Raw genomic sequence first — 72,089 nt, 5'->3', positions numbered from 1 at the left:
TATCAGACAGTTGCAACAAAATCCAAGAGTATCCATTAGGAACAAACAGCTAATCTATCAGATAGTTGGAAGAATATTAAAGATTGTGTCAGGACGAAAATTCTACCAGGCGGCCAGGCCTATTTAATTATACCAGCCATCTCTGACAAGGCACCTCGACAGAATTTTCCCTAAGTATGCTGCTTAAGGTCCGTTTAGATTGAGTTGAGATGGTTTTAGATGAATTGAATAAAATATTATTAGCATATTATTTTTAATATTATTATTATTTTGGGATTTGAAAATTTTGAATTATTTATTATATTTAGTGTAGAAATTTGATAAAGTTGTAATGATGAGTTGAGATGAGTTCTGAATTTTGAGTTCTGAATTTTCCCTCAGTATGCTGCTTAAGAGACTCAATCCAACCAAAGAGTTTCCAAGGACCTCACCTGAATCTCACTCGTCTGAGCTCCCTTTTGCCTCCTGGCAATGCTTTAATTGTGATGTAGACCCCAGGTTCGTCTTGTTCAACCCATTCAGCCTCAAGATCACTAGCATTACTGATGGACAGCTCCCCTGAGCGATCTGCATCCCTCGAAGAGCTACTCCTTATAGAAGCATCCATAGATGATATCTCCGTCTTGGAACCGCTGATGCTGGATAGTTTTGGGGTTGATCCAAGACCACCCGAGTCAAAGTAATGTCGAGATTGCATCGAGTGTTTTTCAAGTGAATCTGAGGATGAGTAACCCATTCCCATACCTGTTGGACGGTACAAGTTACGAGGTAACCGTTCTCTGGTCAATGGGGGTGTGATAGGGCTGTCTTCTGCAGATTCCATCTTTGAGCTCTGTAACAGGAGAGAAGAACGACCTTATTGGCACTTAAAAGGAACAAAAGGAAAAATACCGTGTACACAGAACACATCTACTTGAAGTCATTGATGCATCATCCATAGGGCAGGACCATGCATGTGAAGACGTGATTCTATGAAGAAAGCTCACCTCATCTTCAGATCTTGGTGGAGTTGGAAGCGGGAAAGCCTGTCGGTTGAATCTCTGAACATTGTACAGTTCCATAACCCGGTCATAGTTCTCTGCCCACCACCTTTGAGCTTGCCATTTGTTGAACATCTCTCGACTAATCATAGAAAAATAACTACAATTTCAAAACTCCTGATTAATGAACTAACTGGATGAAAAGTGAGAAATGGTGGCACCCATAGGCACATCACATTGCAAGTGGCATGCATTTTCTTGTTGATAAACAGAGAGATATGGAATTTGGTTTTTTTTTATTTTTTTTCCTCTTTTGGTAATAACACAGGAACATCTTCCCAAAGACGCCCTCAAGTTCATTGCCTGCCATAATTAGTCCGCGTGCCTTTCGTTTGAAGCCTTTGAACCAATACCATTATATCAAATTATCATTAGTTATGCAACAGTAGTCTACAATGTTAGACCACTAAACTGCACACTCATTATACCTTTTGACAAAGGGAACTCAAAGAATAATTAACAGAAAAAAACAGACATTCGGTGCGTGCAATAAAGTAAATTTTTTAGTGGGAACATAGGACCTTGCATTAGGGAGGGAATGTCTTAAAACGAGTAAGTGCTATCTAAGCACAATATTTTACCTATTGAGTGTGAAATTCCCATTTTACCTATGGTTATGTGCATAAAATTGCAAGTATAAATAATATTTTCTCAACCAATCCTTTTACAGTATTAATCAACAAAAGAAAAACACAAAACCCAATTAGTATCATTTAATGACCAATGCTAATCTTTAATCTTATTTTTCTCATTCTGAAGTATTAAGTAATTTTATATGTGAACAACTTAAATCAGATCAAACTGTCACATTTGTTGAAAGAATAACATTTCTATCGGCTAACTGGTATCAATCCCATGTCGGGTTTTGTTACATATCAGTTACTATTTATTTTTACAACTCACACTTGACAATTTTTTTTTTATTCTTTCATAAGGTGTGAGGTGTATATAGTAAATAGTTACTGATGAGAAGAATTTTACTCTCAAAAAAACGTGGGAGTAGAAGGTCCGATCATTTCTATCGAATTGTCAATATATGCCAAAACATTACTATCGGATCAGAAGGTCTGACATTTTGTCTTCTGAGTAGTTTCTGGCGGCAGATGACGTGGGCAGTCGAAGTTCATTAGAACATAAAATGACAAGATAATGGTCACTCAAAACAGACAAAGGGACGGAGAATCAGGCAGGCGTGAAGGAATAAGGGAAAAGGAAAGAAAGGAACGAGCCTTCTCCGACACGACGACAGCACTCCATGAAAAAGCCACCAAAACACAATCAAAATTGCCCCACCCAAACCCACAATGGCTTCTGCTTTTGGACTTTTTCGGATTGCTTTTCATAAGGGCGTGAAAATTGGGTCCCACCAAAATTTCCTCAAATCATATAAACAGACTGGTTTCCAAAGTATTGTTTGGATGCCACGTTCAGCTGCATGGGTTTCAAAATTATTTATTCTATTAAAAATTTAATAAGTTCTATCATTTTTTATTATAAAAATACTTTAAAGATTTTTAAAAAATAAATTTATAAATTAATATAAATTGATATAGTATTTTAAATTATAAAATTATTTCTATTATAAAATAAATTTATCTTATTATATAAAACTATCTCAATTTTTAAATTTATTTTTATGAGATATTTTTATGTCATAACACTTATTTTCTGATTATATTTCGTTATATAGTCTTTTAAATAGGAAAATAATCCACGTATATTTTTTTATAATTTTTTTATATATCTATATGTTAAATGAAGAGTATTTTTATAAAATAATTTGTAAAAATATAATTACTTTTCATAAATATTCTCATTTTAAAACATAATTTTATAAAGAATTATAAAAAAAATTGTGCATATATCTTACTCTTTTTATGTAATGCTCTCGATCTAAAGTAAAATGAAAGAACAGTGAATGAAATGGATGTACAAACAATAAATTTCTTAACAAATTTTAAATGTTTCATCTGATTTTAATTTTAAAAAAAATTATAACAATGACCAATAAATCATATAGAATTCATGTGCCTCTCGTTCTCATCATCCTCGGAATTTTTTGAAACAAATTAAATATAAAAATAAAATAAAAACGTTTGAGTATAGAATCAAATCACTAAATACGTACTAAAATCATCAGATCACCAGAGACGGCAAGAAGATGATGAACGAAACAGCAGAAAGGATGCATATAGACGAAATTTGAATTTGGAGTTCAGGGTAAGAGAAGAGAAGCGTGAGACTGAGAGTTTTTACCTGAACCGTATACGCTTGAGATCGTTCCCGCCACGGGGGAGCGAGACGAAGGTGATGAGCACGCCGGGCTCCACCTGGGCAACCCACTCTTTGGGTTCGCTCTCCTCCACAAACACCACCGGCTCCACTCGTCGTCCGCTCCCGGAAGTCGGAGTCCCTTCGCCGCTCGAGCTCGACATCCCCTTCAGCCTCGCCTCCATCTCCTTCCCCCACACCCTCCCCGTCCTCGACCTCGACCTCGACCACCTGAACCGCTCCGATTCCGCGTCCGACTCTCCGTTTACCCTGAGTCGACTCTGAGTTGTTGTCGGCGGTGGTGCCGTGCACGGGTTGCAGCTCCGATACGCCCCCGAGGCCTTCAACGCCATGTCCTTGATCTGAAATGACCAAATTATCCATGTTAAACGGGTTTAGGGGTTTTGGAATAGAAGTACCGATTACGTAATTACCCACCTGAGTTGTGAGAGATTTTATAGTTTGGGTTTTGATGCCGGAGGTGTCGAATTCTTCGGTCTGATCCGGCGAGTCATCGCCGAGTTTCTTAGGCCGAGCTATGCAGGTCAGCATTTTCCTTTCTCTGCGATTAGATACGATACGAAGAGAGAGCCCACTCCGCCCCCCCGCCCCCAAAGAAAAACAGGTCGATACAGTCGGTAATAAGGCGTTGTCTGAAAGCTGAAGGAGTTGTTGTTAGTATTGAATAATTGGGTACCGGAAACAAACAAGACAGCTACATATATATATATATACACGATTGCTGCTTCGTGCCAGACCTCTTCAATGTCTGCCTGCCACTCTTGTATTATTAAGCTATCAAAGATTCCCTCTCAAAATTAAAAACTCAATGTAGGCAACTTTTTCTTTTTATTTGTGTGTGTGTGTGTGAGAGAGAGAGAGAGAGAGAGAGAGATCGGAGTGATGTGATGTTCAGAAGAAGTAGGGGGGAAAGGCAGCTAGCGCCGGGGAGCGGTAAAGGCAGGGCTCTGCCAAGAAAAAATGGCTATCTAATATAAATTTGCTGATCTTCACCAGCCACCGGTTGTTTTACCGGTTCTTACATGTACGGCCTGAATGTCCCAGGCATCATTGCATGCTGCAATTCTTGTTAAGGGCTGTAATCGGACTCCACTCAAAATATTTGAGTTGGAATTTCAAGATCCAGATTTTTATTTTATTCTTTGCTTGAATTCTGTTTGGTAAATTAAATTCTCAAATTCGAACTCCAACTTGAATTGTTTAATTTTTTTTATTCTTTAAATAAGATTTAATAATTAATAAATTAGATAAAGAAAAAAATAAAAAAATCTAATATTTAATTTGTATAATTAACAAATAGAACATCTATTTAATTATACAATTTTAAAGATTTATAAATAATTAATATCTAACTAGTTGATATTTATCCATAATAACAATATATTATATGCCTACATAGATTATTAATAGTATATGAAATCATTAAATCTTATCGGCTAATTATTCTACAAATTATAAAATATAGCTATCAAGTATATTCAAAATATAGATATAAGTAATTAGGTTACATATTATATATTTAATAATAAAAGTGATATGTTTATATTATTAACTAATACATATATATATATATACATAGGTGTATTTATATATTTATCAATATATGAATGAGTCTTAATCGACTCAAGCTAACGAGTCGACTCGAACATAACGAGCGAGTCTTAACAAGTCTTAGTTAAGTCGAGTCAAATTTTATCGGGTATGTGTCATTTGCTAATCAAGCGAGTATCTGCTTTCACAAGTGAGTTTTTTTTTCACAAGTCAAGTTTAATTTGAACTTAACCGGGTGAGTACCAAGCGGACTATTGAACAGACTGATTTATTTACAGTTCTAGTTCTTATGGCAAAATTTCCATAGAAAATAATCTTTGCGTCCATAAGCTCTGTATTTTATTTTTTGAAAATGATATATTGCACCATGTTTTTATCCTCTCAAAATTACCGACTTTTTAGTTTCTTTTATTAATGGTTGAAGAAGTGAATATTATTGAAGTTGTGATTTTTTTATTTTTATTTTTTAATAGTTAAGGATGCTTAAAATATATTTGAGAAAAAAAAAGTGTAATTTGCACCAATAGTAACTTTTAGGGGATAAAAACATAAGATTGAGTAGTAGCACCCAATATGTTTTGATGTTTGTATATTTTTAATATAATTTTAAATACTAATTATAAATAATATGACATGCATCCTCTTCTTATTAGGTGCGCTGTACTATCTATATTTTTTTCAGAGCAGTGAGGAAGAAACTGTTAACAAGGAAAATGATATTCACACTGAGACATATCACCGACAAAAGCCACCGATTGTTTTTTTTTTACTTAATAGTTAAAAAAGTATTTTTTTTAATGAATTTTTGATTTATTTTTTTTTAAATATTTAAGAGATTTAAAAAAACAAAAAAAGATCGTTGGTGGGACGCCTCTGTGTGTGTTGGAGGAGTCAATATATGTCTCGCCCAAGTTAGGAGCCCAAAGCCCATCTTTCATAAGGGATAGTTGTTCAAAAGAGTGGTGAATCATGAACTATTTGAGCGGGTAGACCCTTGTGTTGTGGATACTAATAGAATGGTGATCAGATAATTTCGTCATATTAGGTATTAGGTTTATTGTGGTTAAGTCTTACGCTAAGTTGATTGACTAATAGTAATCATTTAATATTCTTCACGCCTACGTATAAAGATAGCAGGTAACCGCTTAACAGATCTAATTAAACATTCTTATATTACTATTCATCATTTGTTGCTGATTTAGGTATAAGAAGTATCACAAGTACATAGTATTCCCAACATTACTAGTTGCAGGTGAACGGTCGCAGTTAGTGGTGGGACATGTCTTTTACTTTAAAAATTGAGTTTGGTAATTGTTCTACATCTTTAAAATTTTCGATTATATAGGTTTTATATAATCGAAAATTTTTTATAAAAGTTAAAATCTTATAGTTTTATTTTATTTTTCTAAATATTTTTCATTTTCAATTCTTCACTTTTTAGCATGTATGCTGATGTGGCATATTCATTATGTATTTTATAAAACTTTTTAAATATGGAAAATGCTAGATGCCCCGTTGGGGGCTCGCGCGGGGAGCTCCCGCTAGGCTCTAGTGTTTTTACATATGTGTTTTTTTTAGTTTTTTTTTTATATAGATATTTTTAAATATTTTAAACAAATAAAATTAAAATATTATTAAAAAATACTTTTTTAATCACGAAGTAGAATTTTTATTCTATTTCGTGATTAATTAAGTATTTTTAATGATTTTTTTTTTACTTTCTAATTAAGAAAGTATTTTTTAATAATATTTTAAATTTATTTTATTTTCTAAAAATATTTAAAAATGTAAAAAAAATTTATATAAAAAATAAATTAAAAAAATTCACATAAAATAGTTCATGCTATACCCGGCGGAAGCCCCCAGCGGGACTGTAGCATGACCCTTTAAATATTGACCATACATAATATAGTATGTGTCTTTCTCTTATTAAAAGTGATGGGAGTAAACTGTCACATCAGTCTTTCTCGTCAGGAGATTGATGAAGCGACCATCTTGAAAATAAACCTAGTTTTTTATGCTAATCAAACTGTTTAAATGATTTTGAAAATGTGGAAAGTGGAAACCCCACGAACTTAAATAGTAATTTTTCTTAAAATTTATACTGCATGATTTAAAGATTTAGTATGATAAGTAAAATCAGGAATTGTATCCCGTAACAGTATAAGAATTATTTTTTATTTTAGGAAACAATGTTAATTGCTCATGGCTGCTAACGCTGCCAAGTCAGCAAAGTGAAATAACAAAAGAAGGATTATATAGATTACTCTTTATTTGTTGAGAAAAAAAAAATATACTCTTATGAAAGTCTTAGGTCTCGTTTGTTACAGAAATCATCTCATCTCATCTCATCTAGTCATTACGTTAGAAAACCAAGCTAGTTTTTTAATTCGATTAATTTAAGTTTAATTTTAAGTACTTAATCTCAATACAAAATTAGAGACTACATGTTTAAATTGAATAATTTGAAACGTTATGAAATTATTAAGAAAAGCTGTTTAGATTATTTTTTTGGATTTTCTTTTAGAATGGTGGAACATCTAAGTTTTAATAAATGTGCTTGGATTGAGAAAACTTTTTTACCATTTGATTTTTGTTGACCAAATTGTGCCTCGAAAGATAAGAGCCTAACCAAACCTGTTAAACAAGCCCACTAGTTGAGCTCTGCTTGCACAAAAGCAAGGTCGGGTGGAAGATCCAAGGGTCTGCCATTTAAAAATGAGGGCAAGCCCTAAGGGGAAAACAATAGGAGGGCAAGGCCACTAAGGGGAAAACAATAGCCCACTTCTCCTCGAAAGTCCACGACGAGAGACATAGCAGGGCATGCCGCATTAAATGCACTAGTACATCTACTCAAAAGGGCAAGTCCAGGTCAAGTCAAAATGGTCTTGGAGTCGAGAAGGGTTACCACATTAAATGTAATAATATGTCCCCTCTGAAAAGACATAACTGTTTGACACAAGTGAGTGAGACCCTTTACTAGAGCTAGGGTGCAAATGCTAAAAAGGAGAGAAATCTATGGGTATGTCTTATACTTTCTTTTTTTGTGTAATCAATGACATTAGCTTTGGCAAGAGGAGCTAGGGGTGATAAACAGTTGGTCCGGACCGAACAGACCGATTGTTTCGGTTCAGACTGAACTGGACTGGACTAAGACTAATCGGTCTCAATCCATGTTTTAGAGGACCGAAAAGTTTCGGTCCGGTCCACAGTCCAGGATTTTTCCACTCTGGACCGGACTGAATGAAAAATAAAAAAAAAAAATATTTTATATATATTATTTATATAATAATTATACAATTAACAATATAAAATTTTAAATATGTTATTAATACTTTTTAATATTTTATAAATTAACAATATTTTTTATATATCTTCATCTAACCTATCACTATTAACAACATAAAATCTTAAATATGTTATTAACACTTGTTAATATTTTATCAATTAACAAATATATAATATCAATTAGTTAATTATATAGTAATTAAATAAATTAATAATGTGATTTTTATCTAATTTATTATCATTGACCATATAAAATATTATTTTATTGAGTTTGTTACATAATCCAAATTAATAAGTTACTTAGTTTAATTTAGTATTTTAAATAAATTTTTTTATTAATTGATTTAAAAAAAGAAAAAGAAAAAAGTAATTAGGCCGGACCATAGCTACCGGTCCGGTCTCTATGGGTGTTCAGTCCAGTCCGGTTCAGAAAAATGATGGGCCCATCGCCAGACCGGACCGGATCGACCGATTTGCACCCTTAGCAAGACCTAACTTAAGCATTAGAGTTATCCCCTGACCGGAGAGACCAAACTAGCCTTCTCGATTTTAGGAACAAACGGTTTGTCTAGAACTGGTAAACGAAGTTGCTAGGGTGCAAAACAAGTCGTTTAACATTTTTATAAGAGTTTATAATAGTAGTAGAATCTATTCAATATGCGTATGGGAAGAAAAATTCCTTTAGTTATGTTTTTTAGGGGTGTTCAACCAGATCCGGATAGCCAGCCATAAACGGATCCGGATCTGGATGCTAAAATCCGAGCGGTTATCCGCCCAGATTAATCTAGATTTAATCTGGGCGGATAACCGGATTCAATCCGAGTATCCAGATTGTAACCGGATATCCGAATTTAATCCGGATCCGGGTTATAACCGGATTTAATTTAGGTTATAATTGGATAAATTCGGTTTTAATTTTTTATTTTTTTAAAAAAGACTTTAAAACTTAAAAAAAAAAATTATAACACTTTCTTTTTTAAAAAAAAAAAATTCTGATATGCTTAAATTGCCCAAATTTTTTTAAAAAAATAATTTAAACACTTTTTAAAATATTTTTATAAAAAAATTAAATTAAAGAACAAAATAAATAATATTGTTGTTACATCACAATGCAAAATAAATTTACAAAAAACAAAATAAATAATAATACATCACAACTAATTAACTAAAACATAAATTTACAAAGAACAAAAGAAATAATAATACATCACAACTAATTAAATTAAAACATAAATACTAATTAAACTAAAACATAAATTTACAAAAAACAAAATAAATAATAATACATCACAATTAATTAACTAAAACATAAATTTACAAAGAACTAAATAAATAATAATACATCACAACTAATTAAACAAAAACATAAATTTACAAAGATCAAAATGCATTAGTCTTCACATCTTGAATATGGAATTGGGGGAAACATTGATTTCTTTCACCTTGATCTGGTGATGCCATTTTGGAAAATTTTCTATTGGACTGAGTTTCCATAAGCTACCAACAACATCAATTACAAAAGATAAATGAAAACTATAATGATTAGAAACAATAAGTCAAAAAGAGCAAGAGAATAAAACTTGAAACAAAACATCACAAAGACACTAAAATAATTACTGTCTTACAACTTTAGTTCTTGGGTCTATATCACCAAGAAAAAGTCTCCCTTTCCTTCTAGGAGCACTCTCAGATTAATGGAAAGCGAAAACAACTCTGAAATAAGAAAGGCAATCACTCACATGGGTCTCTCAACCATATCTAAAAGCCAATAGAATGTTTACAAAGAAAACAAACAAACAAATAAATGGGTTAATGTTGAAATTACTGCTATGTTCAAGTTAGGCCACATAGGTCATGAAGGAGATATTAGAATAAAGGGGACGCATTGATTACCAAAGAAATGTTTCATGAAAGAGGGTGAAGATCCATGTCAAACCACCAGGGTAGGGATAGAGACTATATATAAGTCAATGACAAGACAGATGGTCATTTAAGCTAAGGCACACAACTAGCCTCGGATCGATATATTAGAACAAACAAATCCATATGGGTCTCTCAACCATATCTCAATAATACGAACCTATAATTCCATCTGTTTTAAACATAAGAAAAAAAAAGAAATATAATAAAAAAACTGGAAAGACTTGCTAAGGGTGATAAGCTTTGGGTAAGGGAGAAGACACATGGGATTAGTATAATTAATGAGTTTGACACAACTGGAAAGAGTTTGTTAATGATTAGTGACACTGAAAAAGATTCCCAACCCCTTCTTTTCCTTCAACTCTCATGTGTCTATTTTCCCTTGAAACAAACAAAAGCTATACATACCTAAAAGTAGTGTTTGGATGCACTTTGTTTGACAGCTAACATAAATAAAGCATAAAGTATTCCAAACCTTTTCAAACCATCAAGTAATTTGCGATCTAAAAATTCTTAGCATCACTGCAGAATTGCATGCTATTAGTTTTAATTACTGAGATCTTGCCATTTTAGGGGGGTAAAAGTAAAAGTATATACCAACCCTCCACCACAATCTTCAACCAGGTAAAGACACTACAAGGAGTTCCTTTTGACAAACATGGGAAAAGAATAAAATGGGCCATTCAAAATCTCCATCAAAAGCAGACGGAAATAAACGGCATAAACCCACTGTAATAGCAAGAAAACCAAACAAACAGAGTGAAAGAAAAATCATATCAACCAAACAAACAGAGTATTACATAAAACAGTAATTAAAACTAAATCCCATGTGAAAAATAGAGCAAAGGAAAAAATCCACCACTAAAGTATCGAAATAAGCTTACAGAGCAAAGGAAAAATAATATAAATCAAACAAATCTGAGCTTTTTCTTCGAAGCTTTGTGCATCTGGGTGAGACACACAGAGGCTACCATCCATATTGTCTCTCTCTCTAATCTCTTAAGGTACCTTTCTTTGTACTTAGGGATTTCTGTTTCCATGTTTCGGTGAGGTCGAAAGACTTGAGAGAGAACAGAGCCTTGAGAGAGAAGGCCATAAGGGATTCGAGAATTGGAAAGACTTGAGAGAGAAGGCCAGAAGGGACTGGAGAAGACAAGAAAGTTGCAAACCCTAGGCGAGAGAGAAGGCGGATTCGAGAAGACGAAAAAGTAAACCCTAAGCGATTCGACTGAAGATGAGAGAGGGGCGGTTTTTTTTTTTAAAGGACCCGGTTACGGATAACCGGGTCACATAACCGGATCCGTAATCGGATTCGAAATTTTCTTAACCGCCCGGGTGTAATCCGGGTGGATAACCGCCCGGATGCACCCGGGTTTCCAGGTTCCGGACCGGACCCAAAAAAAAACCGGTCCAGATGCACACCCTTAATGTTTTTTGTATTTTTTTCATAGTAAAAGAACCAAATGATTAGATACTTGTGGGAGGGCACGTTCCCGGTTTCTTCTATACAGATTATTTGAAATTTGAAGGGAAAAAAAGTTATGTTTTAAAATAAAATATTTATATTATAGTATCTACCTTGAATAAATTTTTAGTACCTTAAAAAAAATATCAAGTTAACTCTATCTCTATTGTCTATGTTGGGTTAACCGACATAAAGCTAATTAAAGGGTTAATTGGGTTACCCCATGTAGGTTAAACCGCGGGTTATACTGGTTAATAAGGCCAATTGCATTTGTGTCAAGTAAAGTCTAATTAAACTCAACCTCATCTCTATTATTTCGTGTCTCATGTTGAATTGTGGTTTCAAAATTGCCAACTTAAAAAAAAAAAAATGGTGAGTTCTCACCACACTCAAAACAAATACTAATGTGGCCAAGGGTCTGTGATATGATTGACATAACCCTCAACCTCCAAAATGGAGATCTGGAGTTCCAAAACTACCATTCCCCAACTCAAAAATAAAATAAAATAAAATAAAATACTAATGTGCAAAAAGAAGAATAAAATGGAAGAATAGAACCACTTGAACCAAAACATGAAGAAAAAGATTGGAAGCGAACCCATGAACGAGAGTTGAGGGCCCCAAAGATTTTGAAAAAAGAAAACCTAAAAGCCAATGAGATCTTGCAGATGCAACAATCTTTGTTCTATATGTGAAAATTGTTTTTGTGGATACTTCTGAGCACATGGATTAATCATATTAATTGCAAAACAAACATCTTGGAGAGCTTCTCCATTTCCACGTGCAAAACACAGAGGTTCTCTCTTGTTGTAGCCCCAAGTCACTAACTAAACCCCTCAACCAAATGGTCTCCTTCACTACTTCTGCTACCACCATGTATTCTGCTTCTATAGTTGATAAATCTACTGTTGATTATAGCGTTGCTTCTCAACTAATGGCACAACCACACAAAGTGAAGACATACCCTATTAGATCTTCTTTTATCTAAGTCTCCAACATAATCAGAGTCAACATAACCAACGACGCTTGAACTGATGTTGTTTCCTCTATCAAAGACCAATCTAACATTTGAAGTCCCCTTTAAATACCGAAGTATCCATTTCACAATCTGCCAATGAACTTTACTGGATTAACCATATACCTACTAACAACGCTCACTGCTTGTAAAATGTTTAGACAAGTGTAAACTATTACATACATGATACTGCCCACTGAACTGGAATATGGAACACTTAACATGAACTGTTCCTCCTCATCACTCTGAGGAGATATGGATGCTGAAATTTTAAAGTGTGTAGCAAGTGGTGTACTCACTAATTTGGAATTGGTCATTCCAAATCTCTTAAGAACTTTCTCAATGTATTTTCTCTGGGACAAGTACAACTTTCTAGCTTTCTTATCTCTATGGATTTCCATTCCCAAAATCTTCTTTCCAATATTCTAAATCTTTCATTTCAAACTTGTTACTGAGTTGAGTTTTCAACGAGCTAACATCTGACATGTCTTTGGCAACAATGAGCATGTCATCAACATAGAGTAACAAATAAATAAAAGAGTCATCAAATAACTGTCTGTGGTAGACACAACTATCATAGCGACTTCTCAAATAACCATGATTAATCATAAAAGTGTCAAACCGTTTATACCATTTCTTTGAAGACTAATTCAAACCATATAATAATTTGTTCAATTTACATACATGATATTCTTTACTTTCAACAATGAATCTCTCTAGCTGATGCATATAGATAGTTTCTTCAAACTCACTATGCAGAAAAGTTGTTTTAACATCAAGTTGTTGTAACTCTAGATCATACAAAGCAATCATGGCAAGCAACACGCGAATTGAACTGTATTTTACAACTGGAGACAAAACTTCATTGAAGTCCACACCTTCTCTCTGACTATAGCCCTTTGCAACTAAGCATACCTTGTATCTAGCATTTTCAACACTCTAGATTCTTTTTTTTCTCTTGAAGACCCATTTGCACCCAACAGTCTTTGTCTTCTTAGGAAACTTAACCAAATCCCAGGTTTGGTTTTTATGAAGAGACTCAATCTCTTCAGTCATCTTTGTGCACCACTGTGGAGACTCCTTACTCTTGATAGCTTCTGAATAAGTGGAAGGCTCCACATCAATGTTCTTAGCCGTAGTATGTGCATGTATCACCATGTCTGCATGAGAAAATCTCTGAGGTGGCTTGATCTGCCTCCTCTGTCTACCAATAGCTATATTGTAGTCTTGCTTGCTCTAGGCACCACTATCAAAGTTAGAATTATGCTCATCAGCAAGAGCATGATCTTGAGTGTTGCCTCGCGCCCCTTGTGAAGCTTCAACCTACAACTCCACATTCTTCCCATTGCTCTTTTCTTCACCTATGGAAATAGTTGACTCCTTTTTCGTATTGAGCATGGCTTGTTCATCAAATAAAACATCTATGCTGACTAAAAACTTGGGTGATTTGGGATTAGTACACCATAGCCTGAGTCCTTTCACCCCACCACCATATGCAATGAATATGCACTTCTTTGCTCTTGGCTCAAGTTTACCTTCATTCACATGAAAATATGCAGGACAAACAAAAACTTTCAGGTTAGAATAATCAGCAGGAGTACCAAATCATGCTTCATTTGGAGTTTTCAATTCAATAGCTATGGCTAGAGAACGATTCACCAAGTATCAAATTGTGTTAACTGTTAAGCCCAAAAAATCTTTAGACAAGCTGACATTCGAAAGCATACTGTGGACTCTTTCCAAGAGAGTCCTATTCATCCATTCAACTACCTCCATTTTGTTGTGGAGTATGTCTAACTATATGGTGCCTGACAATACCCTCGTTCTTGCAAAATTCATCAAATTCACTTACACAAAATTTCACCTCATTGTCAATTCGAAGTCGCTTTACCTTCTTGTCTGTCTGATTCTCAGTCAAAACCTTCCATTGTTTAAAATTAGTAAATAAGTCGTTATTTTGCTTCAGAAAATAAACCTAGACTTTCCTTGAATAGTCGTCAATAAATGAGTCGTCAATAAATGTGAGTAAATGCTGAGTACTACCTTTGGATGAAATAAAAGATTGACCCCAAATATCATCATGTATATAGTCTATAATACTTTTGGTTCTGTGAACACCTATAGTAAACTGAACTTTGCACTATTTCCCAAAGACACAATACTCACAAAAGTCAAGTTTTTCTATCTTCTGAGCATAAAACTAACCCTGCTTACTCATAATAGACATTCATTTTTCACTCATATGACCCAAACGCATATGCCATAACCGAGTAATGTCTGAGTCTGGATTGTCTAAAATAGATACTGTAGCTACATCAGTCACTGTATTGTCCTGAAGGAAATAAAGATCATCAGTCTTATCTCTTTTCATTACAACCATAGAGCTCCTACAAACTCTAATACCTCCACCTTCACCGGTGTACCAGAGACCAAGAGAATCAAGAGTGCCCAATGAAATAAGATTTTTCTTTAAATCTGGGATATGTTGAACGTTATACAAAGTTCTGATAACCCCATTAAGCATTGTAATCCTAACTGAACCAGTCCTAGCAATCTTAGCAGCCATATCATTTCCTATCAAAATGAAACCACAGTTGACTGGTTCATAGGTAGTGAACCAGTCTCTTTTGGGACACATATGAAACGTACAAGTCGAGTCCATAACCTACTTGTCACCAAAGTGACTGTTAGAGTCGCTAATTGCTAAGACAATATCTAAACCATTAGATTTTTCATTAGCATTGCTAACGGCATTATAGGAACTAGTAAGGTCCCCATTTTTTTTTCAATTTAGGACACTTATTTTTGTAATGATAAAACTTATAACAGTAATGAGACTTATACATTCTTCTTATTAAATTTCGACTGTGAACTGCCTCTAGATTTACCCCTACCCTTTTTTGAACCTCTTTCACTAGATTTACCTCTGCTAGAGGAACCTTTAACAAACAAGGCATTGGCTTGATTATTCGTGCCTTTCAAACTCAACTTAGTTTTCAACTCCTTATAATTCAAAGCAAATTTTACTTCCCCCAAAGACAATCTCTACCATATAGCATTGAATTAAATTATCGAATGAAAAAGGCAACGAACATAAAACAATTAAAATCTGATCTTCTTCTTCAAGCTTAATATCAATATTCCTTAAATCCATAATGATTTTATTAAATTCATTTAGATGTTCAGAAATACGAGTACCTTCCTTCATTTTGAGAGTGTATAACCGTTGCTTCAAATACAACCGATTGGTGAGCGACTTCTGCATGTACAGACTCTCAAGTTTCTTCCAAAGACCGATAGCAATCTCTTTATCAGCGACCTCGCACAATACTCCATCGGAGAGAGACAACAAAATAGCACTATGTGCTCTCTCTACATCTTCCTTTGTCGATGTAAGAGAATCATCTGACACCTTCTCATCCAAGAGTACCTTTGACAAAACTTATTGTCGTAACAAAGCCTTCATCTTGATGTGCCAAAGTTGAAGCTATTCTGACCATCGAATTTCTCTACTTCAAACTTTGTCATAGCTATCCCTTAAGATCTTCCACATAGTCTAGCGCTCTGATACAAGTTTGTTATGATTAATTGGATATCTAGAGGCGGATTTGAAGTATAATAGTGGAAGCAAACAAAAGAAGATTCGACAATCACACACACAGAACACCAACATTTAAGTGGTTCGGCTTAGAACAAACCTACATCTACTGGCATGGTCGGTCTCAATGAATTCACTATATAACAAAGGTGGAGTACAAGAGAGTAATTACAAAATCTCCTCAATCCTAAGTCCCAATACACCCAAAGACTCACTAATCTCACAAAGGGAGGTTTCTCTCTGTTTTGGCCGCAACATTGTACTTCCCACTTTTCAAAAATCTATTTATATATCAAACGGTGTGAGAATTAGGTTTTCTGAACATTCGCTCGAGTAGAGTGTTGAGAGTGCATCGTGTAAACAATCTGTCTGAAGTTTGCTCTAACAGCATGTCATGCGAGAGTCAAGCGAACAATCTATTTCAAGTTCGCTCGAGCGGTCTATCGGGCGGGTGTCGAGCGAACAATATGGAATGACGCTTTCTCAACAAGACTCAAGCCATCATTCCAACAAAATGATCAAAAGATTTCTCCATCATTCTTACACAAGAAGCACCACTCCATAATGATGAGAGTACCCCATGTGTCCTATGACTAAATTTTTTCAATGTTAGTGGATAGCATTTGTGTTGCATTTTGCTCATTTAAGTGCTACACATTGACTACACAAGTTTGATTCTAAGTTCATGGAGTTTCAACCGTTTATGGAAGATCTTTAGTTGTTGGCATATTGTTTGAGGTCAATTTGATTATATGCCATTTGACTTTAGATATTCCCCTTTTGAATTTGAATTTTCTCTCCCCCTTTTTTGAATTTGATTCTTGAGTTCATCTTATCTACATCTTTTCCAAAAAAAAATATATATATATATATATATATATATATTTTACAAGTTTTGTTAATTTATGTATCTATTCATTAACATTTGATATCTTATTGTTAGTTGGGTCAAATATAATTTGAATTTCTTGCACTTCCCAACTAATGATTGACAATTGCCGTTCATTCTTAGTAGATGCGTCTTTGTTTGAAGCATGTATATGGACTCTTTGTACATTTATTATTTTCCTCGTACATATATGTCACATGTTTAGTATTTTTATGGTGAAGAGACATTCGGTAAGCATGCATATTTTTCCCATCATTGTTATATTTTTACCATCTTCTTACTAATGGTTCCACTCATAATGATGATGGACCGCTTAGAGTAACTTTTGTTTGTGTTACCTTTGTCAATTTTGTAGAAAATGAGCGAATACTTATAAATAGTTAAAGGTGAGTACTAGCAATGTTTCATGGGGAGAGCTTCTAGAAGTTCCTCATGAAGGAGGTTAATATTTTCATTTTGATATATATTCTTTGTTCGTATATGTGTGACAAGTTTCACTACAAGAAATAGGGCCTTTTCCGGTGCTAAAATTCGCCACAAATAACCTTTTGCAGCGATTTATGCTGCGCTGCACTTTCATCGCAATTGTTGACTCACTTAAAAATGTAGCCAGCAAAATCCAAAAATCGTCACAAAAATTGGTTATTTGCAGCAATTTTTTTCGCTACTAATATTATAAAATACGCCGCAAATATCATTGGGATTACAGTGTTGTAGCGCTGCGAGAAAGTTGCAGCGTTTTATATCGTCGCAAATAACTGCTTATTATTTCCAGCGTTATTAAAAATCGTCACAATTAATATTATTCTCGTCGGTAAGAATCGCTGCAATTATTATTCGCAGCGGTTAAGTTAGCCGAAATAGATTTTTTGCAGCATTTTGAAGTCTGTTGAGAACCGTACAATGGCCTTACTTCATTTTTACGGCGTATATTTTCGCCGCAAAAAGACATTCGTCATGTATATTTTTTCGCATCCAGCTATATTCACCGCAAATATCAATTCAGTACTTTTTAAAACTTGTTCTCGGCAAACTGGAAATCGCCGCAATCGGTGATTGTGAACTGGAATATGCCAGTATATCCACAAATATCAATTCAGTATTTTTAAAAACTTGTTCTCAACGAACTGGAAATCGCCACAATTGGTGATTGTGAACTGGAACATGCCAGTATACGTACAAAATGCACCATTTTTTTTTTTTGGGTACCTAATTTCTTGCTCCAACTCATTTACAATATTACCAAATAGTACTTTAATCCAATACTTGTAACCATAATAGCATATATATAAATTCAAGTTTTCATCCAATACATCAGTACATCAACCCCTTTAAGGTTACTATACACTGGCATATGGTGCATTAATATTAAATTTAGTACTACAAATGGGAGCAGCTAATGTCTCTTACAAGCTTTAAAGTACAGAAACATCCACAATACAAATGTACCAGTTAAAACAAATATGAAAACAAATGGTGGGTGGAGTTCAATCCGCAACTTCGCACATTGATCATTGATGATGACCTGGTGATTGAGGGGCAGATCTAGCTGTCTGGAACAGGGTTATCAAGTATATATACACTTCCTTCTACATTCACTGTGCAAAAGAAATATCCAAGTTGGAAATCTTCAAAGTGACAATTTTCCTTGACATAAGTTGCACACGAACAATATCAGAAATTATCTATATCCATATTATTTAAAACCTGTTTTTACATTCTAAACCAAAAGAGGAAAAGAAATCATGTACATGAACCATGATGAATTATAGCTAGCTACCTAATAGTAATATATATTGTTAAAGAGGAGTTGGAAGTTCGGAAACATGAGTTGGAAGTGTCGAGATAAAGATGACACCCATTAATTTATGCCAATTAATTGTTGGGTACTTGATTTATTTAATTAGTTAATTAGAACTACATTATATATTAAAGTACTCTAAAACATCTGAAAAGGCAAATGAAAGAATCCCCTCCATGCCATGCACATGATCTTCATGATCAGGCAACCTTACCCTTGTTCTTCAAAACTTAGTTATATATTGCTATTCATTTCTTTATTTTAAACTTAGTTAACCCCTAGTAAACTTGTAGCAACATAAAAAATTTCGCATACCAATTAATTCACAAGCTTATATACATTGGGTTGAAAAATACTTGGTCGGGGTTCTTGAAGCCTGTTGCTACATCAACTTAAAAGATCGCCACTGATGTAAAAGTCTGCCACATCATTAACTCCTACATCAATTAAATATTAGCATAAACAAAGCGTATTTTATAACTAAAATATTGCATCTTACAAATTTGAATCTATTTTTAGATATGCACTAACTTATAAACAACAAAACTGATGATTACCGTATGGCTTCTTTTTTCTAGATAAAGCTGCATGCAAAAGGAAAATACAGGGAATGACATGTTGATTATCGTATAATAACAAAGGTTTGAAAATAAGTGCTTTTTTTCCCCCACCACCTTAAATACCACGAAAAATCTTGTATATAGTCTAAAACCATTTTGAGGGAGTTAGTGAAGAGACTGATGGAAAGCAACTACTCCTCTCCAATGGCAGGTGCCAACATGGGCATGAAAAGCAGCTGTAGAATTCACAAGTTTTCAAGATCAAACATATGATCATAAACGCAATAATAGAGAAATGAGTAGTATTGGAAGAAATAATGTTACAAAAAAGGATAGAAATGTAGTAAATGAATAGCAGAACGTAGAGAAATTGAGTAAAGCATACCCCTGAAATGGTCCCTGCAACTCCAAAAATTAGCAAGAGATCAGCATACTAGCTTTTATCGAAGTGGAAATGGGCCTTTAGGAAGTATTACATGGATCGAAGCTTCCATGTCGGTATTTACGAGAGAATTTGATTGCATTATTTTCATTCCTTTATTGCTTTGAATCCCCAACTTGAAAGAAAGGGGTCTTAACTTCTAGTATAATATTTTAGTATATTTCAGATAATGAGTTCATGCACCTATTTGCCCCACAAAAATGTCATGACAACATTGCTAGTGTATGGTGTTAAGAAAGAACCAAAGATATTTGAATCAAAGATATGAACTAACTTATGTAGTGGGTATTAATATTATTCGACCCTGAATGTGGCAGCTTCTCATTGCATGGGAGTTTTAAGTGATCTACATAATCAATATTTAATATATACTTGTGAATTACACTGCATGTCATACCCCTTACAGCAACCTCAAAAACAAAATATAACATTCAATTAAAACTTAAGAATATTACTTCAATGAAATTATTTTTCAAAGTAAACAAACTTAATGACAAAATATTGAGTTTGTTTTGCAAACTGAACTCACTACACATGAGATATTAAACATCTTACCTGAGGTGATATGCAATAAAAAGAAAAAGATTTTGAAAATTTCCAATAGAAGTGTGCGCAAGTTGCTCCATATGCTTACATCTACATATGTAAGTTAGACCTTATAACATTTTTTTCACATAAACCAACAGGCATTTACACAACAAATTTCTTTTTGATGGTTAATATTAAAAGCATCCAACATAATAATATGGGGTTGAGCAATCCCGTATTAACTAAAATCAGATAAAACCCACTTTCATGAACTCTCAGATATACATCACCAACAACATTCAACAACCACCATGGAGCTCAAACATCTAACCCTTACATTAATACATTAATTAAAACATTCAGCAACCCCATATTTAAATACATTAATTATTTCAAGATTACATTAATTATTCATGTGATAAAATAAGAAACTAACTCCACATTCTTAATGGTCAAGTTGAGTCTTGCTAACCACCATGGAGCTCATATATCTAACCCTTACACGCTTATTTGAGAAAATAATAAATTCACAATAGAGACCTTAAATTTGCAAAAAAATCTGAAAGGCATCAAACATGATAACAAAACACCCAAATAATATGATAATAAAACCAAAAAGAGATTAAAGATAATAATAATAACAAGAATTCAAGAAGAAATAATCCTGCATCACATTAATATAAGCTCATGCTTATGAACACTCTTAAAAATTCAATTTGAATTTGGAGGATGTGCAATCAAACAAACTACACCACATCAACCCATATTTACTTGCCTTGGAAGAATTCAGGCAGTGAGAAGTAGAAGTTTTGCAATATTGGGCTTGCTGTAAAGAATAAAAGTACATTAATATATGCTAATTAATGTACTTTCATTCTTTACAGCAAGCTGCCTAGCAATAATTATATATATATATATATCATGCATATATATATATATTATAAAAAATGATCTGATTTCCCATAACTTTTGGGGGATAAATAATGCAAGTTGCTGTTAAATTAAAACATATAAATCCTATTGATCTAATACCCAACGCCAAAATCTAATTAAAACATATAAATCCCTATTCCACGACAATATGCAAATTTTCCAAACCCAATACCCTAAACTAAAGAAAAAACTGATGAATAGGACAATTGCAAAGTAAAATCTTCTCAAACCCCAAAAAAAATTCAAAAGCAAACAAAACCCTAGAGCTACCAGTATAACACCAACATCATTCACACAAATATTGAAACAAAATCCTAACTTCATTTTCATAACCCAAATCCATTAAAGAATTACCTCCATCACAAAGCACCTCACAGCTCTAAGCCACTAACACAGACATCAAAGACACACAATAATCTTGTTTTTATGCACTTTTGCTGCACAAAATAAAGAGATGAGAGAAGAGAGAGAGAGAAAGACAGTGGAGGAGAGATGACCTACCAACGAGGACGAAGACCACGGTGGTTGTGGTGGTGGAGCAGGACCAAGGAGGCGCAAAGGTCGCGGAGCAGAACAACTCCAGCCCGTCGGCTTTGTGTACTCACATGGAGACTTTAGAGAGAGAAACAGAGAGACGGAAAGATGCGGACATCGTGAGTGTGTGTGTGTAAGTGAGAGAGAGAGAGAGAGACCGGAGAGGAAGAGAGCCGTCGGGGCGGTTTTGTGAAACAGAGGGGAAATGAGAGAGGGAGATATCGGGCGGGAGGGAAAAATGAAAGAGGCTGCGGGCTCTAGTTCCTTTTAATTTTGAATATTACCTTTTACGGCGATTTAATGTCGCCGTAAAAAGTCTTTCACTTTTTTCCAGCGATTTTTAAAGTTAACAAATCGTTGCAAAATGTAACTTTCGCAATTTCGTCGAACAATAAACCGCCACAAAAAGTTTTAAACTTTTTACGAGGAATACTTCTGTTGCAAAAAATAAAAATCGCTGCAAAAGACCAATTTCGTATTTGCGGCGAATATGTTCGTCGCAAAAAGTTAAAAAAATCGCCGTAAAAGACCAATTTCAAAATTTTATGTAAAAAGATAGCGACGATGTAAAAATCGCTACACTTAAAGGCTTTATGCGGCGATTTTATTTCCAACAGACATAAAATCGCCGCAAAAAGCCTTATTTCTTATAGTGTTTGTTAATGATTTCAAGAAATAAGTTCCATGTTTTCAAGATCTTCGCCAAATTCTGTTTGAAAACAATGGTTAAGGTTTGTTATTTAGTTTGGATCGATAGATAAGATTTATCTTTAAAGAGAATGGGTAAGGGTTGATAAGAGATCATGTTTATTTACAAATGCTCTATTTATTGAGATAAATCTATGTATTGGATAAAGATGGAGGTTTGAAGATGTCAAAATTTGAAATTTTGATAAAGATCATGCTTCTGACGAAGAGTTAGTGTTCCATTAGGAACTTCTCAGGACAGAATATCTGCAGATTTTTAGGAATGCAATTTTGCAATTTAAAAAAAGCTTGATCAATTCAAGGACCTTTCAAGGAGCACGAAATTGGCCTATAAAGTTACCCAATCAGATATTGATAATTGGACCCAAGTGTGCTAAGAGAGAGAGAGAGTTTTGAGACTTTTACAAGAATGATCTCTCTTGGAGTTTTTGTAAACCACATAAAATACAAGGATAATGATAGTGTGATTTAAGATGAATTTAGTCACGAGAGGTTCCTGGTAAAAGAAGCCAAGTTTGAAAATTGTTAGAGGTTTTGAATGCTACTGCGGTAGAGACAAAACTGATTGTTTTATCATGGCAAGTAAGGGATTCATATTACAAAAGGTTTGTAAAAAACACTAGTATTAATCTTCAATAAGTGTAATTAGTTTGCGTTGGGTAGGCTGCCCCAATGTAGTTTTATCTTTAAAGAGTTCTTTGCTTTATCCTTTCATATTTATATTTCTAGTCAATATTATGATTTGATACATGGGGCTGGCTCGATATTTAATAAGTGTTGCTAATATTTGTAATGTATTAAAACTGTGTAAAGAATTGTGACATACACCTATTCACCCACCTGTATGTGTTATTTAGAGCCAATCTTGTAATTTCATGTATCAAGGATACTACTATAGATCAAGTCCAACATCGTTCAGCTTCATTTACTCTAGAAGATAGATGTGTAGTAGATAAGACTTAAGGCTTTGTTTGGATAGTTATCTCAACACGTCTCATTTCATCTTATTTCATTTTCAAACATTACTTAAATATAAACACTTTTTAATTTCAAAATTTTAAATTTTTCATCTAATTATTACTTAATCATTACTTTTCCAAACTTCCAAACAAAACACAAAAAATAATTCAACTTTTTAAAATTTTAAAATAAAAATAATATTAAAAAATAATATTATAACAATATTTTAGCTTTATAATATTTTTTTCAAATTTTCCTCTCTCCTTTTCCAAAACCCAATAATACATCATAACTCAAACTATTTTACTATTATTCACAAATTATTTCACTACTGTTCACAACAATTTATTTTATTAATATTCACAGATTTCTCATATCATCGCATCTCATCTCAATATTTAAATGAGGTCAAATCATTAGATGAGATTCAAGTAGTGTACTCTTATTTAATCACTGCAGCTTTGCTATTTGCATTCTTAGTCACTGTAACTTTGTTGTTTGCATTCTTAGACTCCTGATACAACTATGTAACTTCTGTTTGTTAATATACACGACTGCATCTGTTGTGGGTGAGCTGAAATTTTTATGTTTATGCTTTAACAACTTGTTACATATATATGCTCTCTTAAAGGTTCTCTCCAATTCATGATACATGTTATCTCCTTTGTTTTTACGCAAAGTTTTGGTGGCTGCGTGAACATTCAGAATAGATGTGGTGAGGACGATGGAGGAGAATATCGAAGATTTGTACCGAAAGCTTTCTCTCTTAGAGAAAGAAAATGAGGAAGTTCTGGTAGAGACAAACCTTCTAGAGAACTCAATCAATCGAGGGGGAAAATGTTTACTTGTGTCCTTGCTGACAAGTAAACACTATAATAAGGAAGCTTTTAAACAAACAATGAGGAAGATATGGCACCCAGTAAAGAAACTGTTGTTTACAAATTTGGGAGCTAGACTGCTACTGGCCAAGTTCAAAGATAGTATTGAGCAAGAAAGAATCAAGAGAGTAGGGTCGTGGTCCTTTGACAAAAAGCTAGTTTTACTGAAGGATTTCGAGGGGGAATTACAGATAAACAAAATAAAGATTATAGAAGCATCCTTCTAGATTAGGCTATATGACTTACCTTTGCATGTGATGAATGAGAAGGTTCGGAGGCTGATTGGAGAAACCATTGGAAGTATAGAAGAGTTTGATGTAGAGAGTGGCAGAGTAGCTTGGGGAGAATTTCTCAAAATTCGTGTACGGTTGAATATTATGCAGGCGCTAATGAGATATAATCGAATCAATTTGGGACCTCATGGTTCATGTTGGGTTAGATTCGTTTATGTGCGTCTTCCAATTTTCTACTACGGCTTTAAGAAATTGGGGCACAATCACCGTGACTGTGGGCTGTGGCAACAACAACGCAAAGAGGCGATTTCTGAAGAGGACCTCCCATTTGGGCAGTGGATGCGAGCGGGGAGATTGACTGGAAGGGGACAGGACCACCATGAATAGCAGGTGAATTCCAATCAGAATATGTCACCTCTCCGATTAGTGAATTCTAATCGGAAGGAAACAAGATATACATCAGACAAATTGGGCATAATGGAAGGAAGATCTGATTTGGAGAAAACCCGAGGCAAAAATGGAGGAAAATTTCAGAATGGTAAAGGAAAGTCAATGGCTAGTGTAAAGGAAATGGGTGAAAATCAAGAAGCTAAGGATAAAAAGGAATTTCAAGTTGATGAGAGTGAAGTGGAAAATCTAGCTGGCGATTCAAATGAGAATGAACCATTGCTAGATTCTGAGATGGCAACTTGGCTACTTAATGAGCTGGATGTGGACCTACTAAAAGCCCAAACTCAGAATCTGGAAATGGCCAAGATGAAGGCCCTATAGCCCAACTAATGAGGAAGACAACTTCATCTGTTCAAAGGGAATTGCACAGGCAAGTTGAGAATGGTTTCACACAAAGTGTGGAGGGGAAGAACATTCAGGCTAAGAAGAGAAAGGAGCTGGACTGGAAGGAACATGGTGCAGAATCCAAGCAAACATCTTCAAAACATAGAAGAGTGGACAAGTATGATCTGGAACACAAAACCTCTCGATCGACGATGGCTGGCTCACAACCCTGTCTGGAGCACTGAAAATCATAAGCTAGAATTCCTATGGGCTTGGTACCTCACGTGGAATTCATGCTCTTCGAGACTTAGTCAAGAAGGAAGTTTCCAAAAATTTTGTTCTTGTAAGAGATAAAATTGAAATCTATAAAAATGGAGAAAATAAATGGGTTTTTAATGTTGTCTAGTTGTTGATAGTGAAGGTAATAGTGGTGGTTTAAACCTTATGTAGAAAAATCAGTTGTCTTTAACTGTTAAAAACTTTTCTAAACACCACATTGATGCATGGGTGAAAGATGTTAGATGAGGAAATAGTGAGTGGTAGCTTACAGGTATATATGCGCATCCTGAAATAGCAAAAAGATTTGAAACCTGGAGGTTGCTTAGGTCATAAAAGGGAGACTGTAATCTGGCATGGTTAGTGTTTGGTGATTTTAATGAAATTTTGAGTAGAAATGAAAAGAGTTGTGGTAGGGATAGACCTAAAAAACAGATGGAGTATTTTAGAAGCATTGTAGATGATTGGCAAGGTTAGATTTACTTGGTGGAATAAAAGGGGAGTGGATGATAGCATAAATGAGAGGTTGGACAGATTTTTAGCCAACAAAGAATGGAGTGAATTATTCTCTGAAGCAAAAGTCCTCCCTAGATCAGTAGCTCATTCTGATCACGCACTAATTATTATGCTCCTGGAGGGTGAGAAGTACATAAGAAGAAACAATGCCCTGTTTAGGTTTGAAGCAATGTGGGTGGATGTAGATGAATGTGAAAAAATTATTGCAAACAATTGGAAAAAGAACTCGAAATACATAGATATGGACAAAGTGCAGAGGAATATTTCAGTGTGTGGTCAACAATTGATAATGTGGAACAGAAAATCTTTTGGGAAGGTACAAATAAAAATTAAACAAGCTAGAGCTCAAATGCAAAAGTTATAGACTAGTGACCCTTTGTGCTTGAGAGTGGATGAACATCAAAAGGCAAGGAATGAATTACAATGCTTGCTTGAAAGAGAAGAGATTTTCTGGAGACAAAGGTCTAAGGCCCTGTGGTTGAAATCAGGGGATCAGAATACAAGGTTTTTCCACAATAAAGCAACTCAAAGAAGAAAAAGGAACCATATTGGCAAGCTCAAGGATGATGAAGGGTGATGGAGAGAGGGAGAGCGAAGATATAGGCTTATTTTGCAGTATTTTCAAGAGTCATACACGGCCTCTACCAAGAGAAGTGACATGGATTTTCTGGATGATTTGAATGGAAGAGTTACGGTAGATATGAACAATGATTTATCAAAAACTTTTATTAAAGCAGAGGTTTATAAAGCTCTACAACAGATGCACCCACACAACGCTCCTAGACCTGATGGCATGGCACCTGTTTTCTTCCAAAGATATTGGCACATAGTGGGCAAATCTATTATGGCTACTATTTTGCAAGCCCTAAATGGTAGTATGTTCCCTAGCTCACTAATCATACATTTATTACACTGATTCCAAAAACCTAAAAGTCTAAGAGAGTAACTAAATATATGCGTATTAGTCTTTATAATGTTATTTATAAGTTGATTTCCAAAGTTTTGGCTAATAGGCTTAAGCTGGTATTGCCTAATATGATTTCTAGATCTCAGTCAGCTTTTGTCCCTAGTAGATTAATTACGGATAAAATTTGAATTGCTTATTAGATGATTCATTACTTGAGGCATAAAAGGACTGGGAAAAAAGGTTATATGTCCTTGAAGCTGGATATGAGTAAAGTCTATGATAGAATAGAGTGACATTATTTGGAAGCATTAATGATCAAGATGGGTTTCAACACAAGATGGGTGGAGCTTGTAATGCAGTATGTTAAGACTGTCTCTTTCTCTGTTTTGATTCATGGAGGACCAATGGGGCCTATAATTCCTTCTAGGGGATCGAGGCAAGGAGACCATTTGTCTCCATATTTGTTCCTTTTATGCACTGAGAGCTTAATTACTATGCTTCAAAAGGCTTAATTGGAAAAGAAGACTAGTGGCATTAAAATCTGTAGAGGGGCTCCAAAGGTGAATCATATGCTTTTTGCTGATGACAGTGTGTTATTCTGCAAAGCTAATATGCAAGAAAAGCTAATATGCAAGAAAATGAAGCAGTACAAAGCATACTCGAGAAATATGAGATGGTGTAAAGTCAGAAGGTGAACCATGAAAAAAACTGCTATGGTCTTTAGTAGAAATTTCCCTACTGAGAAGCAAAATGTGATTTTATCTTTTTGGGGTGTTCATGAATTTCAACAGTATGATAAGTACTTGGGCTTACCACCGATGGTTGGAAGATCAAAGTATCAAGCATTCTCTGATATTAAGCAAAAGGTGTGGAAAAAAACTACAAAGTTGGAAAGAAAAGTTACTATCACAAACGGGAAGGAAGATTCTTATTAAGGCAGTAGCTCTATCAATACTAATATATTCCATGAGTTGCTTCGAGCTACCTGGTGTTTTGTGTAAGGATTTGGAACTAATAATGGCCAAGTTTTGGTGGGGACAGAGAAAAAAGGAAAATAAGATCCATTAGGTGAGTTGGAAGAAGATGTGCATTCCAAAACAAGCTGGTGGGATAGGTTTCAAGGATCTCAAAACCTTCAAGGATGCTTTATTGGCTAAACAAGGATGGAAACTAATGCAAAATGAAGACTCCTTACTCCACAAAACATTCAAAGCTGGATACTTTCCTCATGGGAAGTTTCTTGATTCCACATTGGGACTCAATCCATCCTATGTCTGGAAAGGTATATGGGAGGTTAAGGAGAAGCTGGCTCAAGGGTGTAGATGGAGGGTGGGGAATGGAAGAGGAATAAGAATTTGGAATGATATTTGGATCCCTGGCTTCAGGCAGCTGATACAATCTATAGAAGAGAATGATATTGAAAATAAAGAGACTAAGGAAGAAGAACTGATTGATAACCAAACCAGATGGTGGGGTGCTTTAAAAGTTAGAAATCTCCTCCCACCACCAACAACTAATGAGGTTCTGAAGATAGTCTTTAGTTCTAGAGAACATGAAGATAAACAGGTTTGGACATATGAGAATGATGGAAAATTTAGAGTTAGAAGTGCTTATTGATTATTTCGAAATATGGACAGGACAAGAGTGGAAGGGGAGTTCTCAAATGGTAGTACACAACTTCAACTATGGAAGGCAGTCTGAAAAATGAATATTCCAAACAAAGTAAAGGTGTTTACTTGGAGAGCTTGTATGAATGGGCTACCTACAAAGTTTAACCTCAAGAAGAAGAAGGTACTGGATGAAGACATTTGCAAGTTTTGTTCCAAAGCAACAAAAGACACAACACATGCATGTTAAAAAGTAATGAATATTAGAAAAGTATGTGAAAAGTAATAATAAAGTAAAGAATAGTAGTGAGAGTACTTGAGGTACTCTTGGTACCTAAATGCTTTTACACATTGTTTTGAATACCGTACCCGTGACTATTTCGGTTGGGGCCTTGAAACTATGTATTTCGGTACCGATACAGTTTCGAAATAGTCTATATATGAATAAATTATATATATAAATATATATAAATTATATTCCAAAATAATAGTCTATATATTAATAAATTATATATAAATATATATAAATTATAAATAATCTTGTCTGAATTGAGGGTCAAAAAATGAGCTTGCAGTTTGAAGAAATGAAAAAAAAAAGTTAAAGGCCGAAATATCGACTAGTACAAGCTGAAACGGCCGAAATTTTGACTGGTAAGAAACTATACCCTTCTCTGTACTGGCTACGCCATAGAAATGATATATTTCGACCGTACCGGCCGATACAGTACGAAATTCAAAACTTTGCTTTTACTATAGGACTATGATTCCCTCCTGTTGCTTTTTTAACATGATATCTTTGTTGTGAAATCGACAAAGTAAAAATAGGTACAAGTAAATCAATCACACGACATAAAATTAACGTGATTCGGCAATGTACCTTTGTCCACAAAGCTGCAGAGGATTTTATTGTACTGAAAAATCACAAAATACACTTTGGGACGAAATTTCACTGTCCAGAACACTCAAATCCTACTAAACTGTTCGTTAAGTACAAATTTATAGTATCACACGGCATGAATCCTTATTTTCACTTTTTTGCATTATTCGTTTGAGCGGAGTGTCGAACGCGTCTCGAGTGAACTCTTTGTTCGACATTCGCTCAAACAACCTATCGAGCGAGGCTAAGCAAGCTCTCTGTCTAAACTTGTCTCAAGTCACTTATCGAACGAACTTTTTGTCTGATACTTCCTGAGTCAAAAACAGTGCTAGAAAATAGAAATAGTTTCATCTCATCTCAAAGTTTTTCATCCCAATGATTTCATTTCTTTTTCAAACATCACAAGTTTTTCAATTTTTTCATCTAATGATTATAATTTTTCCAAACTTCCAAACAAAACATAAAAAACTATCCAACTTTTTCAAATCTCAAAACAAAAATAATATTAAAAAATTATATTATAGCAATATTTTAACTTTATATTATTTTTATTTAACTTTTTATCTCTTATTTTTTAAAATATATTAAAATATCTTAAATCAAACTATTTTACTAGTAGCCATAAATAATTTCACTACTAATGATAAACTTTTCATTCCATCTCCTTCACCGGACGTAAACATTCCTTGAGTACTCTACTGCAGTTTCGGCCTATGAGATTGTTCCTCTGCTCCATCTGAGACGAAACACTGCACTGTCTTATTTTTTCTGACTTCATACATATCTTGTAATTACCAAAACAGATTTTTATCTATCGAAATAATTTTTATCTAATCATTTCAATTGTCTTTCTTGACATGAAATAACAAAAATCAAAACTTTCACAAAATCTATACGATCCCGCCACTTTTACAAGCTCCAATAAAAATGTCCAAAAAATTCTCTGTGCAAGCATCTTCTGAGCCCCACCACTTTCACAAAACCCCACAAAAGTATTTCCAACAAATTTCACAAAGATTTCATATTTATGTAAAATGACAAAGATCCTCTTTGGCAGAAAAAGCATCTCGGAAGATTTCATTTGGGAGATGAAAGAAATCTTAGAAAGTCTCTACTTCCCAGCTAGTCTTTCTCTCCCAATGAGCTTCAACGGTGCACCGCATGCATGCCCCAATTGATTCTCAGCCCTACTACATCTGTGCCATTTAGGTAACATATTCACCCATTCACACTGGGGAAACTGATAGGTGAAAATGATGTACATGATTTGAGTTTCACAGATAGAATTGGACAAAACTTTTAAGATGCTTAGACATTGTGTATCATGAAAAGAAGCTGGATCAGCAAAATGTACTCAAAAGAGAAGAATGAACATATTGATTTTCACTGACATTGACTTGATCAGGGTTCCCCTTGAGAATATTCTGCAGCAAATTGTTGTGTGCCCCCCCACTCCCTCCCCGGGGCGGCCCGAAAGAAAAAACATCGAGAGGTGCTGGTAGCACCTATTTGCATACCCAATTAGCTATAGATGAGACTTTACTAGTGTGGAAAAATAAACAAAAGAAAACACTCTGGTAGTAAGGAACACCTCCACACCATGGAAATCGCTTGCATCAACCCTTTTGCTCATTCACAAGTATTGTTCATGTATCCTGGCACGGTTCTCTTCCCACCATAATCTAGCATGCATCTCCCCAAATTTTTCGCGGCTGCAGGACACGCATAGCAAGAATTTCCAGCATCATTCAAGTCAATGTAGTTCCATAACATAATGATACATGAAGTAGGAAAGAAAGAATTGCTTCTCATTCAAAAATTTCTGGTAGACTCGAAAATAGAAGAGAAAAAAAAGAATTAGTTCAAGTAGCATGATTGACAGCAGCAAAAATGATGTTAAAAAAGAGTAGCAATTTCTGATTTTGTTCCTCTTGTTTGAAATTCAAGTCATGATTTACAATTAGTTGAACGCCTCAAATTGCGACATTGTGGCTACAGTCTAATCAAATCCATCAAAAGGCATAGTACTTAGGCATTCAAAAGGAATGTGAATTCTGAATTTTCTTCATAAAGGACAAATTTTGTAGACTTCCCATGAGACAACATTCAATAAATACCTGAATACTAGTAGTCTATAGATTATGGTACTTGATCTTCCCTATCCTCAACCATATGAAACCCGTAATTAACAATAAACTGAAACTTTGCTTGATGGCCAGAATGCCTTAACAAGTTGCTGATCGTGGCAATTGTGAACAGTATAAGCTCTTTCTAAATGGCCACCATATATGACTAGGTTACTACCAATCAGAGAAGCAGACAACTTATCAAATTATCCTTATAACAGAGTGACAATTTTTATGATCAAGGTGGGGCAGCAGATTAAAATTGCATAATATTTTCTGTTTCATAGAAAAACTCAATGGCCAGAAAATTTCACATGGGACCCATCATTTCATGAATTTGACTGGGAATTTGATAAAATTGTAATAATAAGTTGAGATGAGTTCTGAATTTTCCCTCAATGTGCTGCTTAAGAGACACTCAATCCAACCAAAGAGTTTCCAAGAACCTCACCTGAATCTCACTCGTCTGAGCTCCCTTTTGCCTCCCGGTAATGCTTTAATTGTGATGTAGACCCCTGGTTCATCTTGTTCAACCCATTCAGCCTCAAGATCACTAGCATTACTGATTGACAGCTCCCCTGAGCGATCTGCATCCCTCGATGAACTACTCCTTATAGAAGCATCCATAGATGATATCTCTGTCTTGGCACCGCTGATGCTGGATAGTTTTGGGGTTGATCCAAGACCACCTGAATCATAGTAATGTCGAGATTGCATCGAGTGTTTTTCAAGTGAATCTGAGGATGAGTAACCCATTCCCATCCCTGTTGGACGGTACAAGTTACGAGGTAACCGTTCTCTGGTCAATGGGGGTGTTATGGGGCTGCCTTCTGCAGATTCCATCTTTGAGCTCTGTAACAGGAGAGAAGAAATGACATTATTATTAGAACTTAAAAGGGACAAAAGGCAAAATACTGTGTACACAGTACACATTTACTTGAATTCATTGATACATCATCAATGGGGCAGGGCCATGAATGTGAACATGCGATTCTATGAAAAAAGTTCACCTCATCTTCAGATCTTGGTGGAGTTGGAAGCGGGAAAGCATGTCGGTTGAATCTCTGAACATTGTACAGTTCCATAACCCGGTCATAGTTCTCTGCCCACCACCTTTGAGCTTGCCATTTGTTGAACATCTCTCGACTAATCATAGAAAAAATAAACTACAATTTCAAAACTCCTGATCAATGAACTAACTGGATGAGAAATGAGAAATGGTGGCCCCCATAAGCACATCACATGGCAACTGCCATGCATTTTCTTTTTGATAAACAGAGACTTGGAATTTTTGTTTTTTTTATTTTTTAAATTTGCTCTTTTAGAAATAATACAGTAGCATCTTCATAAAGACCCATCAAGTTCATTACCTGCCATAATTACTCCGCGTGCCTATTGCTTGAAGCCTTTGAACCAATTCCATTATATCAAATTATCATTGGTTATGGAACAGTAGTCAATAATGTTAGACCACTGAACTGCACACTCATAATACCTTTTGACAAAAGGAACTCAGCATAATTAACATAAAAACCGACATTCGGTGAGTGTAATAAAGTAATTTTTTTTTAGTGGAAACATAGGCCTTGCAGTAGGGGGAGAATGTCTTTAACAATCAGAAAATATGTGGGTCCACGATCAACCATTCCTTCTGCAGTATTAATCAGCAAAAAACGCAATACCCAATGCGTATGGTTTGATGATCAATGCTAATTGTTTCAAAAAAAAAAAAAAATGATCAGTGCTAATCTTCATTCTTATTTCTGTCATCCACAATCATTGCCATAAATATGATACATTTTAAATGATTTCAGTCAACCATATCACTAAAAAGTCACATCTTTCTCAAAAAATACAAAGACACCAATTAGTGTGATATTTGCAATAAAGAATAACATTTCTCTCGTTTAATTTGGAATCAATCCCATATCACAGAGTCAATCCATGACACCAGAAAACGTGGGAGTAGAAGGTCCCATTCCTGTGAGATTATCTAATTCTGCTTTTATTTGTTGCCAACCCATTACTATAAGATCAGAAGGTCTGACATTTTCAGTCTTCTGAGTAGTTTCGGGCGGCAGATGACGTGAGCAGTCGAAGTTCATTAGAACAAAAAATGACAAGATAATGGTCACTCAAAACAGACAAAGGGACGGAGAATCAGGCAGGCGTGAAGGAATATAGGTAAGGGAAAGAAAGGAAGAAGCCTTCTCCGACACGAAGACAGCACTCCATGTAAAAGGTACCAAAACACAATCAACGTTGCCCCACCCAAACCAACAATGGCTTCTGCTTTTGGACTTTTTCGGATTGCTTTTCATAAGGGCGTGAAAATTACTTGTTTATTGGGTCCCACCAAAACTTTCCTCAAACCATATGAACAGACTGGTTTCCAAAGTATTGTTTGGATGCCACGTTCAATTAGTTTTCAAAATAATTTAATAAGTTCTATCGTTTTCCATTTTAATTCTTTATATGGATCTAAAGTAGAAAGAATTGAGAATTATATGGTTATAAAAATAAGAGAAATATTATACATCAGTCACTATTTATTTTCACATTTCATATTTTATACTTATAATTTTTTCATAAAGTGTAAGATATAAGGGTGCTTTTTATAGGGTGTAAGATAGTGAATAATAATTAATGAAAAGAATTTATCTAAAAATAATAGTTTTTCTTTAAGTTTAAAATGTTTAATATCTGATTTTAATTTAAAATTTTGTAAAATTACTATCCATTTTATACAAAATTTAAAAAAAAAACATAAAAAAAAATAAAATATTGTGTATGTATGGTAATTAGTACTCATTTTCATATTAATCTTGAATTAAATTAAATGATCAATAAATAAAATATAAAAATATATTAACCGGAGTAGTCAAATCACTAAATACACTGATCAAAGCTACGGCGTGAAACGAGGAAAACGAACCAGCAGGAAGGGATGCGTACGGACGAAATGGGAATTTGGAGCGATGTGCAGGGGAAAAAGGGGAGAGGCGTGAGAAATTTTACCTGAATCGTATACGCTTGAGATCGTTCCCGCCACGGGGGAGCGAGACGAAGGTGATGAGCACGCCGGGCTCCACCTGGGCGACCCACTCCTTTGGCTCGATCTCCTCCACGAACACCACCGGTTCCACTCGGCGCCCGCTCCCGGAGTTCGGAGTCCCTTCGCCGCTCGAGCTCGACATCCCTTTCAGCCTCGCCTCCATCTCCTTCCCCACACCCTCCCCGTCCTCGACCTCGACCTCGACCACCTGAACCGCTCCGACTCCGCATCCGACTCTCCATTTCCCCTGAGTCGACTCTGAGTCGTTATCGTCGGCGGCGCCGTGCACGGGTTGCAGCTCCGATACGCCCCCGAAGCCTTCAACGCCATGTCCTTGATCTGAAATGACCAAATTATCAATGTTAAGCCTAAAACAAAAAAAAGGAAAAAGAAAAGGCCGACGAGTTTAGGGGTTTTGGAATAGAAGAAGTACGTACGACGAGTTTAGGGGTTTTGGAATAGAAGAAGTACGTATGTACCTACCTGAGAAGTGAGAGATTTGATAGTTTGGGTCTTGACGCCGGAGGTGTCGGATGGGTCGGATTCTTCGGTCTGATCCGGCGAGTCATCTCCGAGTTTCTTCGGCCGAGCTATGCACGTCAGCATTTTCCTTCCTCTGCGATAACGATACGATACGAAGAGAGTCCACACACCCCACCCCCGCCTCCAAAGAAAATTACGGGTTGATACAGTCGGTAATAAGGCGTTGTCCGAAAGCTGAAGGAGCTGTTGTTACTTGTTAGTATTGAATAATTGGGTTTGGGGTTCAGTATCAGAGCGGAAACAAACCAAGACGGCTACATATATAGATGTACGAATTCTTCGTGCTCAGACCTCTTCGATGTCTGCCTGCCACCCTCGTATATATTAAGCTACCAAAGATTCCTCTCAGAATTAAGAACACAATAGAATTGGAGGCAACTTTTCCTTTTTAGCTGTGTGTGTATGAGAGAGAGAGAGAGAGAGAGAGGTGATCGGAGTGATGTGATGTGCAGCGCCGGGAAGCGGTAAAGGAAAAGGCGAGGCTTTGCCAAAGGAAAAATGGCTCTATAATATAAATTTGCTTTTCTTCTTCACCTGCTACCGGCTATTTTACAGGTTCTTACATGTACGGCCTGAATGCCCCCAGGCACCATTGCATGCTTCAGTTCTTTTGACAAAAAATTTCGGGAAAGTAATGGCAGGTTTAGCAAGTTGGACGAGAAACAAAATATTTTAATTAAAATTTAAAATTCTAAAAATTTAGAATAAGTATCTAACTCAATTTTTAAAGTGACCCTTCCTCAAAATTGCTAAAGTCTCGTGAAAAAAAATATACCATGTACTAGTTGACCACCACGTCACATGTTATTAGCGAAAGGTGAATGACATAATAGATGTATTGTATTGATTATTTGTAAAAAAAAAAATAAAAGAATTTCATTGTAAAAAATTGAAAAAAAAAATTACTTTTTCCGTGAGCCAAATTTTTTACATAAGGTATGTTCGAACTTTGCATGATTGTTTCGTTTGGATGTTAAGATGAGTTGAGTTTTTTATAAATAATAATAAGTTGAGATGATGAAGTGAGTTTTGTGAAACCCACATTAGATATGTTTAGATGTTAAGATGAATTTAGATATATTTATAAGAATTTGAAAAAGATTGTGGGTTTCACGTGTAAAGATGTGTTAAGTTAAAAAAAAGGTTATGAATCTTATGTGTAAGATGTTTTGAGTTGAGATGATTTAGTGATTTGAGAGTTGAGTATTTATATGTTAAACTCAACTTAAAATTAGAGTTCAGTCCAAATTTCAAACGAGGCCTAAAACTTGTATCATTACTTCGATCTCTTTATTTTTCGAGGAAAAAAAAATACTCTTATGAAAACCTTAACATATCTTGATTATTTGAAAAATATTCTTTGCATTCCTAGATTGTAATAATCTCTTTGATAACAAGGTGTGGAAACTCTCACCTTGGATACGTTGCATTATCAAGCTGTCTAAAGAATTATATCATATGTCATCTATTAAGATTCCTCATTAACTTATGTGCTCCATTCCTCAAGTTACATCGCACCAAATATTTTTTTCCATCTTAATGACCAATATTAGACAAAGTGATCTATTTTTAATTATTTAGATCGAATCTTCAAAATTATGTCACGTTATGTCTGTACCATCTATTCTGATAGTCGCAATCAGATTAATGATATTATTTGATGAAAAAACGAAGTCATAATTTGAGATATCATATCACAAGAGTGATTGTAATTCTAAATCTAAAATGTATTCTTTCAATATATAATGAATTAAAAAAAAAGTAATAATAGTGTATTATGTGTATGTCAAGTATGATTAATGGATTTGTATCAGCTTTCTCTCTCAATTGGTCACGAGTATTGTCTACGTGTTTTAAATATTGAAATTGTGTTTTTAAATATAGTGGTTGCTTTTTAAAATACGCTCAGTGTTTTAAAGCTCTCGAATATTTGAAATGCCCTGAAAATATTTATATGGAGTATTTCTAGTATTATTGAAACAAGCCTAATTTTAAGTAAGACAATTATAATATTTTGAGAGCTCCAAAAATATTATAATTATTGAAAATCATTTTATCTAAATGATTTTAGTTATTTAAAATATTACGGTACTTAATTTATGTTGAAAACTCTAATTAATTAGATAGTTTTATTCTCTTAAAAATATTTAGCAAAATTTTATCATTTATTTAATGATGCAAGAATATTATTTTATAAACTAAAGTTAAGTTTGAATTAATGATATAATATTCTATCTTAATTCCTTTTAGTGTTTTCAGTTAAGTTAGTGTTTACTCATTTTCAAATCAGTATTTAAAATCCACCATTAGATCATTTTGAAGATCCCGAGGTAAAGGGTTGGAATTAAAACCCTAACTCCCTTTCTTTTTTCCTCACTTTTCCCTCTTCCCTCTCTCTCATCCCTCCCCCTCACGCCGCACGTCTCCCTTTCCCCTCACCTGATTCTCTCCTTCACTAGCCTAGCCACCCCGCACCGCCACCTGCAACGTCGTCACCGGCATTAGCCCCACCTCATGCCGGCGACCAAACCCTACCGTCGAAGCAGCTCCCTCTCCCCCATGCGAACCCTTTCTCCTCTCAGTTTCTTCCTATAGCTTTTCCCATCGCAGCCGTCGTCAACCTTAGCCCCACCGAGCACCACCATGACGTCGCCATGACCACCTCCTTCCTCTTCCCTTTGACCGGAAGCCCATAGCTCCTCCTTGGACCCACGCATGAAACCCACGGGTTTCTCCCCTAATGCCACCGTACGCCACCGCACCACCACCATCAGGCTTCTCCCTCACCGGCGACCTCCCCTAGCCACCCTCATGCCCAACCGAAGCCCCTAACTCTTCCATGTTCTCTCACTCTCTAACGAGTCCTCCATGACCCACGACCCAGATTTGCTGTAGGGCCACCGTATGCCTACCCCATCGGCACCCCGGCTCCTCTAACACCCCCTTAAGCTCCTTCATGCCTAGCCATAGTCCCTAGCCATTCCCTTGCCTCTCACGCACTCTCACCCTCTCGGATGCACTGTACACGGCTAGATGTCGCCGTGCTCCGCCTCTAGGTGCTACCACGAGGCCACCATGAGCCTTCCAAGACCACACCCAGCTATCCCCACACCCAAAACAACCAATGTACGTGGCTAACCACCATTGTACACGGCTTTAGCCGCCACGTATGGCCCTTCCTCAGCCACCCACGAACTCCTCACTGTGTCAACCACCCTCCGCAATCATGTTAAGCCTGACAAAGCCTAGATCTAGTTGAGAAACCCTAGATTTGTCCACCCAAAATAGTCTCGTTCCAAGGTCACAAGGGTGACCGCTACCACCCGCTAGTGGCTTCCGACACCATTGGTCGTGCCGGACAGCGAGAAACCCATGGGTTATCCCGACGATATGTTGGTTGGTTGGATTGTAAACTGTGTTGTGTCATAGAGTTCCTTGTGTAGTGTGGTGATGTGAAGTGTGGTTGTGTACATGAAGTGTGGGGCGTAGTTGGAAAGTGTGTTGTGTAGTCGTGTTGTGGACCGTATTGTGAAGTATGTGTTGTAGTGGTGACGTGTCGTTGTGTAGAATGGAAAGAGTACAAGTGGAGTGTACTCATGGCGTACTGTGGATTGGAGGGAGGAAGTACACATGGAATGTACTCCAAGTGGTGAGGCAATGCACCATATGGCGTGTGTGTTGTAATGGTGATGTGGTGTAGTACGATGTAAAGGGAGTACATGTGGCGTGTATTCCGTGTGGTGAAGTCGTGATACACCGGATGGCGTGCCACGAAGGGTTGAATGATTTCGTAGTAGAGAAGTGTGCAGCTTGATGTGGAGTGTCGGGAACTGTGAAACAGTGTCCCAGAGTAGTTGTGATGTGACCGGTAGTCCCAGTGATGGGTGTCACCATGCAGTAATATTATAGTTGTTGTACGTGTGATGAGTGAAGAGTTGGCGTAGAAGTGACGTGACAAGGTCACGGTGTAGCTTGGGTGTAGTCTCGAGCTATGTGACGGGACGTGACGTAAGGTGTAATTGTGAAATGAGCCTTGTGGTGCCAAGTGTTGGGATGAACTATCAAGAGGGACGGGTAGCATGAAAAGTCATGCTAGCCCGATTAAGAGAAGGTTGGTATCGGAGTATGGAACTTGTTTACACAAGCAAGTGATCAACGTGTTATACGAAAATCTTAGGTGATAAAAAGGGAGTGGGGTACATGTGTAGTCTGGTTAGACACATGTGTGCTGGACGAATTTACTATATATAATGGATAATATGTCCTAAGCATAGGTACACGATGTTTGAACATCAGAGTTGGCATAGAGCCATGTGAGATGCATAGATAAGGATGATGATGGCAATAAGGAAGTGTAGGCTCAAATGTAGGAAGTGACATGTGTATTGTCTAAGATTGAGATGCGTGACTTAGTTGACCTGAGTCATACATCGGGATGAGGTTAATAATAAGAATAAGACAAAGGTCTTAGTGTCTTAACTTTAAGGTGAATCATGAGGATCACGTTAAGTGGATAAGCACTCGAAGTAGAACGTTTAGTTTGGAAAAGATAGTGACCGTAAGTGGATCCCCGAAAGTTTTAGCATAGTAAGGGACACGTAAGAGCCCAGGTATAGAAGGAGAGTGTTCCAAATGAAGTGTAGTTCTATTTTTAATTGAGTTGCTTATGCACTAAATAGAGAATAATGACGCTAAGGTTATATGTATGCATGTAGGTTGTCATCTAACACGCACATGAATGAACTGCATGATATGAAAATAGCATAGAGACCAGGTAAGTATTATGTTCATACTCTTCTAGAGTTTTCTAAGATGATATGAAATGAAAATGAAATATTTTTCCATTATGATGCTTTATGAAATGACATGAACGACGTTTTACGAAAGAATGCTAAGTATAAGAATTCAAAAATATATGTATGTAATGACCTTTCTTGGCAAACCCTTCTTGGCAGCCCCTTTTAATGCAACCCAAGTATTAAGTGTATGCATGTGAATGGATGACTATACGAAGTATGTATTGTACGTATTTTCATGAAATGAGAAGTGAGGCTTATGCCTTATGCTTTAAGTGATGCTTTAAATTATGCGAAGAAAGTATTTTTAACGTCTCTATGAACTGATGCTTTAAGGATGCCACGAACTGATGTTTTGAACGATGCCTTGAAAGATGATGTTTAAACTCATGCTTTTAAATGACGTTTTTCCATGAATGAACTATTGATTGAAATGACTAAAATGAATGAATAAAAGAAATGACTGAATGAAGGAATGATTTAATGTATGAAACTATGTAACGGCTATGACTGAATGAATGGGTACCAAAGAAATGGACAGATTATAATGCCGAGTAAGTAGTACTGGTAGTGCACCCAGTGTTGCCCCCTAATTGAAAGGGATTCCCAACCTGTGGCTACGGGCAGAATCCAGGTGCTAATGAAGACTGCTAATCCTAACATACGGAGCATAACAGTGTGTACCAGTCAAATAAAAGTAATAAGAAAATGTATGTATGTATGCTTATTTTTTTAAGAAATGAAGGCATTGGGGAGAGAAATGTTTTGCAAAAAGAAAACCCATTTTTAAGAAAAACCTTGTCTAGTGATGTTTTCAAGATGAATGTATGTCTTATGTACGTAAGGAACGTATGGAGTGATGAATGCATGACAAAAAACCTATGTTGTTATATTTTTACTGTATGAAGTAATGCTTACTGAGTATTCGACTTATTTTAGTTTTTATGTATACCCCTCCCCCCACAGGAACTAAATGAGCAGAACGCATCAGGACAGACACAGTCCAAGGGAAAGAGCACGGAAGTCTAGGCATAAGAGTTTTAAATGTATGAGAGGCCTTTTTGTTTTAAGTTTGATGTTTTTCGCTATAAACCTCTTTTATTCTCAAAACACATTTTATATTATAACGTAGAGTCTTGCACCCAGAGTATCGAAGTAACAAGTTTTAAAATGATCAGTAATTTCTGTCTCTTTTTCTAAAATCATTTTCTAAAAAGTCTCACCACAAGAATGGAACGTGACATAATTAGATATGTGATTTTAGATAATAGAATTTATTATTGTATATAGGTTTAATTTTTAAGTTCTCAAATTTCAATATAAAATTAGAGATATTACTACATATTTGAATTGAATAATCTCCTCAAAATTTATGAAATTATTAAGAAAAATTGACTAGATTAATTTTTTGGATTTTTTTATTTATTTTATTTGTGGAAAAAGAGCCAAATGATTAGACATTTTTCAAAAAGTCGTCCTATACATCCACCTACATAGCACACCTTACGTATAAGATTATTATTGTTTTTTATTTCTAATAATTAAAACGTGTGTTTTGGTGTTATTCTTCTTCGCTTACACAACACACATACCTGCACAGGAAAAGAAGCAGTCGGAATCAAAATGAAATATCTCCCATTGAAACAGCTTCAACTTCTCTCATTTCCCTTAAAATCCATCATCTCCCATGTCTTCCAACCTTTCGTTGCACCACTTTATACTATTACTGCTACTTCTTCTAGTGAAACTGATTCTTCCATCACAACTTTAACCCAAGAGAAGCTCACGAAGATCAACCTCCTCCTTCCACGCCTCTGCCTCTGAAACCACCTCCCCACAGTAATCCACCTCACCACCACTGCCCTCCTCACAAACCCACCTCCAAAATCTCTCTCTCTTTCCATTCTCATTGATTCCCTCACTTACCGAGCCGGACATGGCCTTTCCGAGCTGTTGGGCACAAAAAACATACTCAAACATTCATGCAAAAGTTTAAAAAAACAACAAATCAGAAAAGAATTGCAGATTTTGAATCAAGTGTGGTTTCTCTTCAACGTTAACTTGACTTCATAGATCTGGAGTATGAATGCAAGAGAGAAAGAATAGAGTTCAGTGGGAAGGAAGAGACAACTTTCGTGGGACAAGTTCTGAGGAAGATAGCGAGGAAAGAGATGAGTTCAAAGCGGAAGGAAGAGAGTGACATCGTACATCAGATTTGAGGGAAGAGACAACTTCTAGCATGATTCAAAGACAAGAGAGTGAGGAGAGGGAAAATCTTGGCATGATTACGAGTTCTAGCATAACAAAAAATTCTCGTGGGGGGCGGGAAGGGGGGAAGAGAGTCAAAATTAGGGTCGAAAGAGATCAAGTTTTTCGTGTTGAACCGTGACTTGGAGTTAAACCGGATTCAGACACGTCAGGTGTGCTCTGTAGCTTAAAGGAAGTAGCATCTGAGTAGCTTTATTCTTTTTGAAAAAAGAATTGGTACATAAAAATATGCTTGAAAGTCTATTATACTATATTATAAATATAATTTTGAAAATGATATTATTCTTCTTCTTTTTGCACCACATCACTCATTATTTTAATTATTTTTATTATTTATTCATTTAAATAGTATTAAAACCTTGCAACTATATATATTATTAGCATTACTCTTTATTAAAAGAGTAATTAGACTTTTTTTTTTTAAATGGGTATGTGCTATTTTCTTTAATGGTTACCAAAATAAAGATTTCGATAACATATATAATTCTTGCAATAGGAGGCTAGGAATCTTGCACTTTTTGAGCCACGTCATCCATTAGTTAATTAATTTCATGTGTAATTTAAGTTGAAAACAAATCATTTCAAATGTCATATAAATAAATAGAAAAATGATAACCTTACAACTATTTTATAATTTTATATTAAATAGATGATAGTTTGTTAATATTAAAATTTATTTTTAAGAGCGTTACATGATTTTATTAATTATTTAAAAATTAATTATAAAACAATTATAAATATATCATTACTCAAATAAGTAAAAGATGTATGCTATTAGTTTTAATAAAAATTTCTAACCCAGCTTTCTTGTCAAATAAAAAAGAATTTTGGACGTGGCCAAGTGCCCAAGAAAATGGGCCTTATAGTGAGGTTGTTGTATAATCTGTTTAGATGCTAAAAATATTTTATCTTATTATTATAATTTTTTTAAATTTTCATATAAAATATAATAAATAATTTAAATTTTTTCAAAACATAATAATATTAAAAAATAATATTCTAATAATATTTTATATTTAACTTTTAACTTTCATTTAAAACCATCTCATCTCATCTCACTATCAAAACCGTACCTAAGAAAACTATACAGTTAATCTCACTCTTATTTCACTAAGGTGAAGTGATATTGCTTATTGATCACTAAAGTTTTCTAAAAAACATAAAAAATAATTCAATAATGATAAAAGTATCACATTTTAGATAGCAAAACGAGAGTGCAGTTTCTATCATTACTCAAAAAGCAACGACACGTTTTTGTTGATTCAACCCAAAAAGTCAACCCATCTATTGGCAAATTAGGGCTTCGTTTGTTTTCATAAATGAGATGAGATGAGTTGAGATAAACGTTGATAGTTGAATAAAATATTATTAGAATATATTTTTTTAATATTATTTTTACTTTGAGATTTGAAAATGTTAAATTATTTATATTTCGTGTTAAAATTTAGAAAAATTGTAATGATTAGATGAGATAAGATGAGAATGTTTGTGAAAACAAACAAGATCCAAAAGGAAAGTGAAAGTTATTTTCATTTTTCACCACCCACGACCACAGAACTATTAGAATAAGGTGGCCAAAGTTCTAGTGCCAATAGTTTGGATACAAGAACCCTCTCAACTTATCATATCACATCTCATCTCATCTAATTATTACAATTTTTTCAAACTTCTACACAAAGTAAATACAATAAGAAATTTAACTTTTTCAAATCTAAAGACAAAAATAATATTAAGAAATAATATTATAATAATATTTTATTCAACTTTCAATTTTCATCTTATTTTATCTCATCTCAACTCACTATCTAAACCTTTCCTGAGAGAATGATACAAAAGCAACTAAATATAGCATTAGACATAATTATTAAATGAAATCAAATTAGGGTATTCAAAGTAACATTAGGGTTAAGATTTTTCTCCTAAAGAAATACTAACATTAGGATCTCTTTCATAAATTCTATTATTCGAACTTCAAAGGAAAAGAAAGCTTCAGATTCTATTGGGCACTTAATTTTATCATTTTGTCCAATACTATCAAATAAAGTTCATCTGCATTTCATTTGAAATTAATAATATTTAGAGAAATGATAATTTTAGTCTTAAGGCGTGCAAATTCCAATTACTCCTTTTGAAAAAAGTAGGTAAATATGAAACTCGTATGAAAAATATATATATTTTTAATGGTGGACCCCGCATTTTTACAAAGAAAGTGCACGGCACTTGCATATCCTAAAACTAGATCTAACATTACTCAAATATTTATTTAGTATACAATAATGAATATTGCAGTTACTTCACCTCATGTGAATCTAATTAGTTTTAGAAACACAACGAGTAGAATTTAATAATTAGGCTACCCCATGTCAATACTATCACATTATTGAAAAATTGTATGAAGGGGGGTAAACAATTAGCTTAGAGTCTAGACTCTAGACAAGGAGAAAAAGATTTAAAAAAAAAAAAAAAAAGGTAAGACAAAATGCAACAACAATATAAAATTTTTGGTTTTTATAAAAATATTCTCACGTAAATAAGTGCACTTCCAATTGACAATCAAGGTGGCAGCTCAGTTGGTACGAGTTGGTATTTCATAATCTTGAGGTCAGGAGTTCGAATCAGGACATAAGTTGAAACTACTTTTGATAGTAAAGCAACTACTTGTGGTAGTAAAGCCTGGCATTTATGCCAGGAGATGGGCTTTAGACCAACTGGATACTTTGGGAGTGCTGTGATGACGGACTCGCCTTTAGGGCAGTAGCTGTGGCTCAAACAGAACATTCCACAACGGAGAGGGACTCCTATGGGCACGCCCAATGAGAATTGTTACGCTAGTCGTCCCCACCTCCTCTTTTCTTAAGGAAAAAGAAATGACTCTCACAAGTTACATTGGGAAATTTGTTTAATTTGGAAAATGAAGTAGAAATATTCTTTTTTTTTTCTTTGCAAGTAAGCTTCATTAAAATAGAACAAATAAAATAGGTACATATTTTTCTAAAAAGTACATAAATAAAATTATACGATGGGGTCTTTACCACTATGAAAAGGTAAAATGCAAGGGGGAATAGTGGAAAAGGGTATGCTTCGAAGATTCGAGGCTACCCATTGCCCAAGGTTGTGCGCACATTGATTCTCTGATTGATGAATTTTTTTTTATTGAGCAAGCTTCAAAAGACGGTAGCAAGAAGTTGATGTTGTTAGTGACCACTTGCATTTTCCAATCTGAAATTTGCTGATCCTTTTGGATTGCACTTATGGTCTGCTTTGAGTCTCCTTCGATGTGTATGGTTCTCAAGTTGAGTTTGATGACTTCTTTAATTCCTAACAAAGTTGAAAAAGCTTCGCCCACATTTGGGTTTTTGTTGTGGATGAAACTGGTGAGGGCGAATATGGGTGTGCCTGACCTAGATCGGCAGATGCATGCAGTTGTTGCACCATCTTCCCTGACTGCTACGTCAAACTGGATAATGAAGTGGTCTTATGGCCTGCGGTACCATGAGGCTTCCGGTTCCTGTGATTTTCCTTTCCAAGTTATTTGGTGGTCCATAAGAGCCTTTGAAACTTTGGTGATTAGTCAATTTGGGGAAGATTTGAAGGAATCATGGATGACTAAATTACGAAGGAACCATATGTTATCAATGGCCAGAGTTGCAAACATTTGGACAGATTGTGACTCATCTTCAGGGATTCTCAAGGAGATTGTAGGGTCAAGAATGGTTGTAATCCATTCCGAAATTGAGTGTTATGTGAATTTTGTGATATCGATTAGCCATTTGGAATGTTTCCAGAGAGGTTTTGTGTAACAACAATTAAGGATGAGGTAAGTGAGGGTCTCTTCTTCAACGAGGTAGAGAGGGTAGAGTACTTGGTCATCCTCAAGATTAAATTTTTTTTCCAAGAGGGATCTTGTTGGAAGGATGTTTTGAGAGACTTTCTAGAGTAGGAGTTTTAATTTGTCTTGGATTTGGAGTTTCCACAATTTTTTCCAGGGGATATCTGCGGTTTGGTTTGCCGTGGGGGTGAGCATTGCAGTTAAAGCAGATTTAACCGAGAAATTTCCAGAATAGTGTTGTTTCCATTTGATTTTGTCGTTAATGGAAGAGAAATTATAGATTGACAAATGAATTCTGGAGATTTCCAGAGCAGAGTCCTAGGAGAATAGAGTTTGTAGAAGGATTGTGTTCCATCTCCTAGGTTCTTCAAGGGTAAGCTCAGCAACTCTCAAATTTGGCTCAATCCAATTAGTGGTTAGGTTTGGCGCAAGGATGAGGGAGGGAGGAGTTGGTATCCAAGGGTCTTTCTAAACTTTTGTTGAGATTCCATTGTTAATTTGGTAGAAGATGCTAGATTTGAGGAAATCTCTTTGATTGAGGAGGCATTTCCAAAACTAAGAATTAAAAAGAAGCATGAGTTCTTTAGATATTTTGAGGTGAAAAAATGCTTCCAAAGGCTGTTTGTACTACCCTGCCAAATACTCAGAAAAAAATAATAAAAAAACAAAAAAAAAACTTTTGGGACTCTCTGAACAAAATTACAAACTCCTTTTCAGGCCCTATGGTTGCTATAGGCGACTTCAATTCTATTATCAGCCAAAGAGAAAAAATTGGTGGAAAACCCTTTGCAAGCTCATCCACCTCCAATGACCTAAAAAATTTCTTGGACTAAAATGGACTCATCAACCTGAAAGCTTCCAGACCTAAATACACTTGGACAAACAACAGACATGGAGCCCACAACATCAGAGAAAAACTTGACAGAGCAGTCATGAACTTACAATGGAACACCTTATTTCCTGATGCATCTATTCTCAATCTCCCAAGAGTGACCTCTAACCATTCTCCCATCATCCTCAACACTATTAACCTCAAGAAAAAGAAACATTTTTTAAAGTTTGAGGAATTCTGGTTAAGAGACCCTTCATACTTTGACACCATCAGGAAAGCCTGGAATGTGAATATCCACAGGTCTCCTGCATTCATCTTCGTCAAAAAGCTCAATGCCACAAAAAGAGCCTTCAAAGTGTGGAATAAAACATCCTTTGGCCACATCCAAACAAAAATACAACTCCTCACAACCTCTCTCAACCAAATCCAATTCGAGGACCCAACCCCGGACTCTAGCTCATTGGAAGAAACTCTAAAGGAAAATCTAAAAGAGCAACTCTGTTAAGAAGAATCTCTATGGCGTTAAAAATCTCAAGCTATATGGATCACTTACATTGATTTAAATACAAAATTCTTTTATGCCTCCACTTCTATCCGACGAAGGAGAAACACCATTGACACTCTAAAAATTGCAGAAGGGAACTGGATCAATGACCCAGCAAAGAAATGAACCATAAAAACGAGCCATTGTCCCTAAAACAGACTCCCAAAACACTGTGCATCAATTTTGCCCAATCAACTTGGCAAATGTTCGTTACAAAATCATTGCGAAGATCCTAGCAAACAGACTCAGACTAATCCTCCCAAATTTCATCTCCCCCAATCAAACTGTTTTTGTTCCAGGTAGACTCATCCAGGAAAACATCATTCTTGCACAAGAAATCTTCCACCACCTAAAAAAGAAAAAAGGAAAAATTGGGCTAATGGCTACAAAAATTGACATGGAATGGTCCTTCATCATCAACATTTTCAAAAGCCTGGGTTTTAGTCAAACCTAGACAAATTGGTTCTAAGATTGCTTGTCAACAGTCTCCTACTCCATCCTTCTTAACGACTCACCCACTAGTCTGATCCACCCTTCAAGAGGCCTTTGACAAGGCCTTTCCTCTTTCCTCTTCATCCTTGGTAGAGAGGATCTTTTAAGACTTATCCACAAAGAAGAAATCCTAAAAAACCTAGAAGGTATTCACATCTCTCAAGGAGGTCCAAAAATCTCTCATCTCCTTTTTGCAGATGATCTCATTCTCTTCGACAAGTCCTCCCCATCCACTATGGATGCCTTCGCTTGCTGCATTGATACCTACACCAAATGGTCTGGCCAAAAAATTAATCAAAACAAATCCACCGTTCACTTCAGCAACAACACTGCTTTGCACACTAAAAGAGAAATCAGTGACTCCCTCAACTGCAAAGCTTGTCCTGCAAGATGTAGAAATATTCTATTTATAAGTAGTGTGTAAGTCCCAAGATTCATTTTGAGGTATGAACGTGTACGGCAATAAAGTACCCTAAATAGTTTATGTAGATTTTTATCTATTTAACCTAAAAAAATTACTTTATCTATTTTAGCTAATAACTTTTAATTTACATTAAGAAATTATAGCTATTTTATCCTACACACAACATATAAAATTAATATTGACACAATAATTTAAATATGTTTAATTAAAAAAAATTATAATACTTACATAATTCTCACGAGCATCGGGATGAGTCCACTCTCCATTACTATTAGTATGTGATGTAACATATAATTTTGTCAGATCATAATTGGTGTCTAACTCTTGCTACAAGAGACATTCTTAATATATAAAGTCAATATTAAAATTAGTACCTCCAAAAAACAAATTATATAGAAAAAAAAAGTACATTACCAATTTCAGAGAGAGGCGATGGAAAGATCTTGAGCTTACAAGATGATGAATCTTCGATTTCGATCTTTTTTTTTTTTTTTATAGAACTTTACTCTTGCATAGAAGTTGTAAAAATTAGTAAGTGAAAATTATAAATAGGACACATAAAGAGTTTATTTAATTTATCTTATATGATGGATCCTCAAACATGTCGCAAGGTTTTTCCCAATATTCAGGTCGAACATCCTGAAAATCATGCTGGCGTGCATCTTCCTTGTTCTCGTGCTTCTTATAATGCTTGTGACACCTCGTCTTATACTTGCGGAATGCATTACACATCAGCTCATCTACAGTCTTACACTCCTATCTTCGACCAAAATTTAATTCAAAGTCATTCTTGAAAAAGTATATACAAAAATATATTATCATTTAGAATATTAAATAATATCAATATAAATTTATTATTTAAATATTACGTACCAAACAATACTTCTTTATAAATTCTTTCACATCTTGCAGGACTTTATGCCATAAACTTGTAGCTAAAGGTGCATAAGTTCGTGTAAGAGCACCCACATACGATACAAGCCAAGCTACTTGTTATCCCTCGCCTCCGGTATATTCGTCAAGAATGTTAACCTTAATCTTATATACTTTACGATATTTCTCCAAAATCATGCCTCTAGTAGTGTCTCGTCTGTAATGAGATTGTACTATTATCTCTATAAAATAATATTTAGTTATTTACCTTGTATCAATTATTAATTATCTTAATTGAAAAAATGAGTAGTAGTTATTTATCTTGTTCTATAGAGTCAGTATCTAATGGTGAGTCAGATGGAGAGTTAGGAACATGTGGAGATGGGATGCGAAGTTCCTTCCTTTTTGGTGGCATAATTGCGAGATACTGTATAATGTGAACACAAAACCGATCAATCATCTGTATTAGTTTCATCTGTAAATTCTCTCTCATCATCTAAAGATACTTCAAATGATTCAACACTTTGATCAACTGTCGCATCAACTATTTTAGCCTCAATAACTTTCCTATATAATAGGATCATCTCATTTTGGCTTAAATTCACAAATAAATTAAAGGTAGGTTGATTTTCTTGGTATACTTCTTAAGTAGATGAATCATCTTCTTCTTCATCTTATCCTTCCGCTTCAGGGATAATATCATAAATATTTTTAGGAGAAAACTTTTGTATTACTTGCCATTGATTTCCTAACTCAGGATCGTCTAAATAGAATATTTGAGATGTTTGTAAAGCCAAAATAAAATGATCATTTTCATACCATTTTTTTGATGTATTAATACTCAGAAAATATTCATCGTGATATTTTCCCATACGAGGATTGCTTAAATCTTACCAATCACACTTAAATATATAAACCACAAGTTTTATCACATATATCATTCCAATTATATCTACGATAACTCTATAAAAATCAACGTTATCTCCATCATGACTCCCTTCAACAAGGACACCACTATTTTATGTTTTCCAATAAAATTTTCGATCATTGTGTGATAGCTACTTCCTCGAAAAATACATGCAAAATATCGAGCAATGCATCTCAAGGGGCCACTCGCCAGTACATATAGTTCGTCTGATATATCGTTCGAATTACTCACACGCATTTATCAACTTACATATTAAATAAAGCATAAATATTCAACCGTTAACAATCCAATCTATTTTTTAAGTTAATGCAAAATCATATTTGTATTAATGTCATTACCCGTTGTTCGAACCATTTTGGGAACTCTTGTTCATGTCTCTAGTCTATATTATCTACTCCAAGTTCATTGAGCACATTAATATGATCACTGAAATTAAACATTACAACAATAAGTATATTCGTATAATTTTTTAATAAGTAAATTCAATGATTAATTAATAATTAATTTGAACTTACTTCAAGTGACTCTCTATTTCAGGACAATTGTTTAGCACGTACCGCTAAACTTTCTCGAACTCCCTTCCACACAAATCATAATCACGCTGAGCATCAAGGGAACGTACTTGTTGGAAAAATACAAAAAACTCGTTCCGTTGTCTTGCTTGATCAACATGAAAGTTTCTTTCCGGCTGATCAAACATCGTGTCAACGTCGTGGCAGTATATGGTGTTTTGATAATTTGCTTTAGTTATGGATTAAATCTTTTTTTTATTAATTATTGATTTATATTATGTAGTGTATGGCTGATAATATTTATTTAACTAAAAATCTTATTTAACATGAAATAAATCACTAAAATATTTTTAAATTAATTATATAAAATTAATTTATGAATTCGTATATATGATATATATGCATTTTTTATATTTTGAGTTATGTACAGAGATTAATATTATACGTTCGAATGTATAAATGTGGTGTTCGAATAAATTAAATATGTTCCGTTCGAACGGTCTAGAAACCTTTCCGCCAGATTCTGCCACCAAATCTATTCCGTTCGAACAACACAATTGCCGTTCAAACGGTTTTGAACTTTACCTGGCAAAATAAATTACTTTCTTGCCAAGATTTGTTTGTTTAAATGGATTTTTGTCCGTTAGAATGGATTTGACTTTTTGAAATGATTTAATTTGTCACAGAAGATCTTGTTCGACCGGATATTTATCCATTCGAATAGTTTTGTAAAGCATCTATTTTTTTGGATGACTTTTAAATTTTATCTTAAAAAATTACTTTAAGGGACGAAATTTACATCGTCCCTAAAGGTCAATTTTGTTGTAGTGATTGGCTACTTGTACACATAAAATACATGATCAATGGAAATATTTGTACTCTAAATAAAAAAATATTGAAAGAGTCCAAAATTCTTCAATGGTGTTTAAGAGCTCTTTTGGATACGTAAGATAATAATGAAATTGTTTGATTTAAGATATTTTATAGAATTTTGAGAAATGAGAGAGAAAATTTTAAATAAAATATTATAAAATTAAGAGATTGTTTGAATATAATTTTTTAATAATATTTTATATTAAATTTTGAAATTTGTATTATTCTTTTTATTTTGCTTAAAAATTTGAAAAAATTATAATAATAAAGTAATGATTAGATGAAAAAGTTAAAAATTTAAATTTTAAAATTATTATGTTTAATTATATTTAAAAATACGTGAGAATATGTAATAATACTTCAAAATACTTTGTGAATAACAGTAAGATAGTTTGTGAATAGTAATGAGATAGTTTGAATTGAGTATTTTTAGGTTTTGGAAAATGAGAAAGATAAAGTTGAATAAAAAAATATTATAAAATTAAAATATTGTTATAATATAATTTTATAATATTATTTTTGTTTGGAGATTTGAAAAAATTGAATTATTTTTTAATTTTATGTTTGAAAGTTTAGAAAAGTTATAATGATTAGTTTGAAAATTTTATATTTGAATTATGTTTAGAAATGAAATAGTATGAGATAAGATAAAATAGGATGAAAATTTTGAGATGAAATGTATTTCTAAACAAGCCCTTGTTTCCAAACTAGACTTAATTTGAGCCAAAGGCCAGGGCAAATAGATCTCTCCTCAGCGACAAAAAAAAAAAAAAAATCGCAGGCAGATAGTAATGATGCAGAGAGTAGGGACCTTGTAGAGTGGATCTTAAGGTACAAAACATATCAAACAACTAGCTTGAGGGAAAGTTTGGATAGTTAATTGAATTGAGTTGAGATATAACGAGGTCAAAGTTTAAATCAAATAAAATATTATTAAAATAATATGTTGTAATATTATTTTTATTTTAAAATTTAAAAAAAATTGAATATTTATTATATTTTATTTGAAAAATGTGTAATGATGAAATAAGATAATATAAAATGAGTTTAGATGATATTTTAATCCAAACAAGATCTTAGAATTGCCGAGATTTATCATTTAGCGGTCTTCATTAAGGACTCGTTTGTTTTTATAAATAAGATGAGTTGAAATTAAAGTTAAAAGTTAAATAAAATATTGTTAGAATATATTTTTTTAAAATTATTTTTTTTAATTAAAAAAAGTTGAATTTTTTATTTTATTTTATATAAAAATTAAAAAAATTATAATAATTAAATAAAATAAGTTGAAAAAAAATTATAAAAACAAACGAGACCTAAGAGTTGACAGGAAAGATACGGGTTTAAAAAAAGCTTGTCCATCTAGAGACATCTAGATGAAACTAAGGTAGTCTTTTCCGCCACATAAGTGCCATCATCTCATAAATCTCTAGCCATAGATGGAATGGAATTATGCAATGATGATCAATAATGTTAAATATAATTTTAAAGTGTAAAAGTTATGCATTTTATTTAAAAAAGAATATATGAAATTTACACATTTTAAAATTATAAATATAATTTTTCTTTAATATAATAGCAACGATGTTGGACAAGGCAGTACATGAGGCTGGCGTGCATGGCGGAGGCAGTGGAAATACTGTGGTGGTGGAGAGAGCACGGAGACCGGGACAAAGGAGGAGCATGGGCAGAAAGCGACGAGTGAGAAGGCACGCAAGTCTAGGTGGTTGAAATGAAATGGATTCGGTAAAGCAAATAAATGTAAGAAGGTAATGCGTTTGAAGAAGAAAAAGCTTCCGGGTGACAAAAATGACGGCTACGGAGGGAGAGAAAGAAAGGTTTGACTCTTGGAGAAGAATGAACAGACGGAAACAAAGACTGCCAGTAGGTAACGAGTAAAGAGAAAACGAGATAGAGGTCATTGAAGTTAGGCATGTCAAAAACAAAATAATTAGGCTTTGTTTGGTGAAATAGTTCACTATTATTTATAAATTTTTATTAATTATTTGGCTTTGTTTGGTGAAATAGTTCACTATTATTTATAAAATTTTATTAATTACTTTTTTTACTATCATTCACAGATTATTTGAGAACATGTCAACATCTAAATGTAGTTTAAACAATTGATAAAAGATTAATTTTAGACCTAATCTAAAGGAGCTATATATATTGTAAGAGTAATGCTACTCATCATCCTAATTTCCATCATCATTCCATCATTCTATGATGTGGCATTATGTGATTGGAAATCATATATTACATTTTATTTATAAATCTATCATCTAATATCACATCATGTGATGATGGGAGGATAATAAGAATTGAAATTATGAATAGATTTTTTCATATTGTAATAGCTTTGTGTGGTGTATGAACTTTAAACTAGGTAAAGTGAAGAAAATGATTTGTTTAGATTTAAAGTGGGTAAATTTTAAATAATGTAGCGGTGTGCACACACCTACGTGGCAATCCCTTTTTTTTTTTTTTCATAAAACCTATATTCGCAACCGCTCTCCCTCCTTCTCGTTTCCCTCTTCTCACGCATGTCCCGTCGTAACCTAGATTCGCCACTGCTATAGATTGGGACTCCCACCACAGCCACCAACCACCACCACTGAGCCATTCCTCCTCCCCCAGCCCAAGGCCCGTAGCTCATCTCTCTTCTCTTGCATGCACGCCCTCTCTCTACACAGTTTTCCCATCGTCACAGCCTAGATCTGCCTTCCTATAGTCGCGCGTCGCCGCCCACGAGCACGCCGGACCTCCACCCCTTGGCCATACCCTCTTTTCCCAGCCCACACCGACCTTCCTCTCTCCCTCACATGCCCTTTCCCTCACAGGTCCTCTCTCCCTCACGGCCAAATCTGCACCACTTGACCACCATGCCGCCACCTCGACAGTAGACGACCTACCAGCTCCATCGTAGCCTCCCATGACCATAGATGGACGACGCAGGGGTGGGAGGATGGGTGATAGGCGACAGGAAACGCAGGAGAAGAGAAGAAGTAAAAATAATTTAAAATGGGTAAAATGAGAAGAAGTAAAAATAATTTAAAATGGGTCATTTCACTTAAAGCCATATAAGGTGTGTTTTGGCTAATGCCAAACTTTTTCTAGGCTTATTACTTGCTACTATCTATTTATTACTAATTTTTATTTTTTTATTTAATGGTTAAGAAAGTAACTATTAGTAAAATTATATATTTTTTAATAATTAAATATTAAAAAAATACTTTAAAAAAATAATAAAAAAATAAAAATTTCAAATACATTAAAAAGCAGTAAAAGATTAGTAAGATGATAGTAAGTCCTATCGTTATCATTTTTTTTGTTTTAATAGGAAATCAATAATCGTTGGATCAAAACTCCCACTCGGATCCGAGACTCATGACCGTAATGAAACTATACCTGCAGCACAGAATCGTAGGTTAGTTCTCTCCGTACACGTGTCGGATAAATAGAAATTGTCTATTTTCCTTCGGGCCCACATCATACCTGAAATAATGGAAGTTGCAGCCTCCCCATATGACCGAAGGAAGAGAGTCGACGAACAAACACTTGGGGCGCCAATCTCCTGCCTCCGGTCACCGACGGGTACTCAGTTACGGTAACTATATTTTACTCCTCTGCTAATAGTCTATACTAGAATTTAAGGACTAGGGTTCTGTTTCTGATCAGACACTTCCTGGAGCTCCATACCAGCTCAGACTCCATTAATGACCAAGCCAAAGCTCCTAGTGCATTGAAAAAGGAGCTCCTACTTTTGAAACGGAAACCATGTCGTTTCTGAGGCGCAGAAAGCCCCCAAAGACTCAAAACTCAGAGCCTCGCGAAATTGACGGCGAAAACGAGGACGATGACAAGAAGAGGAACCCGAAGACGAATCTCAGAGAGGACAAGAGATGGTCTTGCGTGGATAGCTGTTGCTGGTTCATTGGGTGCATATGTTCGATTTGGTGGTTTTTGCTGTTCCTGTACAACGCAATGCCAGCGTCGTTTCCCCAGTACGTGACGGAGGCGATAACAGGACCGTTACCGGACCCTCCCGGCGTGAAGTTGCTGAAAGAGGGCTTGAAGGTGAAGCACCCGGTGGTGTTCGTCCCTGGAATCGTTACCGGCGGGCTTGAGTTGTGGGAGGGGCACCAGTGCGCTGAGGGCTTGTTTAGGAAGAGGCTTTGGGGTGGGTCGTTCGGGGAATTGTACAAAAGGTATTCTTGTTTTTTTTTTTTTTTTTCCTGCTTTTGATAATGCGAAAAAGTTACCGTGCGTCTCTTGCTAAGTTAGAAAGCTTTGGTTGAGGTTGCTTAGACTTGGGTGGTTGTTCGATTAAACCGTGTGAGGAAAGTGCTTGATAGCTTGTTTATAGGGTGGTATGGGGACCGAGAATGCATATTTTGTTTTGTGTTGTTTTCCTATTGAAGAAACCTATGATAAAGTCGCGGCAAACCTACTATCTTCATAGAAAAGCTAATGTCGATTCCAATCTCTTTTATAGGAGTGGGAATGAATAGTTTGGGGGAGGATCTTTGTTTTTCTTAAGTTACTGAGGATATTGAAATCGACTTTATTTGGTGTTGAACGAGTGTGATATGGAAGATGCAGCAGTAGACAATTCAACCATATTATACGTGTTGATTTGAGAAAATCTTCTCGAGCATTCCATTGGAGTGAAAAGTGTCGCAGTTGCAACGTGCAATAATGTGAAACTTCCATGTCATTTTGTTCTTAGCTTACGCTCGAAGTCTTACGGTCGAGGTTTTGGGAAATTGATTTGTTAATAGGATTCCATAAAGGTCTGATAAAGATGTCTTTCTCTTTGGTTTGTGGACAGAAACTTGTAACAATGTTTGAACGAGAGGATATTGGGTATACGTAAGTTGGTAGATAGTATCTATAATGTAAGGCGGGACGTGAGATGCGGCCTCGTTTGTTTTCGCAGATGAGATGAGATGAATTGAGATAAAAGTTAAAAGTTAAATAAAATATTGTTAAAATATAGATTTTTTAATATTCTTTTTGTTTTGAGATTTAAAAAAATTAAATTGTTTATTTTATTTTATGTGAAAATTTGAAAAAGTTATAATGATTAGATGAGATGAGAATGGTTATGAAAACAAACGAGGCCGTATTGTTCCATTGAACTAATGGATATCCTGTAGCTATGTGGAAAATTGACTGTAGAGCACTATTCTCTTTGTTCCCAACTGGTGGGTAGAACCGCTACTTCTTCCTTTTTGATGATGGGGAACCACCCCACAGCAGAGTCCTTAGGACTCACTTATGGAACCTAAACCTCCAAGGAGACTAGCACAGCAACCCACCACTATGGCCTCCCACTTAAATCGCAGTTTGATTCCAGGGAGAATTGAACCTGTGACATGTGGCTCATGCACACAAGTTCGCCCTTATCACTCGTATCACTTGGGCTACACACAACGGCTCTGCTACTTCTTCTGACGCATTGAGGTTGCTTTTGATCCTTGTTTTATATGTTAAATTGACCGTTTATGTGTGTTTCAGATTGTTTAACAGCAGGTGAGATTTTAACACGCCAAATTTTTCTATGTTCTTACTGTTTGTCAGAGTTTGCTCCCTATTTGTTTTGACGTATTGCAATTGTCTCAGTGACATTGACTCTATACTTTGTTATTGTTTATTCTATGCAGACCATTATGCTGGGTTGAACACATATCACTGGATAATGAAACTGGACTGGACCCGTCTGGTATAAGGCTCAGACCTGTATCTGGACTTGTCGCAGCTGATTACTTTGCACCTGGTTATTTTGTCTGGGCTGTCTTAATTGCCAATTTGGCTCGCATTGGATATGAGGAGAAAACGATGTATATGGCTGCATATGACTGGAGATTATCATTTCAAAACACTGAGGTATAATTTTCAATAAGTAATTTATATCCCCCCAGCTCATTTTGCATCAGTGAAATGTCATTATTTAACTGTCTGGTATTGACTGAAGTTTTTTTTATGATATTGTGGTACCGTCTATTTACCATCTTATATCAGTTTATGCTTTTCTGCCTAATTGCATTGATCAGGTCAGAGACCAAACTCTAAGCAGGATAAAAAGTAATATAGAACTCATGGTAGCTACAAATGGTGGAAAAAAGGTGGTTGTTATACCACATTCAATGGGTGTTCTGTACTTTCTGCATTTCATGAAATGGGTTGAGGCACCAGCTCCAATGGGTGGTGGTGGCGGGTTGGATTGGTGTGCTAAGCATATAAAAGCAGTAATGAACATTGGTGCACCCTTTCTAGGTGTTCCAAAAGCAGTTGCAGGACTTTTCTCTATTGAAGCCAAGGATGTTGCTATTGCCAGGTTTAAATTTCAGCTGGTATTATATGAGTGGGACTAGACCATTATCTAATCATTATTGTCATAAATCACCTCAAATTCAGAATCACTGCAGAAAAGAGATTGTTTTATGAGCATATATGGGATCAGGAAGCATCAATTATTTTATTATGAATTTAGCAGTGGATAGAGATTTCATGGGTAGTCCATTCTAGCCAATGGGTCCATGCTGTCAATGCCAAGAGACAAAGGGAGGGAATCATTCCATTAGCAATTCTTAATGCATGCTGCAGGGATTGCAATAAAAGCAGAGATGTCTCAATGTTCTATTTTGACTACTTAATAGCTTTTTTTAATATAAGAATATAATTTATTATTAACATGAGAACCTCAAGCACATGGGGGCATCATCTACAAGAGATTCCTTGAAGAATTAAAATCTAAAATGCATATAATTTGATTTACAGATATCCTTTCACAAGAAATCCTTGTTCATATGCTAAAATTTTTGTTTCTATTTATTTTTCAATTTTTTAAGATTTTGGTTTCCAGTTCAAAACAATGCATGCATGCTTTCATCTGTTTTGGGCTCTTGATGAACTGCTAATCCTTAAGTAGGGCTTTCGCGCCGGGTGTTTTGGATAAGGATGTTTTTGGTCTGCAAACTTTTCAACATATGATGCGGATGACCCGCACATGGGATTCAACCATGTCAATGATACCAAAAGGCGGGGATACTATTTGGGGTGGCCTTGATTGGTCACCTGAAGGGGACTTTAACTGTAGTGCAAAGAAGCTCAAGAATAATGATACCCAAACTGCAGACCAAAGTGGGAAGGGGAGTCTGGGTTCTACAAAAAGAGTAAATTATGGGAGGATCCTATCATTTGGGAAAGATGTAGCTGACATACATTCCTTCGAGATTAAAAGAGTGGATTTCCGGGTAATGTTCCATGTTTCAGTTTGGTTTCTGTACATCCAAGCCCATTGATAGTAAAGATCTCTCTCTCTCTCTCTCTCTCTCTGTAAGAGAAAAAACCTCTCAAAGTCCACTCATTTTTTCAGTCTGTGAAAGGTTATGCATTTTGGTATAATTGTCTTGAGGAAAAAAAAAATGTATTTATAGTAAAGAAGAGAGAAAGGCAAGTAGAAGAGTATTATGCAGAAAGTAAAAGAATATGTGATTTTTTTCATCAATCTCACAAAAAAGAACAAGTAGAAGATTGCTGAGGGGACAGAAGCAATGAGTGTGTCTGGGGATCAACCAGCGGCACAAAAAAGTATCTTATTTCTTGAACCATACTTAAAAAACTGATCTGATAGATGGCCATAAAATAATTTCTCCGTTTGTATAATAACATATAAGATAATATAATATTTTCAACTAGTCCGTATGAAAAAACTAGGTGCTGCATCTGCTTTACATTTTGTGTGGATTATCATCAAATTCAAGCATGTAATGTCATATGTCATTGCTAGAATGTGCAACAATCATATGGAAGGCAGACTGTTATGCCAAAAAAAATATATGGAAGGCAGACTGCTGTCAATTGCACTCTTAAGAATGGCTGATTTCCTTGTAGTCAAAGCTAAGTTTATTATTGTGTATCACTTGGAGTTTAATGAATTTAACTGGTCATTGATCAGCAGGGTGCTGTCAAGGGTAATAGCCTTATAAATACAACCAAGTGTGATGCATGGACGGAGTACCATGAAATGGGTATTGAGGGTGTCAAAGCTGTTGCAGATTACAAAGTTTACACAGCTGGATCAATTTTGGATCTGCTTCATTATGTTGCCCCCAAGTTAATGGCCCGTGGTGATGTTCATTTTTCACATGGCATTGCAGACAATTTGGATGACCCTAAATATGAACATCACAAATATTGGTCAAACCCATTAGAAACGAAGTGAGATTTTCAATGTTTCTTTGTTGTTCTAACACTTTGTTTCTTTATCAATGCTCAATTGAACTTGGAAAAATTATTTCCCTCCTTCAAATGTTGTTGATGATATTCTATATAAGCTTTTTTAACGCACCAATGTAACTGCCCAATGTACAAGATTTTATCAGCCAAGCATGCGTCGGTTTTTGAATGTGCTAGCCAAGCGTGCATCAGTTTTGGAGTGTGTGGTGTGTGTCTAGTGCATGAAGCATTCACCAATTTTGCTTTCATCAATCTTGGAGTGTGTGTGCTCGTGCGTGTGAGTTTGTGTCCATACACATACCAGAGCATGATGTGTCACTGTGGTATAATTTGGCTAAATTACAAAACCCCTCTCAAAATGCCACCTCATTCTTAAGCCTTCAAACTTTGACTACTTACAACTCACCCCCTACAATCAACTTTTTGTTACCAGTTGCCCCCTGAGTTACATTGGAGCAATTGGATGATATTTCCCTTATTTATAATTTTAAGTAACAAAATTATCCTCTCTTTTTTTTGTAAATTACCCTATAAATTTTTCCTTCATCGTGAAACAAAACATTCTTATTTTGTTCTATGTTGGTGATGCGTTAAAAAGTGTTATTTGATTGGACTTCCCTATACTAGTGCTGCTAAAATTTTGTGTACTGGCTTTGCAGATTACCAAATGCTCCAGACATGGAAATCTATACCATGTATGGTGTTGGAGTCCCCACAGAAAGAGCATACGTGTACAAATTAACTCCTGCTGCGGAATGCTACATTCCCTTTCAGATTGATGCGTCAGCAGAGGGTGGAAGTGACAATCCTTGTCTAAAAGGTGGGGTGTTTTCTGTTGATGGGGATGAAACCGTTCCTGTTTTAAGTGCAGGTTTCATGTGTGCAAAAGGTTGGCGGGGAACAACCCGTTTCAACCCTTCAGGCATTCGTACATACATAAGGGAGTATGATCATGCCCCTCCAGCTAATCTTCTAGAAGGCCGTGGCACCCAAAGTGGTGCTCATGTTGATATAATGGGTAATTTTGCATTGATTGAAGATGTTATAAGAGTTGCAGCAGGGGCTACTGGAGAGGACTTGGGTGGGGATCAAGTTTACTCTGACATTTACAAATGGTCCGAAAAGATCAACCTACAACTCTAGATTCACATGGTTGGTATCTGAAGCTTATTGATAAAATTTCCTTCAATGTTTAAAACTTAAAGCAATATGTTGTTGGAACAACTTTAATTGATGCTCAACCTTCGGAGATCAACTAGAGCCAGCAATCATGCTTTTGACTAGGAACCAGGGGACAATCCTCGTTGTATATTCAATTCTACTGTCTCCTTGAGGTTTTTTATCCTCATTTCCATACTCTCTGGTTTTTTTTTTTTTTCATTAAAGTTATTTGTATTGAACTTTCTTCCCCACACTCGTTTCATCGTAGTTGCTTTCGTGTATAAAGGCACCCGGTGAAACTATCGCCTGGCAATGGTGGCAATGGTGGCAGTGGTGATTCCAGAGTGCAGTGTTATACTCAAAATTGAAGCCCAAGGGTTGAAGTGCTGGTTGCTAAAGCAAATGCATTCAGATTTATGCAGTATTTGCGGCCTTTATTTATTACATGGGGCTTAATAGGTGCCTTACAAAATTTGAATATACATTTAATTCATTGGACAATTGACAATAAAACTTCTAACCAATTAGTCTAATGTGTTTCATTGCAATTTGAGTATCTCTCTCTCTCTCTCTCTCTCTCTCAGCCTGCTTGAAATGCTGGCGACACCCGTTTCCTTTTGGACTGATTCAATTGTTGAACTTACTAAAAGGGATAATGATACAAGAATAGGAAGATTTTAGGCTGATAAACCATATGATTGTTGAAAAATATGGAATAGATAGCGGATTCTTTGCTGGTGAGTGCGGGACCCGACTATTCTAAGACATCTTTCAGCTTTAAAATGAGTGTAATTTAATTACCAAGCTATGTGATTTCTGGCCCAGTTATTGGTGGGTCTTGGGCATTTACTTCTTTTGAGTTATTTTATTTTATTTTTATCCACTCTAATGCAAGCAAGTGAATGTTACCTAATATCTGGTTTGGTACATGGACGAATGACCACTAATACTTTAATCATAAAAGAATTACATAAAAGTAAACTCACAAATTGATGTGGTTTGATGGAGTGTGTTAGATTGTAAATTTACTTTTATCGTAAAGTAAGTAGATATAATGGATCTCATAAAATCATGTCAGTTTGTGAGTTTATTTTTATGTAATCTATTTATGTCTATAGGAATTCTTAGAAAAGAAAACCAAAGTGCTTTTCCCTTTTTCTATTCCAATAACAAAGGATGTTGTTGTGGCTGTTCAATAAGGGAAATGCAAGAGCAACACCCAATACAGATATTACTATAACATCATTTTATAATATGTTTTGTGATTCCTTGATGGAGTTGCAAGCTTTTAGGAAAGGGTGATTTGTGGGGCATCCTCAGCCTCAGTCAGGTTGGCATGTGAGGATAGTAAAAAGGTAATGGCATTGATCTCATCATCTCATGGGATGGTCAGATTCACCATTTGTAAAAAGGTTTTGGTGTGATTTGTGAATTACTCTCGCCAGATGACACTACACTACTTTGGTCTTACCTTAGCTTTTAAGTGTCAAAGTTGTATTGTTCAATACAAATAAATAAATAAATAAATAAATAAATAATAGAAAAAGAAAAAAGAAAAACCTTGACGTAACCCGAGGATATATCAGTCAAAACACCAAGACCTTCTTCTTCCATTTCTTAAGAAAAAAAGTCTGCATAGGTTCCAATTCTTGCCACTACACGACACCTCACAAGTTGACAAACGACCTTTTTGGTCTTTCCATTTTCTTTTTCTTAACTGCCCCTTGGGGCTACCAGTCAAACCATTTATTTTTCTCTCACGTACTTTTATGCCCGTTTTGTCAGTGATACAAATATGGAATATGTTTTTATTTTATATGTTTTTATTAGAATATAAAATATTGCAATGGATTTTGATGTGTGAATGGAATATGTTACCCACCCAACTTAATTAGAGTATTAATATTGACTTCATAAAAAATTTAATTAAATATAAAATTTAATAAATTTTATCAAAATAAGATTGTATTAGATTAGTCAAAAATATAAGTGTGAAATTTTGAGTTATAGTAAATTTATAGGTTTCTTTAAATTTAAAAAGTTACTATTCACTCATCAAATCTATTTTTTATTCATTTTTAATCTCTAAAAGTTTTTTTTATTCACGTTTAATCTCCAACCGTCTTGTAATAATAATGTAAGAATAAAATTAAATTATTAATTAACATATGATTAATATAATTGTAAAATATGAAAAAAATAAAAATATTTTTATTAAAAAATAATATTATATTATTATTTTGATGAATTTAATAGCTAATTCAATGTGGAGTTATGACTAAGAAAGTTTTAGATTTATAGAAATTATATACATTTCATTAAATTTTAGAGATAACTTTAATGAAGCTAATGCCAATGCTCTTATGATGGCTTATAATTTAAAAAAAGGAAAATATTTGCAACCAATGATAAAATTTATAATCATATTTTTTTTAGGTCAAATATGTATTTTCAGTAAGGTATAAAGCAAAACTAAAACATCGGTTGAACTGACCGAACTAGACCGAATCAGTGGGTTCATTCCGGTACTTGTTCTTAAAACTCGAAATGGTCCGAAGCTGTCAATTGGTTATTGGTTCATATTCCGTATCTTGTTGCTTCTTTGCTAGCTTTCCTCGATCAAACATTTACCAAACCGAATTAGGCTAGTTACTCTCTTAATATACATGGAGAGATGAGGGTCTCACCTTAATTGTATTATGAAATTGTTTAATAGTTTGAACCAAAGTCTTATTAGAGTCGTTATCTCAATTTTAGTATATATATAAAATGAATTATCAAAATTTACCATAGTTTCTTTAAATTTTTTAATTAATATTAATTATTATAGTACTTGATGATACAATTTTCAACGATGTCACTCAACCAACCTGCAATCAAAAGAAGAGCCTCGGAGAGTCCAATAGGAGATTCATCCCATGATTAAATAAGAGAGAAATTAGTTTCTCTACATGAAAATGAAAAATGATATGCCTCAAAACATACTCGGCAGGCTATTTTCAAGGGCTGATGTGTTCTATATGGCATGCCCCATTTCAGGGGCATGATTCTTCGTGTTTAGTATGATATGTTACCTTCATGAGTATGGCTCTACCATTGATAGCGACATTAATCCGATGTGAATATATGCTTGGAATTATCTTTACGGATCTCGATCTTAAAGAGATACAGTTGGTTGAGATTTCTTGCTAATCACTTGAATCTCTTGTGTCTTCATTGGTCTCCGACTATTATTTACTTATAATTCAGAACCATTAACCTCCCAATTGATATCATCTTAGGTTTCCGAAGGTCGGAGGAAAAGAAAAGAAAAAAAAAAAAGGGAAAGAAAAGAAAAGGTTCTCTTTTTGAAAATGAAGTCACAATCTGGGCAAACTACGAGAAAATGGGCAACGAGACGACAGTGGGACAGAAAACAGACGCGTCTCAAGAAAGAAAAGGAGCGTGGGAATTAGCGCGTGGGAGTGTGGTTACACAGTGAAGGGCGGCTGAGAGACAGATGGATTTTGGAAGCATGCGTGCGTGGGACCCGTCGGGAAAAGAACGACGTTAAAGTGGAAAATACAAGCAAAAGGTTCGTGTTTGTGAAGGTTGCAGTCGAAAGAACAACAGAACAAAGGGGAAAAAGGTTTTGGAGAAGATAGTGTGGAAATGGTGGTGGACCCGGGAATGGTGGGTGGGCTAGTCTCTCTATGTGGGTGACTGTATTATGAAGCTATTTTAAAGTCTTATGGTGGTTGGTTGTTCTCAGTAAAGCCAAATCCAAGGCCAATATCAAGAAAGAGAAGACTTGTACGATCAGAGAAGCAAAGAAGAAGAAAGTATTTGAGAGAGAGAGAGAGAGAGAGAGGGAAGAGTATATTTGTGTGTATGAGTTGATTCCAAGACTCAAGATGGGAGACATGTCCGAGTTCATCCCAACAGTACTATTCCTTACTTCTTCATGTCTTCGTGGATCCCAAAGGTCTCTCTCTCTCTCTCCTTATCGTGTCTCCACTATCAAACCTTTTCCGTTTCGTTTGCTTTCTTTCTGACTCTCTCTCTCTATCCCCGTCATTTACTTTTCCTTTCCTCTTGTAGGGGCTCATTTATTGGCCTGGAATCCTAGTTGATTTCTTGTTTTTGCTGTTTATTGGGTGCATGTGGAGTTTGAAATCATAGCGATGATGATGATGGGAAAATAGTTCTAGTCTTGGTAAAGTTGTCGCTATTGTTGGCTTCTAACTTTGATTGTTTCTTTTGGTATATATTTTGATTTCTCAGTTTTTGGTTGGGGCTGTTTCACATTTAGAGCATTTCCATTTTCTGAGATGGGTTCTTGACTGCATTTGGCATGTACCTTTTCTCCTAATCTGAACCGACATAATTTTTTTCCCATTTATCCTATTGGGTTTTTGTGGATGTCTTTCGTTAGGCCGAGGTTATGGCAAGCATATGTAGAGTTTTTTTTTTTTTTTTGGGGTGAATAATGAGGAGTTTCTGAATGATTTATTGACCAAAGTGGCTCATGTATTGCTCCTGTGTTTTGCTGTGTGTTTGAGTTTCTGCCACCCTCTCTAGATATATGTTCTTGTAACGTTTTTCTTTTGATTTTCTTGCATTCTTGCATGTGGAAAGAAAGCCCCCCTTTTTACCAGTATTTGACTATGTAAAAACGTGAGTGCTGATGCCCTTCTTTTTGGTCTTCTCAAACTGTTTTTCTTTTTTTATTTCGGTCTCTTAAAACATAAATGAAGCAGAGTGAAATCTAGCTGACACGTGTAGAATAATGGGTAATCTTTCAGTAATTACGTTTGGTGAGCATATCTTATTACAAGAAAATGTTGTTTGAGCATCGTTTTCAATATTGGTGTTCAGGTAATTGGCTCTTCCTAACTGTATATTAAAGAGTCCAAGGTGAGGTATTTTGGGAAAAAAAGAACATTGTATTCTGGGATTAATTAAAGTAGGTATTCTCTTTGCTTTCATGCTATGGTAGTGATATGAAAATGTGGAGGTGTTTGTTTCCTCTTCTCTCTTCAGACTTTGGTCAGAAATATGTGGGAAATGACTCCATTACTGCTGTTGACATATTATTATATTCAAGGAAACCCATATCCATTCGCTATGTCGTTTGAGTTCATAATTTTATTTTTTATTTTAAATTGTTATTGTATATATTGATGTTAAATTGTGGTTGCATTTACGGAAATCTATTGCTGATTTTTTTTATTTTTTATTTTTTGTCTCTGAAGTAAATAAAGACTTACCAAGAAAAAAAGAGAGAGAAGTGGATAAAGACATATAAAAAAATTAAGAGAAGTGGAGAAATACTTGCCAAGGAAAAAAAAGTTTTGGGTAATCCTACAGATTTTGTGTTGGTTTTAAGACATGTCTAACTCCATAGATAGGTTATTGTATAAAAATTTGGTGCATAACATGTTTAATTTATTAAAATATATTCACATGTGAAATTATTTCTCAAAAAATATATATTGTGATTAGTTATGAAAAATCCAACCATAAAGATTATTTATTGAGGTTGCTTTAACCATCATTGTAGTTATTTGAAAATGGTATTTACAAGCAAACGATCAACCATGAATGAGGAGCTAGTAGCTCGCAATGGTGAAGTTTGAGCACAAATGTTTCTTATTAATAGAAGGATCTTACAGCTTTCATAGTTTGAATATTCTAATTTCTATGTTTGTTACAGTTTTGCATTAACAATAAACTATTTTGATGCAGTCAAGCAATATGATTTTTGGGAGTAATTATTAGGTAGTCTTGTTGTACACGTGGCATGCACATCCAATAATAGGATGCCATATGATTTAAAATTGGTGTTTATGTGAGCAATTTTAATTACATGGCATATTCAACACCATAGTGAGACCCGATAAAAAAAATTTACATGGCATATTCTGAGAAGATGAGAGTACCATGTCAGTCATGCTCTACGAGTACTTGATGCTTTTCTGGTTTTGGGTTACCATAATAGATTAGAAGTGGTGTTCACTCTCAAAATTTTTGTTACTAATGCAACCATCGGGAAAAAAGAAGTTGTGTGCTCACTTGGAGGCTTATTGGCTTGTTTTGGGCATTAGCATTGTTTGTGTCCATTTTTTTTTTTTTTTTGTTGTTTTGATGTTTTAAGTGATTGCAAACCTGTATCATTTTTTTTATAAGTCATTGCAAATCTATATCTCATGCATCTTTTGACATAATTAATACACTGCTACTCAGTAATTGTTGTGCTTTTCTTGTGTAGCTAATCCCTAAGAGAGTGGAAAGGAACCTACTTGTTGAAGGTTTCGTGGCTTTTGCATAAAAGTCCGAAGTATTGACAAATTTGAGGCCAATACGAATTCTGGACTTGCCAAGAAACGATCGGAATTCCTGTTCATTCAATGCCCCGTTTTATTGCTAATTGCCCATTGTGGTGGAATTCCAATGTACATCGAATTCCACCAGCTTTATCTGAAAATGCATGCTTAAAAGCAGGATCTTCTCCACAACTTTGTCACGATGCAAAGCATTTAGGTCTTCAACTCCCGATCCAGGAATCAGCCTCAATTCAGTTGACTGGTCAATCTCACCCCAAAGCAGGTGCTGCGGGAGGGAGCAATTCTCAAGATCAATGCATTTCATCAGAATCTGGTATTTATACTCTTCGTTGCTCAAGTATGTCAAAATATTACATTCTATCATTTCTGTATCCTTTTTGTGACAGACTTCTAGATTAATAGCATTTTGGTTGTACTCTCCAAGGTACGAAGAAAATAAAGGGTACATTTATACTTGTTTGGTAAAATTTTGTAAGAAATAGATATTCTCCATAGCAGGAACTAGTTATATGTCCTGAACCTCCCGTGGGGTCTAATCTGTGATATAAAGTATATCTGAATATATTTATTTTTCCGTTACTTTATGTTCCTTGGCTAGAAGTGCCTGCAAGAAAGATTTCATGACCCGCTTTTTCCGGTTATTTTTTTTTAAAATGCTATAGGCAAATAAATTCAATGATAATTGCAGACTTAAGTTATAAAAGTTTGAATTTTTGTGGATTTTTTTATGTTTACAGTGGATATGATTGGCACTATCTGAGTTGGGTGAACAAGTAAATTAATAGTTGAATCCTTTTTTTTTTTTTTTTAATTATATAAAGTCTCAAGATCCCTCTACTCATATAACTTTGTCTTCTAGCTTTCTAGTAGCCAATGTTCACTTCGTCTGCCATGAGAAAAAGATGTTCCCTCTATCTGTAAACACAGGTTTACCTTCTCCACAATCTCTTTGTTGCAGCTAGAAGATATGTTAGGTTTACAAATAAGTTCGATAGAAAACTTGGCTTAAAAATAGTCATTCTTTAGACAGATTATGGCTTACTCAGGCCTAGTGTTGAAAGTGTTGTTCTATACAGCCATTCCTCTCACATTTTATGGTTTCCATTGAGCTTCTATGTTTACTTTTTAGCTAGGGTCATGAAGGGGGTTGCTTTTAATTTTTTTTGCTCGTCTTTTTTTAAGCTAGTCTAACTTGTCAAGTCTTTTATGCATGTATCTAGATGGAGATGAAGGCTGTGTCAGGGATGTGGAAGGTCAAAAGAAGCCTTTCTTGTTGAATAATCCATATATTATTTGCAATCCTTCACAAGTTGCTCACAACTATTTAATGGTAGGTTGATATTTAGACTATGGAATCCTGTTTGCTAGATACTCTTGTAAACTCATTCTTCTCTCATTTCAGTCTCGAGTGTCACATGCCTATGCCGAGCCATGCTTGTTGACTACTTACAGACCACCAGCTATTGTAAGTTCCGTCAGGTTCATTTTGTGATCCCTTTGATCCAGAGATACTAATCTGCAACCTTGTTAGTTTCATCTAGCAGGTTATACAAAGGGCGGAAACATAGACCCTTATCTGTTACATGCTATTATATTTGTATTTGCCACACCAATTTTTACGTGATTTCAAGTCTAACAGAGACAATGGAGCTTCTTGATATGATAGTATAGTTAAATTTTGCCAGATTCAGCCCGAGATGGTGGGGAGAGTGCCTGCACGAGTCCCACTGCCACTTGATTTTTCAGATGATGGACCCATTTATGTCAATCCGAAACAGTACCATGGAATTCTTAGAAGGAGGCAGTCTCGCGCAAAGCTTGAGGCTAAAACAAAAGTTGTCAAAACTCGAAAGGTATGTATGTCCACTAACTCAGCATTCATTTAAATTATATTGTTGGATTCGGTTCTTTATGGAAGTGTAAGTTCTACTTCTGGAACATCTAATCAATTGCAGCCATATCTTCACGAGTCACGGCATCGTCATGCATTAAATAGGGTTAGGGGATCCGGTGGACGCTTTGTTAGCACGAGAAAGCTTCATAATCCTGATCCGGCCACCACTAGCAACAGCCATTGCGTCTCTGGCTCCATCGACTTACTTTCAAGTAAAACTATGTCTGAGTTTGATAGTCATCGATTTGCGGCTGGTCAAGATACCACCTGCTCCAACATAACACTTATCTCCAATAGCAATGATAACAATACGTTTCAGCTGCGGGATCCTAGATTCTCAGGCATCTCTCCCCTCATTGGTGGATCCATGCAATGCAACGGAGGCCTTGTGCCTGGTGGCACCCAGCACTGTGCTTCAGTCGTCCGGTAAGACGAATACAAAAGACCACGTTAGTGGTCTGGCAATTCATCCTTGGCTTTGTTACTTTATTTTCTATATGTTTCCTACATGTCTTGCAAAAAGCGTTTGGCATGCCACAATGTAATCTCTACCAAACTGTTTCATTTGCATGTGTTAATAAGAGAACGTTGATATGGTTGTGTGAGGGGTGGTGCTTGTAATTCAACTTTGCTAATACATCACTTTTGCTGTTCCTAAATTGTTTGCACAAGTGTGTCAAGCGAAACATTGTCATGTTTTGTATTCCCATGTGTGGCATGGTTTGAAAAGAGATGGAGGAAATGCTTAACAATGGTTTGTCGCATATATAGGCGACGCTCTTGTATATATCTCGAATACTCTAGCCTCTTTTTTTTTTTTTTTTTTTCACTTATGGCGGAGGAAAACTGTGGTTACGACCAAATGCATAGGTTTAAACCAAAGTTTTAAATTTCATTTCGGTGGCCGTTTCAGTTAAAGCACTGGAACGAAATATTTCGATATCGGTACTGTTTCAGGTATCATCATTTTGAGATAGTTAATTATATATATATAATTATATTTCAAAATGACATCGATGTAAGTCTTAAAAAGTTAAAACACATTTATATTTTATAAAATTCAATAATACTTCTAAGTTTTCAATCCAACTATTAAAAAAATATTCACTTATCTAAAATCACAAAAAATGATTTGATTTAAGGTCATCGAGAAAAGGGGGTTAAAAAATTAAGAAAATAATCTTAGATATGAGAATTGAAGTGAAAATTACGAAAAAAGTTAGAATTTTTATATTAATTACAAAAATTTACTAATTTCGGCCGGTACATCGAAACTGGCTAGTACACTGAAAATCGACTGATATTGAGCAAAGCACACCTGTATGATCAGTATTTGACCCAATACAAAATACATACCTTTCCTGTACCGGTCACTACCTGGCACGATAAAAACCGATACGGCACGAGATTTAAAAGTGTGGTTTAAGCACTCACATTGTGCTCTCTAAAAGTTTTAGCTAAATTTTAACTAAAATGACCTCTTTTTCTATTTCGACTACACAACTTTCCTTAACATTATACAATACCCCATTCTCTACTCTCTCTCCTCCACTCTATTTAATTTTTTTTTTCTTTATTTATCTTTACAACAATCATGTTTTTTAAAAATTATTTTTTTAATCATCATATTTTTCAAAATTCATTTATTACTACCAACATTCAAAGTTTTTATAGATATTCATGTCGGAGTTCTCATTATGATGTACGTGATGTTAATGCATGTCGGAGTTACGTTTCTCATTATGATGCACATGTTAGTACTCTTCACATATTTTTTCTATCATTGTGTGGTTGAGGATATAATTGTTTGGTGTGGTTGGAAATTTCTTGGCTATTACGTCTAGCTAGTCTGTTTTAGTGACTTTTTGGCATCTAGTTAGCCAAAATTAATCTTTAACTAGCCAGTACGTCACTACAAGAAAAATGAATATTTGTGATGAATTATTTACAAAGAAAATGACTATTTACGATAAAAATAGACTCATTTTAACATGAAATAATCATTTTCGTAAAAAATAATTGGCCACAAATAAACAAGTTTTTTTATAATGAATCGGGAATGCTCTAAGAAGGCTATAAAATTACATCATATTTATAAAACTATATATCTTGAATTTGATAAGGAAAATAATCATATCCAACTTTACATTAATTTCATGTTCTCTTAAACATCCTCTCAAACTTTTTAACAAACAACTATTTTTCATAAGTCTATTTAGCTTGAGTTCTCGAGATTGTTGTTAAAAGTGATGGCTCAGATTTTTTTAATTTATCTAAAAAAAAAAAAAGGATTGTTACTTACATTACCAAATGGCCAACAAAAAGATAAAAAAAACGTTTTTAAACATAAGAGGACTGCATGCGGCGGTAATAGTGCTAGCCTTCCTATGGATAAATTCTACTCAGATCTCCCTCCTTATAGGACAAGACCTCCAAAAGAAAATTTGGGTATTTGTTTTCTGGTGACGGGGAGAGAATCACTTTGGCATGGGCTACTGGAATCTGGTGCAACTCTACTATCAGAAGTTTAGAGGAAAATCAAGGGTCTCTCTATACGTCTTGGGACTGGTCATTTATTAATCTTGGACAAGTAGCTGCCTAGGAGTAGGAGTAATTAGTCATGAATCCAAAACAAAATCAACAATCAATGGTTAATCAGATTTCTAATATAAGACAAATAATGAATAAATTAATAATCCACAAGCTAAGCTTGTTCATAGGACTAGCACATTTCTCACCTACTTTGATAAGTAAATTTTAACCATTGTCCGAATATG

The 72,089-nt window shown here is 35.0% G+C and overlaps 4 protein-coding genes across 12 annotated transcripts in view; 2 read left to right on the top strand and 2 right to left on the bottom strand.

The window, feature by feature from the left end:
* LOC121252382 (protein Brevis radix-like 4) overlaps positions 1 to 4,397 on the bottom strand; it is a 5,518-nt gene extending 1,121 nt beyond the window's left edge. Inside the window, exons 1-5 of one of the 4 annotated variants that reach the window (XR_005938211.1) lie at positions 3,750 to 4,397; positions 3,297 to 3,673; positions 987 to 1,140; positions 375 to 832; positions 1 to 150 (exon numbers count right to left, since the gene is read on the bottom strand). The exon at positions 1 to 150 is cut by the window's left edge and continues 133 nt beyond it. Coding sequence is in view for 3 of the 4 variants with exons in the window: in XM_041151981.1 (XP_041007915.1) it covers positions 432 to 832; positions 987 to 1,140; positions 3,297 to 3,673; positions 3,750 to 3,863 (1,046 nt within the window). In the remaining variant the exon portion in view is untranslated. The remainder of the gene's footprint in view (positions 151 to 374; positions 833 to 986; positions 1,141 to 3,296; positions 3,674 to 3,749) is intronic. The other 3 variants (XM_041151981.1, XM_041151982.1, XM_041151983.1) reach the window with 3 other exon arrangements.
* Positions 4,398 to 30,641: 26,244 nt separating this feature from the next.
* Positions 30,642 to 35,862, bottom strand: LOC121252383 (protein Brevis radix-like 4). The gene is given in 6 exon segments (XM_041151984.1): positions 30,642 to 31,304; positions 32,170 to 32,570; positions 32,729 to 32,864; positions 34,737 to 34,950; positions 34,953 to 35,112; positions 35,257 to 35,862. Coding segments are annotated over 6 exon segments (1,113 nt in total). The 5' UTR covers positions 35,380 to 35,862; the 3' UTR covers positions 30,642 to 31,225.
* A 19,290-nt stretch (positions 35,863 to 55,152) lies between these two features.
* Positions 55,153 to 61,625, top strand: LOC121251641 (phospholipid:diacylglycerol acyltransferase 1-like). Of its 4 annotated transcripts, none has more exons than XM_041150936.1 (7): positions 55,153 to 55,294; positions 55,390 to 55,895; positions 57,354 to 57,576; positions 57,744 to 58,027; positions 58,622 to 58,946; positions 59,651 to 59,913; positions 60,591 to 61,625. In XM_041150936.1, the coding sequence occupies exons 2-7, from the start codon at positions 55,465 to 55,467 to the stop codon at positions 61,072 to 61,074; spliced, it is 2,010 nt and encodes a 669-aa protein (XP_041006870.1). In that variant the 5' UTR covers positions 55,153 to 55,294; positions 55,390 to 55,464; the 3' UTR covers positions 61,075 to 61,625. The 4 variants fall into 4 exon arrangements, with proteins under 4 accessions (XP_041006870.1, XP_041006869.1, XP_041006868.1 ...); XM_041150935.1 differs by having other exon boundaries at positions 55,177 to 55,294; positions 55,366 to 55,895; XM_041150934.1 differs by having other exon boundaries at positions 55,178 to 55,895; positions 60,591 to 61,083; positions 61,356 to 61,625.
* Positions 61,626 to 64,674: 3,049 nt separating this feature from the next.
* Positions 64,675 to 69,912, top strand: LOC121251642 (nuclear transcription factor Y subunit A-3-like). 3 transcript variants are annotated; one of them, XM_041150939.1, is made up of 7 exons: positions 64,675 to 65,056; positions 65,950 to 66,037; positions 67,343 to 67,731; positions 68,639 to 68,748; positions 68,821 to 68,883; positions 69,104 to 69,271; positions 69,374 to 69,912. In XM_041150939.1, the coding sequence occupies exons 3-7, from the start codon at positions 67,482 to 67,484 to the stop codon at positions 69,740 to 69,742; spliced, it is 960 nt and encodes a 319-aa protein (XP_041006873.1). In that variant the 5' UTR covers positions 64,675 to 65,056; positions 65,950 to 66,037; positions 67,343 to 67,481; the 3' UTR covers positions 69,743 to 69,912. The 3 variants fall into 3 exon arrangements, with proteins under 3 accessions (XP_041006873.1, XP_041006872.1, XP_041006874.1); XM_041150940.1 differs by lacking the exon at positions 65,950 to 66,037 and having other exon boundaries at positions 64,677 to 65,056; positions 69,374 to 69,481; positions 69,512 to 69,912; XM_041150938.1 differs by lacking the exon at positions 65,950 to 66,037.
* The last annotated feature ends 2,177 nt before the right edge of the window (positions 69,913 to 72,089 follow it).

The sequence above is a fragment of the Juglans microcarpa x Juglans regia genome, chromosome 2S (assembly GCF_004785595.1).
Source record: "Juglans microcarpa x Juglans regia isolate MS1-56 chromosome 2S, Jm3101_v1.0, whole genome shotgun sequence".
Lineage (NCBI taxonomy): Eukaryota > Viridiplantae > Streptophyta > Magnoliopsida > Fagales > Juglandaceae > Juglans > Juglans microcarpa x Juglans regia.
This window is presented reverse-complemented; position numbering and strand designations above follow the sequence as displayed.

Excerpts from the sequence above, each read along its gene's own strand:
- LOC121251641 (XM_041150936.1), top strand. The coding sequence starts at position 55,465 with ATGTCGTTTCTGAGGCGCAGAAAGCCCCCAAAGACTCAAAACTCAGAG. Across the intron at positions 58,947-59,650 it reads TTAAAAGAGTGGATTTCCGG|CAGGGTGCTGTCAAGGGTAA; the intron begins GTAATGTTCCAT and ends GTCATTGATCAG. Across the intron at positions 59,914-60,590 it reads TCAAACCCATTAGAAACGAA|ATTACCAAATGCTCCAGACA; the intron begins GTGAGATTTTCA and ends CTGGCTTTGCAG.
- LOC121251642 (XM_041150938.1), top strand. The coding sequence starts at position 67,482 with ATGCCCCGTTTTATTGCTAATTGCCCATTGTGGTGGAATTCCAATGTA. Across the intron at positions 68,884-69,103 it reads CTTACAGACCACCAGCTATT|ATTCAGCCCGAGATGGTGGG; the intron begins GTAAGTTCCGTC and ends AAATTTTGCCAG. Across the intron at positions 69,272-69,373 it reads AAGTTGTCAAAACTCGAAAG|CCATATCTTCACGAGTCACG; the intron begins GTATGTATGTCC and ends AATCAATTGCAG.